The sequence below is a fragment of the Chrysemys picta genome, chromosome 9 (assembly GCF_011386835.1).
Source record: "Chrysemys picta bellii isolate R12L10 chromosome 9, ASM1138683v2, whole genome shotgun sequence".
NCBI lineage: Eukaryota > Metazoa > Chordata > Testudines > Emydidae > Chrysemys > Chrysemys picta.
The window spans coordinates 96,452,362-96,524,450 of NC_088799.1; the positions used below are offsets into that span (position 1 = coordinate 96,452,362).

The window sequence follows — 72,089 nt, forward strand, 5'->3', positions numbered from 1 at the left end:
TGGTTCATTCCTAATAATAAAGGCAAAATGCCACAGACTGAATCAGCAACATCACTTCCCACAGAAAAACCTAAGTGTTCCTTGGGAGGACTCCTATCTAAATACAACTAATGGCTGACCCTTTAAAATCTGAAGGGGTCACAGCATTAGGTGGGATAGCTGCTGGCAGCTTATTCTGATTCCTCCTTTGAGCGTTCAGATGGTTAAGGCCGAAGACACTTGTAATCAGCAAGACTGGAGAAAGGAAGTCACACCATTATCGTTCTACTTTAGATCCGATCTCCCATAGATTGGGCTGAGGTGGTTGTCCTGGTGAAAGAGTAGCATTGAAACTAAACCACAGCAGAGACAACAGCAATTTGTGGCCTGGGTCCAGCAAAGCATTTAACAAGTTGACTGCAGTGGGGCTACCCACATGCTTAAAGTTAATTTCAAGCATGTGCCTACGTACGTTGCTCGATCAGAGCCTATACTACTGTATACAGCATATTTGAGGAACTACAAGATATTCATTACATTTTCTCTATTGTTTAAGCCTGTTGCTTTCCGTACTCTGTCAACAAGCCTCTACTATCTGTTTTTCACTTTCTTAATAGACCAGGAATAAGATTATGATACTGACCAAAGTGTTGGAAACATCAAAACATATACATTCTAATATAGATCCTTCTGATTAAAGCATAAAAATACATGAAACCACCTGTGATGTTGCACTCCATGCTTTATGGAAATATGCTTATGAATATGACATAACTGGAATATGCTTTACACTAAATACCCCTTGTATGGTGTCATTAGAAAGCTTGAAATCTACTAAGTGTGTTCATCCTATTTGTTTGCATGTATTATTTCTATATCTGGAGTTAGGAGAATAAGATATAAACTTGTATCACTGATGTAAACATATTAAGTGGAGGACATTAAGCGTGCTCCAGAAACAATCAGTTGTAAATAGCCTTAGTTACTTGAAAGCCTTCCTGTACACGTGGGGGCCAGCCCCTGGGGAATGGAGACTAGGTCTTACAGTGACATGTGACCATGTCACATGATACTGGAATCCATCTTAATCCTTGTACTTTTCCATTGATGAGACAGGGGTGGGGACAAGCACAGACAAAAGATTCCCACCTTGTGCCCAAGCTATAAAAGGGGGTGGAGCAGGACAAAGGGGGCCACCAGTCATGAGAAAGCCCCTGCTTATCACCCGAGATGTCTGCTGGAACTAACAAGGACCGTACCAGGGGAAAGGATTGGGCCGAAACTAGGAAGGAGTTTAGTCTGTGAAAGAAGCTTATTGGGACATTTGTGAGGGTGAGATATGACCCATAATCAGTTTCTTAATGTATTAGTCTTAGACTTGTGTGTTTTTGATTTCTTTTGGTTGGTGACTTACTTTGTTCTGTCTGTTATTACTTGAAACCACTTAAATCCTACTTGTTATACTTAATAAAATCACTTTTGTTTATTAATGAACCCAAAGTAAGTGATTAATACCTGGGGAGCAAACAGCTGTGCATATCTCTCTATCAGTGTTATAGAGGGCTGTCAATTTATGAGTTTACCCTCTATAAACTTTATACAGAATAAAATGGATTTATTTGGGTTTGGATCCCATTGGGAACTGGGTGTCTGGGTGCTGGAGAGGTAACCTGCTGAGCTTTTTTGGTTAAAGTCTGCAGCTTTGAGGGCGTGGCCCAGACCTTGAGTCTGTGTTGCAGCAGGCTAGCATGTCTGGCTCAACAAGGCAGGGTTCTGGAGGCCCACGCTGGCAGGGATAATGGTACTTTCAGCACATGAGGTGACAATCCCAAGGGGGTCTCTGTGACCGAACCCGTCACACCGCCAAAACAAAACACACAGGAAAATAACTTTGTTCTGTTCCACTAAAATAATTCAGTATTGGCTAATCAAATCTGGGTATGATTTGTTATTCTAAAACTAACAAACCAAAGGAACTTGGCCCAGTACATTTTGGACCCATCACATCAATCATTTTGATTTCAGATCAATGGTATGCTTTCATTAGTTTAGGTTTGAGGTTTTTGGTGGGCAACATTCCGTTTCCTTTAAGAAACAACAACACACAGTTTCTAATTTGAGAGTGCTCTAGTCTCTTGGGGAAAAAAAGACACCCTAAGGAATGGAGATCAAGAAGCAAAGACAGTACAGAAGGACTACTACATGGAGGAAAGTGACAGTAAGAAATAAATGAACTACTAAATACAACTAACTGGGGAAGAGTTGAGACATCTTAAATCCTAATGTAATGACAGCCTAAAGTTCAGAGTCTTTGGATCTCGGATTTCAGTTTGGTTAATTACACAGGCAAGTGTGGCCGCAAAATATAAATATAGGGCTAAATATCTTTAAATTTCAGGTGCAATCAGATGCAGGGTTTGGTTCAGGACTATATCTACCTAGAAAGAAAGATATATGCCCAAACAAAGGCATAGTAAGAAATTTAGTCCTGAAGGCCTAGAGCCAGAGCCATTGATCTAATTTTAGGAGCCCACTCTGAGAAGTCTGCAGTCAGATATGGGAGTAGGGACAAAGGACCAGATGTTCAAGGAAAAAATCCATCATAAGGATAAACCTAAACTCTGGTCTTTCTATTCAGGTTACTTTAACTAGCCATATTTAAGTTGCTCTTGTTCCAGTCTTGGAACATTTTCTTCAGTTGTATTTATACAAATAACTATGAGGTTTCTGATGAGTTTTTTTTTTTTAAATAAAAAAAAGCAAACATTCTATTCCTTTTTTCCGCTGCATGTGCTTCAGTGACAACTTTCTAACAAAACATTTATTCTGTATAATAAGTGTAACCCCAGAGATATGTGTGGATCTTAGCCCTGATAAAATAGAAAAAAAAAATCAAGTGATGTGCTGTTAGGTTAAGAAAATTGGCACACTTTACATGCTGTACCATGTTGAATCCAGGGCCCGAGCTGCCCATTGTTTGTTTTTCTCAATTTCCCCTCTTGACCGCAATGCTGTGAGGCATCATGTAGTATTTGCTTCTAATAGTGTTCAAGCTTTATGAAATCAAAGGATTACATTGTGTCTAGATTGACTGTGTCAGCCTGCAACAAGTATATTGTCAGGGGTATAGAGAAGTACAAACCATTTAACCTAGAGGTGAGATGATGCAGTAAAAGACACATGTAGCTCTGGGAGAACCTTCGTAACATCTTCCTGAAATGTGAACAAAATGGAAAATGAAGTACCACTAACCATAGACATTTTGAGACCTTGGCCAACTGCAAAGCAGAGGCATCGGACTGAACTGTGTGTCTAAAAAAACCCCTTGAATCTTGTTAGAGAAATACACGTCCACAGCAAAATGTTAATAGTCAATCATAAAATGAATCTCTCTAGTTGTGATGTGCCTTGTGGTGATTAACTCACATGCCTTTGATGGTCTTTCACTGAAATATATGGGTTCTCATTTCCATCAACTCTATTTAACATGACACCAAAGTCAAAGTTTTAATCAGTGCAGTCGGAACTAGAACTGGACGTTTTCCAGAAAACAGGAGGGAGAGGGGAAATCATGACAACTTGTTTATATTTTTTCATCTACAATTATGTTTAAAATAAATTTCCTGACCAGCTCCAGTTGGCACATGTGTGCAGAAGATTTTCTACCAGGACAGTCACATTATCAACAGCAATTTTTTGGGCAAAGTTGTAGTGAAGGCAGACCAGGTCAGACCAGGGCCACAGGCCAATTCACTTATTAGTACAGAGCAAAGTGTTAAATGTGTAAGTGTGTATTCAGATGTTTAAACTTAATGAAAACTAGAGGAATGTTACTGGTACTGTTTTCATGTATCTGTTCCTCTTACAATGTAATAGCAAACATTTATATTGTGTATACTCATGTAACTAAATAACCCATCAAAGAAATCTTGTGAAATGCTAATGAAGGACTTAATGACTTTAACAGAAAATGGTATGTTCAAAGCAAGTGGCCTTTATGCAAGATGATCAGATGTCAAAAGACTAAGTGCATTCCTCACTCATCGTCAAAGGAAAAGCTTACATGAGTAGAGACACAATCAGTTTGCTTTCTGTGTGAAGATACTATAAATATGGACTTAAAGAAAGATCCTTCATCTCTGAATGTTTGGACTTTTACAGGGATGTGTAACAAATGGAATGTGGAGATCCCCAGAGACAATCTGGGTACCATGAAAAAAAAAAACTTTGGGGAAACGGGCAGTTTATTACATCACCATCATCATTTGCACAGGAGAATCACAACTTGTAATTTCATATATTTTATCTGCTTCTCAGTAACTCTCATTTCCTTTTCTTAGTTAATAAATCTTTAGTTAGTTTACTAGTGAATTGGCTGCCAGCATTGGCTTTGGTTAAGATCCAGAATACCAATTGATCTGGGGGAAGTGACTGGGCTCTTGGTACTGGAAAAAACCTGATGTGGTGTGATTTTTGATTCAAATAACAACCTTTTATCACAAAGTCCAGTTTGTCAGGATGGCAAGTTAGGCTGTAAAGTCTCAGGGGACTGTCTGTGATGCCATGGTAAGACTGGTATGGTGATCCAGTTCACATTTGTTACTGGCTTGGCGAGATCTAATTATAGAACATACCACCAGTTTGGGGTGGCTGCCCTTGTTTTCTGACAGTCTGCCCTGAAGTAGGCACCCACAGCAGTGAGCCACTCCAGACAGTGTGACAAAAGGGAATTGATTTTTGCTCCAGCAGTGTTTTTCAACTGGTGTGTCATGAGCCCTGGGGGTGGGGCATGAGGCATTGAAAATTTTATCACAATGTAAAGTAAAGTGAATCTGGCTACCCCACTCTCTGCACAGTTAACCTTCAAGGTCAAGTACTCTGTCAACCTCTCAACCCCCACAAATGACATAGACTTAGCATTGTTATCATCGATACATGTTTATTCTTAAATGGAGGGGGGAGAAGATTCAAGCCCAAAAACCTGACTTTGAATAAAGGGTTGCCATCACTATGCTATGATATTAATTTCAGTCACTTTAAAAACCAGAACAAAACAGGGGGTTACTATCCTGGTTTCCATGAACGTAGCATCTAGAAGCCTGTGCCATCTTGAAAGTGGTTCCAGAGGTCCTCAGTCTCTGAATGATTATCCCTTCCCCATCCCACACCAGCCTGGCACCGCCTTCCAGGTACACAGCTGCAGCTTTGGTGCTGAAGTAGCCTCAGACTGGGGGCACCTCTGTCCCCTGTCTTTGCTGATTGTAAAATCCCCCTCCCCCCGCACACACTCACACCCACACCTCGCCTCATCACTGCTGCTCACTTTTTTATTCCCCCCCCCACACACACCCCTTTCTGTCCTAAGATCTCCTTCCTTCCCCTTCTAAACCAAAGCACAGGGACAGCTTGCACAACGGCCCTGGAAGCACTTCCATGGTGATCGTTTCCCTTTCTTTTAAGTTTTCCATGAATCAAACCTGGCTTGCGCAAATGTGCACAAATGAGGGAACGAAAGGGCTGTGAGCACGAGCTTGGCAGCATCTATAGACGAGCATTCCATTCTCCATGGCAACTACTTGAATCTTCGCTTGGGCCCAGGATTATACTTACCCCCCCCCCCCCCAAAAAAAAAACCCCAAAAAACCCCAGGCGAGGGTTTCTCATTATAACTGATCTCTGCTCACCTCAGCTTGCTGGTTGCTTTTGTGCCACCAGGAAAATACAATTCTCAAAAAGAAGAACAGGAGGACTTGTGGCACCTTAGAGACTAAAGCTTTCGTGGACTACAGCCCACAGTCCTCCTGTTCTTCTTTTTGCGGATACAGACTAACACGGCTGCTACTCTGAAACAATTCTCAAAATTGATCATTTAAGATAAACCCCATTATTTCGATTTACGCTTCCTACTGAAAACCCCATTGAGATGTGGGAAGTATCTTCCCTCAAAGGGAATAGATTAATCTCCTCAGGGTCAGCATGTAGACCAGAAACTGGACACAGCTCTAGTCTATGCAAGAAAACCAGGATTTCACAGCAATAGCGTGGGGAGCTAGGCACTCCCTGGATATCATCTCTTCCTGATGCCATGGTTTCCTAGGCAGCTATATAACCATATTCTTTCCAACTCTGCCTCCAGATACACTAGAAATCTAACAGGGACCATGCAGGGCTTAGTACTGCTTGACACAGCATTACATTTATGATGGTTTTCCTATTGGGATTCTGCTGTTTTGGGAAGGGAGCATGCCAGACACACAAGGGCACTTCCCCACACATATGCAACCTCACACCCAATCCGCAAATCCTTAAAAGCCAACTATGCCTGAGGCCTGCCTCAGTCTAGCCAGCATGTCTTGCCCAGCTCTGTTCAGGAAATCTGCAGACTTTTGTTTCTGTAGAAGGAATGTGTATGTGCAACTTTACTAACTTGCCTCCAATTATGTGGCACGAACACAATAATTTGCATGCTGGCCTGTCACTATGGAACATAATCCGTGTGCTGAAAGTGCCTTTCAGTAATATATATTTGAGCCCTCCCAGATACCAGCCAAAAGACTATTCATTTCATTGGGTTTCTTAACAATTTCTGGAATTTCTAATTACACTAGCAAGAATAATGTAATCAAGCCACTTTATATTGGCTGTTTAGGTACTACGTGCATCTGCAGGCAGTTAAAGCTATCAATATAACTGTTAAAAGAAAGAAAGTAATAATACAATAAAGTTATAAAGCCATAGATCCCACCTGGAGTGAATAAAACACACCACTTAGTTAATGAAAGAGAGAAAGAAATCCAAATTTGTTTCACACAATATCTTCCCTGCTAAATGGCAAAGAGATACATAGAGCATTCTGATCATACATTATTTTTTCATGAACTATTCCTCAGAGCTCCTGGTCTTTATCAATCAATAGCATCTAAATTACAAAAGGTTACAAAACAGAGAAACATATCAATAAATAATGACATGAAAATTATGGTTCCCATCATTTAAAAATGAAAAAAGAAAACCCCACAATTCTGAAGTGCTAGTGATTTAATAAATAAGTTCCAAATTCCCAAATAGTGTTTCCACAGTTACTTTATCATCTAAGTAATTGTTCAAAGGATACAGATATAGAGTACCAAGTTCTGCTCTCAGTTACAACTGTGTACCCGTTAAACAAGATTTTCAAAACTAGTGATTTGAGGCACCAAACCTGAGGCCTGATTTACAAAGGAAGTGTGCTCCACACCTTCTGAAACATCAAGCCTCTTTCAAGGTGTCTCCATTTGGGCATCCAAGGTCACCCAATCACTCATGAAAACTTTAGCCATTGAAGACAAAAGGATTTATGGGAATAACTGAAGGCAGAACTGAATCAAACATATCTAAAAATGTACAAACAGAAGGATTCCCATGAGAGCTCTACACAGTATTATATTCTCCATACACACTCTGGAAATCTGATACATGATTTCATGGGTTCGAAAACTCATCAAGAATACAGACTGTTCAATACAAAGGGACACCATACATTTTAAGAACTGATAAAAAATTCATTTTTTATTAGCACAACACTATAATGTGTCTGGCAGTAAGAAAAATATTTTTGTTTCCAATCCAAGTACCATGTTTCTGGAATCTAACATTACCTTATTATATTACCTTATTCCAGAGGTAATTATTTCCTAACAAATAGGATTTGATAAAAGTCCTTCTTTGTCATCCTCCCTGAAGTGGGCAGTTGGACTGATTCTGGCCATTGGGCCATGCAGCCCTGACAGAGGGAGCAGCCCGACTGACTCTTACCGAGCCAGCCTTACTGAGCCAGGTGGCCACCCTGAATCTGACTGTTGGACCACACGGCCCCAAGAGAGGGTGACCCTATTGATTCTGTCCATTGGGCCACGCAGCCCTGAGAGAGGGCGGCTCTACTGACTTGCCACTAGGCCACACTGACTCTGACCACTTGGTGATACACCAGCTGAACTGGAAAGCCATTTTGATTTGGGCCATTTGGCTCCACGGGAAGGAGCCATCACCCTGACTCTGGCCATTGGGCCATACAACCTTGAGAGAGAGAGAGGGACTATATTGACTTTTACTATTAGTATCCACCACCCCATGACAAAGGGTAGTCGTAAGGATGTGACTGTGGGGAGGGTATTACCCTATTCCACCCCAAAGAGGGGACAGGGCGCACTTACCCCACGCCAGGCACCATAATTGTATACCATATTCTAGCAGAAGTCGCACCCCGGTGCCAAATACAGGAGGTAAAATAACCGATCCACTCCTACTCGAGATTCCCATTTATACATCCCAGGATTGCATTTGCTCATTTGGTCACAGTGCCATACCGAGAGCTCATGTTCAGCTCGTTATCCACCATGACCCTCAAATCCTTTTCAGAGTCGCTGCTTCTCAGGACAGAGTCCCCCATTCTGTAAGTACAACCTTCTTTGTTCCACCATGTATACATTTACATTTAACCATATTAAAACACATTGTCTGCTTGTTCCCAGTTAACAGAAGATCCGTATCACTTTGAATCAGTGACCTGTCCCCTTCATTATTTACCTCTTCTCCAATTTTTATCATCTGCAAACTTGATCAGTGATGATTTTATGTTCTCTTCCAAGTAATTGATAAAAATGTTAAACAGAGTAGGGCCAAAAACCGAACCCTGAAGGACCCAGCTGGAAGCACACCTACCCAAAGACAATTCCCTGTTTACAATTACATTTTGAGACTCAGTTTTTAATTCATTTAATGGGTGCCATGTTAATTTTGTACTACTCTAGTTGTTTTAAAAATCGAACTGTCGTGCAGTACCAAGAATTCTGTAAGGAGTTTGACTAAGTATATTATGTCAACGCTATTACCTTTAGCAACCAAACTTGTAATCTCATTAAAAAAAAAGAAAACATGTTTGACAGGTTCTATTTTCCATATTGGCATTATTTACATTACCCTCCTCTAATTCTTTATTAACCAAATCCCATAGCAGCCATCTGTTATTTTTCCCAGTATTGATGTCAGGCTGATGATACTTAAATACCCTTTTTAAATACTGTCATGATACTAGTTTTCTTGAAGTCTTTTGGAACTTCCCCAATGTTTCAGGACTTTTTGAAAAAAAAAAAAAAAACATCAACATTAACAGGCCATCGAACTCCTCAGCCAGCTCTTTTAAAATCCTTGGAAGCAAGTTATCAGAACTTGCTGATTTAAAAATGTCTCACTTTAGTAGTTTCTGTTTAATAACCTCCTGAGATACCAGTGGAATGGAAAGAGTGTTCTTATCAACCTCTGTTGATACTATATCTGTTTGTTTCCCTAAATACAGAACAGAAATATGTATTAAATCTTTCTGCTTTTTCTACATTTGATAATTCTACCATCTCCCATGTAGTAATTGACCAACAATATTGCCAGGATAGTTTTGATTCCTAATAGATTTTAAAATCTACCAAATTATGAGAATGATATCACCCCTTCCTTTCTCTCTGTCACTATTGACATCTGACTGCAAAGCATGGTGAAATAATGGAGACAAGTTCATGTCCGGTAGGTCTCACTGAAAGCAGCTTGTTCCAGTTGACGGGTGGATACTGTGCTGCAGTCTGAAGGGACATTAACTGCATTGTGTGTCCTGTCAGCAGCAATGGGACATAAGTTACAACTTCATTGGCAAAAGTGTAGAATATTTTTCTTTTTTATATTTTACATATACATATCTAACTATAGTCATTAATTCTATCTTGATAGAACAGTGAGACCAGTGATAGGAGAAATGGATCTCTCTTCATTTTAACCCCATATCAAGGTTATATTCTACGTGTTCTGACACAGTTTAACAGGTGGCCCACAGTCCTTCAAGGCATGGAGAACAATGACTCAGAGGTGTGTTGCCAAGACACCACCCCTTGCTCAAAGCTGTGGGTGCAGTTTTCAAAAGCACATGTGACTTCTGAAAATTGGAACTGAGAGCCTAAGTCACCAAAGGTCTGATTTAAAAAAAAAGTTATTTAGATGCCAAGCAGGATTTTCAAAAGCACCTGAAGTCTCAATCTAGCCAAAGTGACAGCACAAGTCACCTGCATAATTCCACAGAGGCCTATGGGAAATTTAGTGATTACACCACAAAACATCTAGTGAAATGATTATGTCAATATTGGCACTATTGTAGTGTATTCTCCAAAGTGAGGATTTTATTTATATTCACTAATGTGCTTTGTAGGTTCCCAACATTATAGTTCTATTCGGACTGTTTAGATCTCCTTGAAATGATAATATTTCCAGGAAGACAAAGTGCTGATTTTTTTTTCTGTTTTGCTCTATGGCTTTTTCATCCCTCCCTATAGAGATAGAAAAGTGCAGAATATATATTTTGGCTTCATCTGTAGAAACATTTTACTCTTGGCCAATATTCCCAACAGTTGTTTTATCAGCTTTGGTGATACTTTTTGATTTTACCTATATATTTACAAACACACTTAAGTGAAAGATTCGCATGGACTTCAATGATTTTTCATTGGCTCCTGTACCATCTTATACCTCTGAATGACTATTTCCCTTCTTCTTTGACTTTCCTTCACAGTCTCTGTACCAGTACTAAGCCATCTTAGCCTAATATGAATTATACTCAAAGAAAAACATTAGTGTCTTCGCTTCTAAGAGTCTGTGTGTTGAGCCTATTTCTATTAAGAAGCAAGTATTCTGTACCTCTGGCAACAATGAATTCTCAAAGTTCAGATTTAATGCAATGATTTCCCGCTTACAATTAGTTGGATGCTACCAGTTTCTGTCTTAGCTGCTGTTATTTTTCATTATCGCCTTGGCTGTAACTCCTCTCTCACATTATATGGGATTTCATTTTCTAATCCAGTTTTTATAATCCCACCCTATACTATGGTTTTACCAGAATCCATCAAAATCCAATCAATCATTATCTTATTTTGTGTTAATTAGTTGTGCCAATGTTTTCTCTAGCCCCAGTTTTCTAATGTTTGAATGATCAACTTTGCAAGAATAGCATTCAGGAAGTTGTTTTTATCCCTTGTGGGAGACATGTGCTTAAGACCCTTTTTTAAAATAAAATAAAATTAAATTAAAAAATAACCTTATTCTGTGTGAAGCATCTCTGCTGTGTATCTCTCATATGAGTTTCTGATTTCCTTTACAATAGACTGATAGACATAATACAAGCGCCTTTTATATAGCAGTTTTCAGCAGTAGATCTCGAAGTCCTTTACCAAGGAGATTGGTATTATCCCCAAATGTAAAAACTGGAAAATAGATATGGAAAGTGGAAGTGATGATTTATTAGTTATATCAGAGTCATACCTAGATGCCCCAAGTCAGATCAAGGCCTCATTGTGCCGGGCTCTGTACAGACATGCAGTAAAGGTACATCTACTCGCATGTAGAGTACAGACAATGCACAGCCAGCTAGCATGGGTAAAATTAGGAGTGTAGATGGTAATGTAGAGCTTAGGCAAATGACCTAAGTACCTGAATCCCCAGGATATTTATCCTACTTGGTCTTTATACACACCCACGCAGTGGCTCCCACATCTACACTGCAGTGTATGGAGTGTGTAAATCCTCCATGTTCTTTAGTAGCTAAACCTGGAGAAAAAGCTACTAAACAAGCCATTTCAAAGCTAATGGCCAGCATGTCTCAGCTGTCACCATCAAAACAAAAATGATCTCTCGCTTCAAGTAGGGTATACTGTCCAGTGGTTAGCTCACAGGACTGGGTGTTTTGCTTTTCCACAGGATAACAACAAATATAACCTTTCAGCAAGGATAACTTGCAAAAGGCCTCTCGCATACCTCACATAATGGTGAAAGAACAGGTTAAGGACTATTTAGAAAAGCTGGACATGCACAAGTCCATAGGGCCAGATCTAATGCATTAGAGGGTGCTGAGAGAGTTGGCTGATGCGATTGCAGAGCCATTGGCCATTATCATTGAAAACTTGTGGCGACTGGGGGAGGTCCCGGATGATTGGGAAAAGGCAAATATATTGCCCATCTTCAACAAAGGGAAGGAGTAGTATCCGGGAAACTATAAACCAGTCAGCCTCACCTCAGTCCCTGGACAAATCATGGAGCAGGTCCTCAAGGAATCCATTTTGAAGCACTTGGAAGAGAGGAAGGTGCTCAGGAACAGGCAACATGGATTCACCAAGGGCAAGTCATTCTTGACCAACCTGATTGCCTTCTATGATGAGATAACTGGCTCTGTGGATATGGGGAAAGCTATGGACATAATATATTTCAACTTTGGCAAAGCTTTTGATATGGTCTCTCACAGAATTCTTGCCAGCAAGTTTAAAAAGTATGGATTGGATGGACGGACTATAAGGTGGATAGAAAGCTGGCTAGATCATTAAGCTCAACAGGTAATGATCAATGGCTCGATGTCTAGTTGGCAGCTGGTATCAAGCAGAGTGCCCCAGGGGTCGGTCCTGAGGCCAGTTTTGTTCAACATCTTCATTAATAATCTGGATGATAGGATGGATTGCAAGTTTGTGGATGACTCTAAACTGGGGGGAGAGGTAGATACACTGGAAGGTAGGGATAGGGTCCAGAGTGACCTAGACAAATTGGAGGATTGGGCCAAAAGAAATCTGATGAGGCTCAACAAGCACAAGTGCGGAGTCCTTAGGACGGAAGAATCCCATGCACCGCTACAGGCTGGGGACCAACTGGCTAAGCGGCAGATCTGCAGAAAAGGACCTGGGGATTAAAGTGGGCGAGAAGCTGGATATGAGTCAACAGTGTTCCCTTGTTGCCAAGCAGGCTAACAGCATATTGGGCTGCATTAGTAGAAGCGTTGCCAGCAGATTGAGGGAATTGATTATTCCCCTCTATTCAGCACTGGTGAGGCCACATCTGGAGTATTGCATCCAGTTTTGGTCCCCCTGCCACAGAAAGGGTGTGGACAAATTGGAGAGAGTCCAGCAGAGGGCTACAGAAATGATTAGGGGGCTGGGACACAGGATTTGTGAGGAAAGGCTGAGGGAACTGGGATTGTTTAGTCTGCAGAAGAGAAGAGTGAGGGGGGATTTGATAGCAGCCTTCAACTACTTGAAGGGGGGTTCCAAAGAGGATGGAAATAGGCTCTTCTCAATGGTGGCAGATGACAGAACAAGGAGCAATGGTCTCAAGTTGCAGTGGGGGAGGTCTAGGATCGATAATAGGAAACACTATTTCAGTAGCAGGATGGTGAAGCACTGGAATGGGTTACCTAGGGAGGTGGTGGAAACTCCATCCTTAGAGGTTTTTAAGGGCTGGCTTGACAAAGCCCTGGCTGGGATGATTTAGTTGGGGATTGGTCCTGCTTTGAGCAGGGGGTTGGACTAGATGACCTCCTGAGGTCTCTTCCAACCCTAATCTTCTATGATATCAGCCACAGAAAACAATACACCCTTATAATTGCATAGAATAGACAGTACACTGGGAGTCAGGAGTTCTGTTCCCACTTCGCCCCCAAGTGCTGCCATTTTTGTGCGGCCTTGGTCAATCATGTTACCTTTCGTTAATTCTGCTTCCGTCTTTAAAAATAGGAATATTAATGTTCCCTGATCTCACATGGATGTCATGAGGCTTAATTCCTTAATGCATATTCATCACAGATTTCAGATGAAAGTCCCTATATACATGCAAATTATTATTGAGCTCTGATGGGTTTTTGGTTACCATCCAAAATCACCAGCAACAGTGATTTTGCCTGTGGAGTAGCTAGGGTCTGGCCACTTTGAAAATGAATGAGAAAATATAATCCAAATAAACTGACATTGACCTCAAATTATGTCCACGTTACAGCAGTTAAATTAACAGCACAGTGCTTCTGTCTTCCTGAAGAGGGATCCACACAAAGCCATATCCTGCAGCTCCCTGACTGCATGCTCCAGGAGGAAGCAACAGAGCCAAGAACGTCATGACTTTAAGGATGGGCCCAGAAAAATCACCAAACCACCGGAGAGCTACAGCAAAGTACTGAGGGATATTTTGAACGTGTCCTTAATTAGGGACTGATTCTGAATGTCACAGGAGTTGGGGGAGTTTAGCATCTCATTAAATTTCCATTCACTTCAATCGGATTTGTATCAGACCCATCACAACATACAGGGTCACCGTCCCTCTTAAAACAGGAGGCATTTATTAACTAAAACAAGTAAACCATCTTCCACACAGCTTGAATCCCAGCTGTCTCATTGTTTAACAAAGACCATATCCACCCTGGAACTCTGACACACAAAGAAATCTAGTAGCTGGACCATATATTTCAAACAAACATACAATTTACAAGGCCCTTAATGAGAACATGTGCCCCAGAAAACACGGATAGATAAGCAGTAAGAAACTTTGACTATCATTTTTTCCATGGTGAGTAATTTCCCCTTGAAGACAACCAATAATACAACTATTTTAGCTGCAGTTTTCTGGAGTAGTACTGGATTGTGATAATTTTTTACAAACAGGATATTACCAGGGGAAGCAATCCTACACATTAGAGTAATGGCTCTCAACTAGGGGTATACATACCCCTGGGGGTAGGCAGAGGTCTTCCAGAAGGTACATCAGCACATCTAGATATTTGCCTAGTTTTACAACAAACTACATAAAAAGCACAAGCAAAGTCAGTAAAAACTAACATTTCATGCAATGACTTGTTTGTACTGCTCTATATACTATACACAGACACTTAAGTACAATATTTATATTCTAATTGATTTATTTTATCATATGGTAAAAATGCAAAAGTAGGCAATTTTCAGGAATTGTGTGCTGCGACACTTGCATTTTTATGTCTGATTTTGAAAGCAAGTAATTTTTAAGTGAGGTGAAACTTGCGGGTACACAAGACAAATCAGACTCCTGAAAGGGGTACAGTTGTCTGGAAAGGTTGAGAACCACTGCATTAGAGGACATAGAAAAAATTAGGGTCAGATTTCAGAAGCGCTCTGTGCCCATTTTCAGAAGTGCTCAAACAAGTGGACAGTTTTTCAAAGAGCTCAGGATGTCGAGCATTGAGCTCTACTGAAAATCTGACTGAATCACCACAATGGGAGCTTCTGGGTACTCAGTATTTTAAAACATCTGGACTTTTTTAAAAATCTGGTCCTGCTTGTAAATTGAATTCTTTAAAATCCAGCCCTAGGCTCTTTTGAAAAATCTCAGGTGAAATCTTGGTGCCACTGAAGTCAATGGGAGTTTTGTCAATGGCTTCAAAGAAGCTAAAATTTCATCCCTCTTTTTTAATACTGCTTTTGAGGACATGGTATCACAATAGAATAGGAACATTTGCACTGTGATTCTTGTCCACCAATACCCAGAGAGCTACAACAGTGACAAATTGTTGTTAATCTAACAGTACAGGTATTTCTGAGGAGTTCCACCAGGGATGCTCAAACAGCCCCCTGGGAGCATGGTCGATAATTTAAATGGGATGCTTTGGGAATTGAACACACATCACTCATTAACAAGAATGCAAGTGATAGGCTTAATTCCTCTCACCCTCTGTGCTGAAAATGTGCACCTCAATCTCATTCTATAACAAAGCGTTTAGGAGTGTTCAGCCAATCAGATCAATGGAGTGGCTCAACACTCACTGTAATTATATATTTAATTGGTTATCATGCTGAGGTGCTAGCTTCTCTTAGATTGTTTCATTTTAATAGCTGGACTGTCCTCTTCTTAATGGCAAAAGTAAGATCCTGTTATTTCATCAGTCAGTTGTATTTCAAATAGCTGTTCTTCAGGGTGCCCTATGACCCTGATTTAGCCACACCAATTCACACGAGCAGAGGAACTGGCCTTTAAAGACCAAGTCAGAACTGAGATAGCTCAGTAGAACTAACTATGCATCGTTAGGGCGTCAGGTAAATGAAATATTTTGATGGACTTTCTGTACCAGATGTGAGTACCATGTCATCATGATTCAGATGCTACGCAAGGTTTCTTTTCTATATCCCTGTATACTGCACTTTCCATGTTTCAGCAGATACATTCTAAGAGATGTTGGTAGTGATAAAACTTTTATAGACACCCCGATGTGATCCATCTAAACAAGATTTTTATCTTGACTATGATAAATGAAAGCCCAATTAGCTGAGTAGAGAAATCTCTATCAAGCAAGTCGGTTTATCAAAAAAGTAAAGAGTCTCCATTAATGAATGAATCACATTGTTTTGACTGGGTGAAATCAATTTACTTTGATCCCCTTCTCCTCCCCTCTATACCCCTTCTTTCTATTAAGACACAAGATGAAGAAAATCAGATCATGCATTTTTATTTCACTTAGAGAATATTACACCAACTTGACAGACATGTTTGACCCGCCCCCTCCTGCTCAAAGTATTATTCACCATTCTCCAATATTCTAGAAGACACTTGTGACAGGCAAAAAGAAACTCTGAATTATTTGATGTAATATTATTAGGATGCAACTCTCAGGATTGTAATAGGAGAGTGCAGACTCCATCCACAGATGGGCAGTGAAGCAGGTAAGGGACACAACTGCATTCTAGCTTAAGCTTTACAGCAGAAGGCTTGCGACAAACTCCAGCAGGATATTATGTAGTACCACACTGGTGCTACCGACACTCATGAACGAAAGAGGGGTTAGTTGTGGAGACAGAGAGAGAGAATACAGCCAGGCTAGTTCCCAACTAGAACTGGTTCCACAGGAAATTCCATCAATTTTTTTTAAATGTTCCAAATGGGAACAAAAAGTTGAAACGTTGAAGTTTCCTGCAAAATAAGATTTTTCGGGGGGAAAAAACCCTCATTTGTGGCCAATCGGAATATTTTGTTGGATACAGTCAAAATGTTTCATTTTGATTTGTTTTATATTTTATTTATATTATACCAAATACATTTCAAAATGAAAAGCAATTAAAAAAAGGGTCCCATTTTCTCAAAACAAAATGTTGTCAAAATTGACATGTTGCTGTGGGCTATGTGCATTTTGAGAAATAGGCAATGGGGGGGGAAAAGTGTTCCACTGGGAAATTTTCCATCAGCTTTAATTGCAGTAGTGTAAGTGCTGTGTGTTTGTTGTTCTATAGCTTATTTCTTGTTAAGTAAATGAAACCCAACAACTCAGTCATCAGTGAAATACTACAGACTAGGTTCACTCTTTAGTAATTGTAGAAGAGAAAGGGGGAAGATTGACTCCAAAGAGCTGACCACCACCACAAAACATTTTAATAGGAGATGGCAGGAACTAAACTCTTCAGCGAATTACATACATCAACAGGGTTTTGGCAGATTCCCACGGACATAATGTGCTGCACTTCCAATGCACCCTTAGGTAGATATGGTTTCTTGAGGTTCCTTTTGAGAATATGTTCCGTACCAGAAGTATTTCACCAAACTGGGTCCCAGATGCTAGAAAGGTCTGGGTCAAATTGTATCTTGATGATCCAATCATCTAGGGCAAAACCACTACTGAATACTGGAAATTGCAAGAAGAAACCACCAATCTTAAAATTGAACAAGGAAAAGTATCAGCTTTGAACAACTGAAACTCAGAAATTAACCATAAAACAATCTTGGTTCTAATATAGTTCCCATCACTGTAACATCTGTCACCTAGGGGGAATAACTGATGATGAGATTCAAGGAATACTTCAAATGCAGATTCTTGAAGACAAAGGGCATTTTCAGATTGCAAAGTGTGTTGCAATATGTCAGTAAATTCATATTCAACTATGTGGAAAACTCAGCCTCAGAAAACTCCTTCCCAAATACATAGAATGGACATGAATGCCAGAACATAAGACAGAGGAAAACTTAAAATGAATTCACTTAGCTTCTATGTCTATATTAAACATATATATAAACAACTAAACTTAGCTCTCAGTTACACTGATGTAAAACCAGATCAATTATCCTGAAGTTGTAGTACAAGTGAAATCACTGAGGTTTCTCCAGATTTACACCACTATAACTGAATGCAGAATTTGACCCTTAGTCATTTTATTCCCTAAGGAAATTTAAGAAGGTGGATGGGAAAGGGAAATTTGAACTTTCCTAGGTGAAATACTATCCCCTCCCCCACAATTATTTCAATATACATCTCAACCCCGATATAATGCTGTCCTCGGGAGCCAAAAAATCTTACCGCGTTATAGGTGAAACCATGTTATATTGAACTTGCTTTGATCCGCCAGAGCGCACAGCCCCGCCCCCCGGAGCACTGCTTTACCGCGTTATATCCGAGTTCCTGTTATATCGGGTCGCATTATATCGGGGTAGAGGTGTAGAATTCTAAAACACTTATCCTATTGACAGCATTTTTTCTTAGTTCCACAAGGCATAATGCAAACTTGTCCTTAAGAGCTGAAAAGATTAATTCTTTCTAAAAAAAGTTTAATTTTGTCTATAGGGATCTCCAACCCTTATGACAGGTCTGCGCTATGATTGGTGATCGAAATAAGAAACAGACTGTAGCATGAAGACTTTTTAAAAATAAAGGCAAATTACAAAAATTGCTCTTCTAAATGAGTTGAGATAGTCTCTTTGAAGAAGAGGTACATTAACTAAGTTGGTAAATATGTCATAATATACCCTGTTACTTTATGTCTAGATGGGAAATAGGATGAATCAGGGACCCCATAATGTATTTTCAGGGACATTCCCATAGGGTGAAACAAGCTGTTCGACATTTTGGATGAAATAGGATAAAGTATTTTTGGACCTAATCTTCCATTTATACCGATTTTACAGTGGTATAACTCCAGGGAGACAATAGAATTACATTGGTGTAAGAATGACATAATGACCCTTAACCTTCAACCTAGATCACATGCAGTGGCAAACATTCATCCAAGTAGGGACAAAAGCCACACCCCTATAAAGACAGATACGGCTTGTTGGGAAAATGTTTTTTCCCGCTCCACTCCCAGAAAAAAAAAAGTGTGTGTATTTATGTAGGTGTATATATATTTATGTGTGTGCATGCATATATTTTAAGATTTTGCAAAACATCCACTTATGTCAAAAAAACTGTTTTTCATTGAAAAAGTGTCAACTAAAATGTTTTAGCAGTTCTTCTGGTAGGGTACTACACAACTCCCATAAAATTAGATCCTGTACTACTGAGGTCAGTGGAGTTTTGCAACTGACTTCAGTAGATGCAGAATTTAGCTGTTCGTACATACAGTGGATCCCCATAAATTTAGAGAGAAAGTGGGTGAGGTAATATTTTTTAATTGGTCCAACTTTTGTTGGTGAGAGAGAACCTTTGCACAGAACTCTTCTTCAGGGCCCGTGTAAACTCCTCTCTCAACAACAGAAGTTAGGCCCATAAAAGATATTTTCTCACCCACCTCTTTTGTCTAATATCCTGGGACCAACAAGGCTATACTACAGAAAACAACAATTTTTTCTAATATGAGATGCCTTTATTTGCCATGTGATTTATTAGGATTTAAAGAATTGTTAATAGTCATTGTGTGTATATATGGCTTTTAATATTTGAACTCTCTTCTTTTTATGGAGATATACCTATCTTATAGAACTGGAAGGGACCCTGAAAGGTCATTGAGTCCAGTCCCCTGCCTTCACTAACAGGCCCAAGTACTGGTTTTGCTCCAGATCCCTAAATGGCCCCCTCAAGGATTGAACTCACAATGCTGTGTTTAGCAGGCCAATGCTCAAACCACTGAGCTATGCCTTCCCCCATGAATTAATAGTTTGTTTTAATTCTTCATCTGGTGCATTTGTAACAATTATTTCATCATATCATTAGCCAGAATCAGGATTTTTTTTCTTAACAGCATGTAGCTTTTACCCAACTACACTATAGGAGAACAGTGAGTCTACTGATAAAGGAATAAGACCTTGAACTACCCAGAGCAACAAAAGCTTATTTGTCATGACTCCTGTGTTTTTCTGCATTTTAAAAGTGACAAATTACATCACTGAAGATGAAATGTGATGAGCATAGAAAAATTGTACTCAGCAATTTAAACATATAGAGCTTTTAAGGTAGACAAAAACTTTAATTATTCATACTACCAATGCCTTACCTGAACCAGATGCATGGAGACATATGCGTCTCTATTAATTTTTTTTTGACACAACCGAAGCTTTGATTTTCCTTATAGTTAAAGAAACTCAGGAATATTAACAGCCCTTGACATTGTTTTGCGCTGTCAATTACAGCAATGGAACATTTTGCTGATGACAATACCTAACGTAGACCCTATTATTCCAAACGCAGTGAACCTAGGGAAAAGTTTTGATTTGAACTCAAATTTGACTTTTCACATTCTGTCACTGATCAAACTTTCAAATGTAAAATTCAACAAGATGGTATCTTTAAGTTCTGGCACTGTCTTTTAAGATGACACACGTTACAATGGTTCTTAGAAAGATCAGTTTGGGCTTTGTCACAAGCAAATAAAAGGTCTCGAGATTCGTTATTTTTTTAAACATCCACAAAGACCAATGTAACATACTCACCATTCCGGAGTGGCTTTTCATAGCAAAACCTGGTGTTGTGGCACTTTTGCCTCTTATCCCCCTCAAGACCCCTGTGGTTGTGTGTGGCTCTTTGGCCAAGTCACACTATAGGCTACTCCTTCTCAATTCCCACACAACACTAGTCATCAATACATCTTCCACCCCTCCTAGGCTCCTCTTCAATCTCATGATTCTTTCACAGAAAGGACGTTCCCAGACTTCTGTTGGAGGCTGGTGAGAAGATCTCAAAAAGCCCTGGATAGACCCAAACATCACTTAAGTCTCAGGCTTCAGCTTTTAGTCTCTGGGTTCTCCTCAGCTCCTTGCTGCTCTTCCTGAAAACCAACCCACAGGGCTGCCTGCCTGAGGTCTTTTCCCCTTTGTCAAGGCCCACTAAAGGAGCCCAATACAACTCTGTAGATTTTCAGGATCAATCCTGGCCCAGGCCCTCTGCCAGAGGTCTCTTCCCAGGAGACGATTCCAAGGCCTACGCTCCCTCCAGTTTTCCTCCCTCCTGGATCTCTTCATCATTGTTTTGATCAACTCTTTATGAGAACAACCCAGCTCCTCCCCACCTTGTTCTGCTAATAAGTTGTACCTAAACACACCCTCTGGGCACCACAAAGTGGGCTGAGCCCTCAGGCTCCCATTAACCTTTTCATTGCCAGTGTAGGGGTGAATACCCCATCATAACCAGGTATTCTGAATACCTCAGAATTCTCAGATGTCTGATACCACCTCCGTATTGCACTGTGAAAACCAAAAACAAAGCTAAGTCCTTTACGACTCATATGCTATGGCCCTGGCCCAGCAATCTGATCTCTCAGGGTCTAGTATATGTCAAGAAGACCAGTAACTTAAGGGCTTAAACCTACAAACAACCCAAAGAGCCCAGATAAGCTGGGCTCATCAGCCATAACCACAGAACCACCGAGGAGGGGTGGACTGGCCCTTTAAGAGGGAATTGTTCCAACCCACCTGGCCTCATTAACAGGCTTTTGATGGCCTGATAGAGGATAGCTGGTCCGTACAAAGAGACTAATTCAGATTAAGAATGCCCCAGGAGATGGATACATTTATAAAGGGGGAAAGGTTCCCCCGGCCCCTTCTGCAGATGAACGCCATAGAGAGAGATTGTGACAAATATGTAGTCATCCAAAATATGTCTCATACTGGAATTATTTTCTCATGAAATTCTTCAGTCACAGCAGATTGTGCCATTCCCTAATAAATGAATACCATATATAGCCGATAGATCCTCCACTGAATCAGCATGGTTGCTATAGTACATAGTCTGTGATGCAGCCCCAAACACTCAGTCATGCAATTGTTGTAGGTCCTATATTATATTAATTCCTTTCTATGAAGCAGTGTTTTATCCTTTTAAAGCAGAAAGGAGATTTACAACTTTCCAACCTTTTATGAATTCTAGATCTTCCTTTTCTTTGGTGGCTCAGGCTAACAACACTTAGAGATAAGGTTCTAAGGGACAGCAAGGTTATCTTAAATGGACTTTGCAGAGCATCGTTTCAGAAAGTCAAATCAGTTATTATTCTCCAGCCACCTCAAAAATGAATCTTATTAATTTGTCCATTTTTTAAACTCTATCCTGGCCATGTGCCAAAGCAAAACCACCGGACCACTCTGTCACAGAGTAAAAAAGTACTCAGAGCTGGATCCTCAGCTAGTGAAAACTTATATAGCTGCACAGTCTTCAATGGCACTGTGCTAATTTATACCAGATGAGAATGACCATTACCGTACTGAGTCATTCATCGAAGGTATCTCATTTGATTGTATTTAAATCATGCAGAAGTCATACGGTTTAGTGAATCTGAACATGCATAAATAAACCAATGCCACTTATATGACATTGCTGTGAATGAAGCTAATCTTAAAATTGGGACGTCTGAAAAGAATTACAGTAAGTCATGGGCAGAGCTGAGCCTGCTTTATATTCAACTTGTTTAACTGCTTTATAAGCAAAGATATCATGGTTTTTTGACATGAATATGGAATATTGCTCTGAATTTCATCAATTCTGGTCATGAAAGCACTTCATGAAATTTGGTAGAAGACATATAAAAGAGGAATAATCGCTTCATCCTTCTTAATCCACTTGTGGCAAGCTGCTGATTTTGGGTTTTTTTGAGGGTCTACATGTAATTGAAAATAAAATAAAAAGAAAAGATTTTGATCAATATTAGTGGGAGCAGAAAAGTGAAATTTTAACTATAGACAATATTAGGTCTCCTGCAGAAATGAACTGCTACTGACTTTGTGCTCTTATCTATGAGCTGCATTTTCCCCCTACTTTCCAGAAAGCCAATTTAAAGGATTTATTCCACAATAAAAATAAAAATCCCGCACCATTTATATAATAAATATTGTAAAGCTGAAAGAATTCTGTTACATACCTGAGAACATGAACATTTTGAATTAACTTAGATATGACATTGTAGATAAAGCGCATTAAATATTAAACACTATGCATTAAAGCAACACAAATCAATTCAAATTACTTGGGAGCAGCAGTAGCCCAGCAGTTTGTATGCGCAAAAGTTGTAATTTTGTTTGGCTGAAAAGCAAAGGTCATGAGTTGGTGACAGTAATGGGGGAAAATGCTGGTTCTATTTAGAGATTATTTAATATTTATAGTACAGCAGTGCCCACAGGTCCTGATTGGGTTCAGGCTCGATTGTGCTAGATACTGTACAAACATTAGCTCAGCCTTGAAGTCACACCGATTTCTTAACCTACATGACAGGCATTTCAGAGAAATAGGTCTTTTTCACTGTAAAATACCAATGATTATAGACTAATTCTTCAAAGGAGAATGTCTAATAGCAGTGCCTACAAAAATTGCATTATAATTCTGAGCTGTGTTTACAATAACGGGACAGATTCTCCAATAATGTCCATCAGTGCCATACAGTTGAAGTCAATGGCGTTAACACCAATTGACTCCTGCTGAGGATCTGGCTAGAGCTTCTCAGGTAACGGTTGTCCCTTCCCAGAAAAAAAAAAATTAAACATTTGAAAAATTGTTCCTATCCTGTACTGGGATGAAAAGGCAAATTCTCAAAGATATACACAAACGGAATAACCAACATTTAGGGGGCTGGGTTGGCTCAATCAAAAAGTTTCACTTTTGATACTGAACTTTTTAGTCTAATTAGCTTACATTTTTAAACAAAAATGTAATTTTTGTGGTTGGTAGTGTATTTTGTACCCTGCTATTACTGTGTCCCACTAATTATCATTCTTCCACCAAGTTTCTATGATGTCTATTATATTAATATCCTCATTTAATACAGATGCTCCAGTTCACCCATTTTAGTATTTAGACTTCTAGCATTTGTATACAATACTTATAAAATTTGTCAATATTTACTGGTCTGTCTTCATGTGATGTAATTGAATGGGACTCTTTCATTTGACTGTTTCTCTTCAATTCCTAGCTGTACTTTATCAATGTGCAGCCTCTTCTCACTAATAAATCCTCCCCTAAGGGATCTCTCTGTCTGGACTGCATGCGCATCCCCATGCCCTTAGTTTAAAAACTCTTCTATGACCTTTTTAATTTTATATGCCAGTAATCTGGTTCTGTTTTGGTTTAGACGGAGCCCATCCTTCCTGTGTAGACTCCTCCTTTCCCAAAAGGTTCCCCAGTTCCTAATAAACCTAAATCCCTCCTCCGAGTACCATCATCCCATCCATGCATTGAGACCCTGCACATGAACTGGAAGTTTCAAAGAATGCTACACTGGAGGTCCTGGACTTTAATCTCTTACCTAGCATCCCAAATTCCAGAACCTCTCTCCTACCTTATCCCTATGTCATTGGTACCTGTGTGTACCACGACCACTAACTCCTCCCCAGCACTGCACAAAAGTCTCACTAGATGTCTCAAGAAGCCTCCAACTTTTGCACCTAGCAGGCAATTCACCATGCAGTTCTCCCAGTCATAACAAACACAACTATCTATATTTCTAACAGTCAAATCCCCCGTTGCTATTACCTGTCTCTTCCTAATAATGGGTCCCCTCCCCCGGAGAGGAATCCTTGGCACGAGAGGATACCATGACTTCATTTGGTACGAGGGTCCCAACTATGGTATTGTTCCTCTCCACTCCAGCTTTATGTTCTCCTTCCCCAATAATTTTTTTCCTCCTCAACGCCACAGAGGCTGTCAAACTGGGGGTGGGACTATTTCACTGTGTCCTGGAAAATCTCATCTATGTACCTCTCTTAGCTCAGTTCAGCAACTCTGGACTCAAAACCCCATACTCTGTCTCTGAGTGCCATGAGCTTCTTGCACCAAAGGCATGCATATGACACCTACTCACAAGGCAGGTAATCACACATGCTACATTCAGTACAATATACTGGATAGCCCACATTCTGCTGCTGGACTTCTGCCTGCACTGTTTTCACTTTTGTAGCGTTTTTTGTTGGGTTTTCTTTTTCTTGGGGGAAGAGGGATAGAAAATGTTTATTAGGTGTACTCAGTGGAGCTCCACTGATTTATATCAATGAAGAGTTGGCCCTATCTCTCTAAAGGAACAAAAGTCAACCTGCTTCTGTTTGTTAGGATGTTTAAGCATGCTGTAGCATTGGTAATATTAGAATGAATAAGTACACCTTGGGAATAGCAGTTTTTAATTCATTATTGCTCCACCGCCATCCAGGAAAACTCACAATTTGTTATTAGTATACTTTCTAAAAGTTTGATACACCTAATAAATGCCCACTTATTTTGTGAAACAGTGTCAAATTACACTTTCTGTAGCATGTCGAAATGAAGATAAATATACAAATGTAAAGATAGACACAAAAATGGTTGTAACACCAGGTTTTAAGAGCAGATAACAAATAGAAGCAATACAAATAAACACTAAAACTGTGAAAGTAAAATCTAACCACAGAGATTCATCTTTTCACTGAATCAAGGGGGAAATACATGTGACATACATTGGATCAGAACTAGAGCAAACTGAGAATTGTTAGATAAAATGTTAGTTGGTCAAAACATAGTAATTTGTCAAAACTAAAACTGTTTATGAAACAGGTTTGGTTTCCACAAATTTCCCAGCTACGAAACACATTGAGAAAAACTTTCAAAATTGTCCAAAGATCTTGTTTAGATGATTGCAAAACAAAATTCCATTTATTAGAATTTTTTGAAGGGGTCATCAAACATGAACAAGGGTGATCCAGTCGATGTAGAATACTTGGACTTTCAGAAAACATTCAACCAGGTCCCTCACCAAAGCCTCTTAGGATAAGAGGGAAGGTCCTCTCATGGATCAGTAACTGGTTAAAGAAGATAGGAAACAAAGGGCGGGAATAAATGGTCAGTTTTCACAATATTGAGGCGTAAATATTGGGTCCTCTAAAAGGATGTGTACTGGGACCAGCATTGTTTGACATATTCATCAATGATCTGGAAAAAAAGGGTAAACCATGAGGTGGCAAAGGTTTCACATGATACTAAATTACTCAAGTTAGTCCAAAGCAGACTGCAGAGAGTTACAAAGGGATATCACAAAATTAGGTGACTAGGCAACAAAATGGCAGATGAAATCCAACGTCGATAAATACAAAGTAATGTACATTGGAAAGCATAATCCCAACTATACATGCAAAATGATGGGATCTAAATTAGCTGATACCACTCAAAGATCTTGAAGTTGTCATGTATCGTTCTCTGAAAACATCTGTTCAATGTGCAGCAACAGTCAAAAAAGCTAACTAAATGTTAGGTAAGGGATAGATAAGACAGAAAATGTCATAATGCTACTATATAAATTCATGGTAAAACCACACCTTGAATACTGTGTGTGGTTCTGATTGCCTCATCTCAAGGAAAGATAGATTAGAGTTGGAAAAAGTACAGAAATGGATAACAAAAACAATTAGGGAGCAGCTTTCCTGCGAGGAGAGATTGAAAAGACGGACTGTTCGTCTTAGAAAGGAGATAACTAGGGGAGGGATATGATAGACATATATAAAATCATGGATGGCATGGAGAAACTGAATACAGATGTGTTATTTACCCCTTCGCAGAACATAAAAACCTGGGGTCACCAATTAAGTGAATAGGCAACAAAACAAAACAAAACAAATAAGGAACAATTTCTTCAGCAATGCAGTCAACCTGTGGAACTCATTGTCAAGGGATGTTGTGAAGACCAAAACTATACATGTGTTTTAAAAAATAGACCAGGGGTAGGCAACCTATGGCACACGTGCCAAAGGCGGCATGCGAGGTGATTTTCAGTGGCACTCACACTGCCTGGGTCCTGGCCACTGGTCTGGAGGGCTCTGCATTTTAATTTAATTTTAAATGAAGCTTCTTAAACATTTTAAAAACCTTATTTACTTTACATACAACAATAGTTTAGTTCTATATTATAGACTTATAGAAAGAGACCTTCTAAAAATGCATTACTGGCAGACGAAACCTTAAATTAGGGTGAATAAATAAAGACTCAGCACACCACTTCTGAAAGGTTGCCGACCCCTGAAATAGACAATTGATGGAGGATATTAGCTATTAGCCAAGATGGTCAGGGATGTAACCCCATGATCTGGGCATCCCTAAGCCTCTGATTGCCAGAAGCTAGGACTGGATGACAGGGGATGGATCACTCGATAAATTGCCCTGTTCTGTTCATTTCGTCTGAAGCATTGGGCACTAACCACTGTTGGAAGATAGGATACTGAGCTACATGGGTCACTGGTCTTATCCATTATTGCCATTCTTATGTTCTTACTGAAATCAGTAGTTATGCCTGTATTGGCTGAGTAGTTGAGCCATATGGGAAAAATGTTGGTGTGACTAATTCAAAGGGTCTGGTCTAGCCAGAGCCTATAAGCAGACCCTTGGGAGTGACCTCTTTAGTATGTTGAGCCCCAACAACCCACACAGTTCCACAGGTGAGGTCTGTGACTTCCAAGACTCTGAAACCTGGTCTCTTTCTGCAGCTCCCTACAGCAAATCTAGATGAGCCAGACTCCATCACTAGTCTTGGACTGTACCCCTTCAGGGCACAATGAGGTATTTGCAGTGACACCGAACAGCCTTTTCAAAAACAGAGTAGGGTTTATTAGTTGACTGAAAAACGGTATTGGGTAGTCCTTAGGTTAGCAGAGAGAGGCAAAGGTTAGGGCCTGGTCCATACTGGCTAAACCTGTGGAATCAGCCGGACAATGCTGTTATGGAATCCAGTGGCAATGGAACACTTTTAATAGTGGGAGTGCTGAAAGAAGTTTTAAAATTTTTATCTCATGCCTCCCCTTACCCAATGGCTGTGCCCCCTCATTCCCAAGAGCTGGGGCCAGGAACAGTGCTGTGTCTCCAGGCAGCCCACCAGGACAAGGGTCCAAGGCTGGGGCCACAGCTGGGGATGGGCACAAGGGCCCCTGAAGTGGGGGGCCAGGTGCAGGGGGCCCTGCTCCTCTATATCCAGGTTCCACATTATTAGAATCAATGTTTAGGGTGTGTGATAGGGGAAAAATAAATGTTCTGATATTGGTCCATTTAAAAAATGTGGCAAGGTTAATATGAAAATTCAGGAAAACAAGGGTGCTTAAGTGGAAGAAACTCACTGCTTAAGGTTAAGGCCTAGCCTACACTTGAAATTGATGCTGGTATGGTAGAACTGTTAGGAGTCTGGGTTTTTAAATCAATATACTTTTACCAGTCCAAGCCCTAGTATAAATACAGTTATAGTGGTAAAAAGGTGCTTTATATCATTATTCTCCTTCCCCTACAGCAGTGATTCCCAAACTTGTTCCGCCGCTTGTGCAGGGAATGCCCCTGGCGGGCCGGGTAGGTTTGTTTACCTGCTGCGTCCGCAGGTTCGGCCGATTGCAGCTCCCAGTGGCTGCGGTTCGCTGCTCCAGGCCCATGGGAGCTGCTGGACATGGCGGGGGCTGAGGGGCTTTCCCCTGCACAAGCGGCGGAACAAGTTTGGGAACCACTGCCCTACAGAAATACATATACTGGTATAAAGCATCTTGATACTGCTACAACTGCATCCCAACAAGGAGAGGGTATACCAGTATAGCTAAAGTGGTTCAACTTTCTAGCATAGACAAGGCCTAATTCTTTCAGGGAAAATATCTTACAGCACGGTCTACAAGAAATAGCACAATTAGTGTAGAGTATTTTCTTTTGTAACCCACAATCATAGCATGAACTTGTTATCAAAGTATTTCAAATTATAATAAAATTTGTTTTATTATTTTTGTAATGTATTTTCATCTTCTTTCATCCAGTTTCTCTTTTATCAGCACGAAGAGAAATTCCAGTCACTTTTGGAAGCAGCACTAACTCCTCTAACAACCACTTAAAAAAGGTTCATAATCTAGAAAGAATGTCTTTCCCCAAAAGCTCGATAACCTTGTATGAAGGCACTGCCCAATGGATTGTTGCAGAGGTTGGAATCATTGGCTAGAAATACTGTTCACCTGAAATATCCACATGCCAGCATATCTCAACAAGGAAGGTCAGAATTCTGCAGACCTTCCTTGATTCATCAGAGTTCCAGCTATTTGGTAAAGGACAAGAATTACCCTTCAATATAAGCCAAATTCTCATACTCTTGCTCTCGCTGAGCAATACCTTTTAGCTAGTCAGTAAGGTTGCCTGCAGAGTAAGGTCAACTCCACTTGAACAAGGGTATCACATCAGAGGACATAAGGTCATGTTTTAAGGGTTTGTATGCAGGTTTCTGTTCCAAAGGCGGTCCTTGGACTATTATTAACTTCATCATCATTCTCTTATTCTCTTCCAGATTCTCAAACACTTTCTCCCTGATGCCCGTAACATTCTTCCAATCAGCTTTCGTTTAGCAAGGGGTAGTGAAACAGAATGATTTGTTGGCCACCAGAGAACTGTTTTCTCTGGTTCGTACAATGGCAGGATTTAATAGGAATAAAGACATGGTGGAGAAGATACTGTTTTAGTGTAAACATGTTTGACACCTTAAACAGTGCTAGGGCTACCTCAATGACCATATTTCCTCTATCCTCAGCGAACAGGCACTTCATAAACATGTGGTATAATTGTTCACCAGTATTTTGTTTTTCAATACAACTAGAAACATGGTAATGAGCATTAGCACTGTTCAGTTTAATTACCCAGTAATTAATGATTAGGCATACCATTTATTTACTTAAGGAAATCTACAATGATTGGTTATTACCAAGATAATAAATTTGCAATTTCTGTTGACAATTGCCCTGCATTTCCTTTTCTTTTCTTCTTAGGAATATCAGGAGCATTTCATTTTGGTTTTGGATGGGTGATCCTACAGCAATTGAATAGCCACCACCGGTGCCCCGCACCTCTACTGGTTTTACATCTTTAAGTGTTGTGGGCTACATTTTCAAATATATTCTGAGAGATTACTCACAGTATTTCCAGGCAAACTTGTTAATGCTTGGAAACATCTTCATGTGTCCATTCAAATGGCATTTCCTTGCCTAATAACCTGATTTGCACACAACTTATACCCAGCTGTACTTACAAGTACACATTCCCCATTTCAAAGCCACGTGGAATCATTTAATGAAGCCCATTAATAATATGGCCCTTAAAATAGAAGAAAGCTATGGGGAACTTAAATTTCTGCTCCAAGACCTTTAGGGTTACTAGCTTTAAGAAACAGGGATAGAAAACTATGGACATCCAATTCAAGATAGAAGAGAATGACTTTTGGAAAGAAAACTAATTAGAACAAATGTTTTATTTAAAAATCTGTGGTTTTAATTTAATTTTTGGAACAAGTGGGAGGCACAATATTTTGTCTGAGCATGCATGATTGCTGTAGGAAAAAACAAGGCAACTCATGCAGTTGGATCTCTGAGCAATATAAATAAGACTTTTCCAGCACACTTATTCATAATGTGGCTGTATGCATTAGATATATCAAAAGTCCTCTTTTTTGGCACTGCGTGACTCATTTGTTTTGAAGCTGCTTCTTCATTTGCATAACTGGAAGATGCACCTTTATGCCAAAGGAAAACATATTCTTCATATAAAGAGCACTTCACACTTTTTAGCATAAATAAAATAGTCTTTGTTCCTAAGTAACCCAAAATATTGTTTTACGAATAAGGCAGAAAAAACCCTCATCCTCCCAAATGCTAACATTTGTGATTATGAAATTGACACATAAATAGACAAGAGGAAGAAATGGTCACGTTCAGGTTGATTAAAGAGGAATCTTCAAAACACTGAGTTCTGACTGAGTAGCATGATTTATTGATATCAAGTGGAGTCATGCAGCTAAAGCCCAACAGTGCTTTGCAAGTGTATCCTGGGTTCTCAGATGAATCTAGGGACTGATTAAACTCCCACTGAAGTCCATTGTAATCTGGGGACTGCTGGTAATTCCTACCAATTTCAAGGGAAATTGGATCATGCCCTAGACCTGTTCAGTGGAATTCAAAACAGAATGTTTACATACCATTGGAAGTTTGTTTCACAGCTTTGTTAGTGAACCCCTCACCTGCACTGGCTGGACCTACAAAGACAAGACATTTTCCTTAAAGCCTATGCCATTGTGTGGGAACAATGATGATTATGTAGTTGATCTTTGGGCAGCCCTTTTGGCACCCTAGTGCTGTTGCATGCAAAAACACGTGGTCATGCTATATTGCAATCTTTGAGTATGGAATTTAGCCTCTATAGGGCCAGGACCTATGTAAATGTAAACTTGTACACTCCTGATGTAACAGAAGTTGGGAGGAGTTCATCGCAAGCATCAATGAGAAGTGTGCCTTGACTTTTTTTTGGTCCTGTTTTATATACTGTGTGTATATACAGTTAGTAACTTTTAAACCAGTAACTGATTTATCAGACTTCTTCAGGGTGCCAGCCCAAAGCCCAGGCACCAGGTAAACTCTATTTTGAAGGCGCACATAGGATTTTATTGTTTATGAGCTTTGGCCTACTGCATGGGGTGAATTTCATCCTGAATACCTACAATACAGTAGTAGATGGGAATTATGTCTCATTTAAAGTCAGACTCGAGTACTTCCAGTTTACCTGATATATTTATTTTTTGTTAATTACTACTACATGTACCTACAATTAATGCAGAATTACTGGGCATTAAATTGTTATTCCAACATGAGACAATGGAACGGTATGTAAATCTGTATATTCACTGTAGTTTCTCATGTTAATTCATGTTTTCACTAATGATGACAAGCTGCTGTGGCATAAATACTTGTTGCTTGAGAAAAAAGCATGTAAAGATCTGTTTGTTTGTTGGGAGGCTGCTGAATTAGAATTTTGCTAATCACATTCACAGTATTAGATCAACAAATTATTCTAATAGTGTTTAATTAATCCATTCCTTTGTTAGTGGAGAATGATAAAAATGATCAACTATTGGTGAACATCTGCACCAAACAAATTACCCATGGAAAAGTTTGGGGTTCATTTTGACTCTATGTAAACAGACTCTGCCGCTTTGTCTCATCCAAGCCCACACTCCGTTCCTTTTCTCTAGTCCTGATGCACATTGTGTTTTAAAAAGGAAATCTCAGACTGAGATGAACTCTGCTCTTCCAGATATACAGCAGTGACCTCTTTCAATATGAACATTTTCTCCTGGATAAAAATACAGCCAAAACATTGAGGTTTTGTGGTAATTTTAAGAGAAATTATATATTGCAGACAGTTTGTTCTCCTATTTCTCATGGTAATTAATAGAAAAAAGCAGCAAAGCAGAAAAAAAAAAGGTGGGTGTGGGTTTGTGGCATTAGGAAAACAGTGAGAGGCCAAGAAAAAAATAAAAGGTGGGGGGGGGGAACAAAACAAAGAGAGACAATGTATAAAGAAGATGGAGGCAGAAGAATAGTGCCACAGGAAGACGCGTAATAAAATTAAATGAAAGTAAACATTAAAACAAGACAGTATAGCTAAACAAGTGAATATTGATTCAGCAGGGGGAGTGGTCACTGCTGCAACCAAAGTTGGTGAGGGAGCTATGGGGAGCACCCAAGGAAGGCAAAAGAGAAGACGCTCTACCTTGGCTTTTAGCAGAAGAGGGGGAATTTCACTCTCTGCTTCCCCCTTGCGTTAGATCAGAGGTGGGCAAACTACAGCACGCGGGCGACCTCTGGCCCATGGGACCATCCTGCCCGGCCCTCGAGCTCCTGGCCTGGGAAGCTCGCCCCTGGCCCCTCCCCTGTTGTCCCCCCACCCCTGCAGCCTTAGCTCGCTCACTCTGCCACCAGCGCAATGCTCTGGTTGGCGGGGCTGTGAGCTCCTGGGCAGCACAGCTGCAGAGCCTGGCCTGACCCAGTCTCTGTGCTGCATGGTGGCAGCGGTGGTGTGGCCTGGCTCTAGCTGGGCAGCGCAGCTGTAGCGCCACCAGCCACTGGTGGTGCAGGCAGTGCGGTAAGGGGGCACAGAACAGGGGGGGTTGGATAGAGGGCAGGGGAGTTCGGGGTGGTGGTCAGGGGGCGGGGCTGTGGATAGGGTTCAGGCAGTCGGGGGGGGGAACCAGGGGGTTGAATGGGGGCAGGGGTCCCGGGGAGGCCGTCAGTCAGGAAGGAGGAGGGATTGGATGGGCAGCAGGGGGCTGTCAGGGGCAGGGGTTCCAGGGGCAGTCAGGAGACAGGGAGAAGGGGTGGTTGGATGGGGCAGGGGCCTGGGGGGGGCTGTCAGGAATGAGAAGAGGGGTTGGATGGGGGTGGCGGAGGTTTGGGGGCAGTCAGGGGACAGGGAGTGGGGTGGTGGTGGATGGGACAGGGATCCCGGGCATCAGGGAACGGGAGGGGTTGGATGGGGCAGGAGTCCCGGGGGGGGGGGGTCAAATAAGAGGTGGAGGCCAAGCCATGACCCCCTCCCCTAACTGGCCCTCCATACAATTTACAAAACCCTATGTGGCCCTCAGACCAAAATGTTTGCCTGCCCCTGCATTAGACCCTGGTAGAGGGATGGGGTGGGGGGGGAAATCTAGAAAGGTGGAAAGGGTCCTGGGGAAAATCTAAGAGAGATTCAACAAAGGACAATGGAAGTTGTCTGGAGAAACTTGCTAATTTACATGTTTCTCACTCCCTTAGCTTTTGGTAGAGCATCTGTTGGAGAAACACCCCCCAGACAATCCCATTCTATGGAGGTCCTCATACTGCACTCATCAACACTCATCATACTGCTGGAGCTGAATTGAGTGTTGTGGCTCGCATCTCTCACCTATCTTTCTCCCTTTATCTCCCTGGGGGTAACTGGCTTGTGGATTTGTTTATTTACAAGTACAGGCAGATTGAAAAGAGCAGAGAAAGGTGTCGGGTGGTTCTTAGACCTTGTAGGAATTTGTTTTATAGTCCTGCACACTCCTTTAAGTCCTATCTCTGCACAAAGTCAGGCAGAGAATTAAGTGCTGAATACATTGATTTAGTGCCATGGAAACAAAAACATACCTTGTAATAAGAAAGTAAAGAAACTCAGTCTACTTAGTTTATGCAGAGACTGCTAAGAAGTAATTTGATCACAATCTACAAGTACCTACATGGGGAAGAAGTTTGATAGAGGGCTAGCAGAAAAGGCATAATGAGATCCAGTGGTTGCAAGCTGAAGTTAGACAAAGTCAGAATAGAAATAAGGCACAATCGTTTAGCCTGTGAGGGTAATTACCTCACCGAATAAGGGAGCTGGTGGATTCTCCATCACTTGATGGTAAGGACTTCAAGACTGGATGTCTTTCTAAAGGGTTTGGCATAGTGCAAACAGAAGTAATGAGTGATGTAGAAGTTGCTGGGTGGATGGAGGCTCTATGGCCTATGTTATGCAGGAGATCAGACTAGATAATTCCAAAAGGTTGTGGTGGCAGTGGAACATAAAAGAGGAATGCCCACCTTCTTTTCTGGGAGGGCAAATGGGTGACTAATAGGGAACCATGAGACGGGCAGCACAGTACCTGATGCTTCCCTCCACCCACTCGGGAAGGTGGGCTCAGAATTTGGTCCCCCCTCCTGGGGTCATGTAGTAATTTTTGTTGTCAGAAGGGGATAGTAGTGTAATGAAGTTTGAGAAACCCTGGTCTATGTACCTATTACAAATGTGTTGACACCTGAGGAATGCCCCCTAGACAGAATGCAATCAGTCTAGATTGCTAGTTGGAAAAGACCATTAGAAAAATAGGTCTTTGAAGATGCTAATCTCCTACCTTCTTGGAAAGCCTTCCTGTGGACTCTGCAAATAGACTGAGTTATGGTTGCAGGGTCAGGTGATCAGGTCACCTGATACTGGACTGTGATAAAATTAGTACATTTCCACTTACCAGGGGTGGGAGTCACACTGGAAGACAAAGGATTCCTGCCATATGTAAAACCTATTTAAGGCAGGGGAGTGACAATCAGGATTTTGGTAGTTCACTGAATCCCTGCCCAAAATGATGAAACAAAGACGAAGGGGGGAGAAGGTCTGAGCCCAGGCTGGAAGGGTGTCTGCCTGTGAATGAAATATCTGAAGTTTTAAGCTGCAAGCCAGTGAATCTCTGCAATCTGCCTAAAACAACATTTAGGGTGAGAATGTGTTATTTGTAACCAGTTTCTTTATTATTTTAAGCTTAGATTGTGTTTGTTTTATTTGCTACGTAATCTCCTTTGATCTGTTTGCTATCCCTTATAATGATTTAAAATCTCTTTTGTAGTTAGACTTGTTTTTGTTTTTTCTAAAAACAGTTTGTGGAATTCATAAGTGGGGGGCGGGGGTGGCCACAAAAAGCTGTGCATATCTTCCTCCACATTGAGGGAGGGGGCAAATTGCAATGACTTTACGCTATATAGTTCTCTGTGCAGTGCAAGACAATACAATGTTGGGTTTACCCTCTAGAGGGGGGTGCATTTGAGTACTGGGCAATTCCTTAGCTGAACTTTCTCATGCAAAGCTGATCTCAGCATCTGAGTGAAACTGCAGCTGGGTATGTCCCTACCTGTGTGTGTGCTGGTAAAGTGCAGTCAGAAACCTAAGGGAAGGCTTGGCTGGCTTGCCTCAGCAGTGCAGTGTAAAGGCAACACAGGCTGGCAGTACAGGTGAGTTCAGTGGGACCCCAGTTTCCAATGGCACCCTATGTCACAATATCCTTTATGTCCCAGTTTGCCCACATGTCCATTAACCTCCTTGTGTCTCAGTTTGCTCACCTATAAAGAAAGAATAATGTTTCTTTTGTGGGAAACGAGAATTAACAGATGGAAAACAGCACTGGTTTTGAAGAGTAAAGTTCTCTGGTCTATAAGTACTGAGTATTATTATATAAAAGCTATTCTCTCCTAGTTTTTCAATAGCTGTTTATACACCACCAAATAAGCACTTGTTCATTTTCTTTGAGATTCCATTTTGTTGGAAAAGCTACAGTGTCACTGCCTGGAAACTATGCCAAAAAATAAAGAATCCCGACAGTCTGCCTACTTCTATGACATTGAGAACCAGAGTTGTGAAATACCAATCTCAAAGAGACAAAGCAACCAGCTTGGAACAGTCAATGACTAGGGCAGCCGAGTCTGGCACTGTGAAGAGCTCTACTTGTCTTTTCCTCTGACTGTATTGTCTCTGGCATGAGGCTTCTATGGCAATTTCAATGTGATGTTTACCCAAATAGTTTAAACTTTGAGTCTGAGGAAATGCCATGAAATTCCAGTTCCAAAATCTATTTTTGTGCCCTCCATATAAGTAGACTCAGCTCTGCTTCCCTATGCAGAAATATTCCTCTGTTTTCCTAGTATCGACCACTGATACAGGAAGACAGGAGAGTGCCTAAATCAACAGGATGTTAATACCCAGAAGCCTTTTGGTGCATCTTATTTTCAAATAAAAACTTGGCTAAGAACATTATGAAGTGATAACGAGCTGGGAATAACAGCCAGCAGCAATGAACATGCAGAACTGCATCCATAATGGGAAAAAACTTGCTCTTCAGACTCTTGCACCCACTCTGAAAGTGATTTGGACAGCTGTTCTGGGCCAGAACTACTACAAGCCTCCCTGGGAATCAATGGGGAAACTCATTAAGATCCCTTTGCAGAGTTTTTCTGGGATAATTTGGGGGGATTCCACACACAGAGTGTAACAGGCAGCAATTATGCCTTAAACATCAGAGACCCTGGAGCCTTTAAATATGATCTGAGACCCCCTTCCTCAAGCTGCCTGACACTTCTACTGGAGCCAAGCCACACAGGCTTGCTCAGTTACCTCTGCACCCAGGACTCTTCTTTAAAGGTACCTACCTCCCATAGAAATCAATTATTGAAAATGACTGAGGTGATCTGATCACTCCATACTACATTGTTTTTTCCTCCCCAATGAAGATGTTAGCATTGCCAGTTCAAAGCACTGTGGTGTTGCTGACACTTCTCAAGCAGACTAAAGCAAAGCATTAAGAAAACTTTTTTCAGACTCAATTAGATTATGGTTCAAATGGCAGATGACAAGTCTGATCATGAATTTGGCCATCCTGAAAACTCATAGTAATGAAGAATGTGGTGATGAAGTACAAGAGTTCTATTTTATTTAAGTTCTTATAATGCCCTTGTTACTGTATTATCCAAGCATCTTCCAGTAGTGCATTAAGCAAGTTGACTAGCATCAGTCACAATGGACTAATGTGCCCTATGAGAACAATGTTGTGGATAAATGGTCCTAATGGGGAGACAAGGTTGGTGAGGTAATAGCTTTTATTGGACCAACTTGTGCTGGAAAGAGAGAGAGAGAAGCTTTGGGCTTATACAGGGCCAGACCTGAAGAAGAGCTCTGTGTAAGCCCAAAAGCTTGTCTCTCTCTCCCTCCCTCCAACAGAAGTTGGTTCAATAAAAGCCATTACCTCACCCACCTTGTCTCTCTTGTGAGAACATTGTCAGGGTGGAGAACATGGAAGGATAGACACTGCCCGGTGTTAATTGTAGGAATTACAACTGAAAACCTAGAAGGTGGAAATTGTAGACTCAACCATGTAAACTGCAGTTACATTACTGTTCCCTAAATTGAACTTTTCAAGTACAAAGCATTGATGTAGTGGTAAAGAAATAAGCTGAAGAGTTCTAGATAATACTCATTAATAGGCTGATTATCTGAGGCACAGCCGTGGCTATAGAATGACAAAGTAGCAGATGTGGGTTATTTAACAGGATGACCCTATAATTGGTTATTTTGTCTAAAAAAAGTTTCCATTGCTTTTCAGCTGATTTCAAGGTTTGTGATAAGCTTTACAAGTTATTAGTGAATAGATGCCTAATGCAATTAGTTTTTGTTCTAGTGAAGGTTTGTCTAACATTGGCCCCGAAATGTAAAAATGCAGCTGTGATATATTCATCACAATGTCTTGGTCAGCATCAAGACATAAGCAATTTCTCATTGTAATTAAAATGCCATAGCATAGTTATCTTGGTTTATTTGTGGTTTGATATGATCAAGAAAGATACAAAAGGAAAAACAAAATGAGTTTAGGGAATACAATTCCAATTCTACAAGAATTTAAACTAGACATTTCCCCCCAAAATATTTTAATACCCTATTTAAACAGTGCTAAACCATGGCTTTATTAAAATCAATAGTAAACATTTCATTTACTGAAGGTTTGGCCCTAAAAGAAAAATGTATCCTTGTTCTAAAGCCTAACACAGGATTTACCCACCTCTTAAGCTCTCAAAATAGAATTTAAGTGTGTCTTAAATCAGCCAAAAGGTCAATTCATCAATTTAGATTTTTTTAATTACTCTCATATAATCATCTCAATTTTACTTTCTACAATTTCTTATTTATCTAAGTTATACTTTGATTATAATTTACACATTTGTAAAAATTCCCCAGTCTTCATTTTAGCTACACAACCTAAAGTTTAACTAATTCATGAAAAAAGGGTGTGGGTAAATGCTTAATTAAAATTTACTTAACCACACATGTTGACACTGAACCTACCAAATGTTCTCACAAAAGACCAGGAGGAAAAAATTCTCATTAAGCACTTAAGTCCCATTTTCAAAAGTAACTTAGGCCCAGATTTTTTTTTTTTTTTTTTTATGTCTCAGTGCCTAAGTCACTTTTGAAAATGGGATTTTAGGTCACTTGAAAATTTTATCCATCTGGTTCTGTGTAAAGTGCCACCTGTCGTGACTTTTGTCATGGAAGCATGGCTATGACAAACACACAGCCTTCATATGTATTCCCATTTCTAACACTTAAGTTATCCTTGGCATCATTCAACATCTCTTCTTTGGTTTTCTTATCTTTAAAATGGGAATAAGTGTCGTTCCTTCCCTCTCAATGTTCTGAGGGTCTTAAAATGCTTTATACGAGTTCATTAAGTCTTAAATTACACATGTGAAAGAGTTAGGGATGAGTAGTTTTTTCTACATCAAGGGTCGGCAACGTTCGGCATGCGGCTCGCCAGGGTAAGCACCCTGGTGTGCCGGGCCAGTTTTATTTACCTGCTGACGTGGCAGGTTCGGCCAATCGCGGCCCCCACTGGCCGTGGTTCGCCATCCCGGGCCAATGAGAAGCGGCGTGGGTGAGCGATGTGCTGGCCGCGGCTTCTCGCCGCCCCCATTGGCCCGGGACGGCGAACCGCAGCCAGGGGGGGGCCGCGATTGGCCGAACCTGCCATGTCAGCAGGTAAATAAAACTGGCCCGGCCCGCCAGGGTGCTGGCGAGTCGAATGTTGCCGACCCATTCTACATCCTTATTAGTCCTTTGCCTCTACTAAAACTGCTATCAGCCACGCCAATTAGATCCAGTCAATGGTGGATTTTTAAATATGGATGTCTGTGCCCTGGGAGCTAGACAGAGCCTTCCAAATTATTTCATATACACTATTACAGATAGTAACAATATTTCTAATGTCACGCTTATAATGGGGGGTTGGGTAGATAATGACAAATGAATTTGCAAATTTGCAGTAGCTACATTTTAATTTGGCACACTCCTTCAAATTCCTTGATTATGGTACATACAAAGGGGGATTTCCCTACTTGTGGGACACTTGGCTTCTCGTAAAAAGATTCCATGAATGAACAAAGTAACACTAAATATATTTAAGTTACCTAGCCCAAACAATCCTCCAAGCTCCTTTGCTATAAATATATAGCCAATTAGTGATCTTCTTAGGTATTCTTACTAATAAAACATACAGACCAACCAGAATTAGGCTTCCCATGCTAGGCATGGTATAAATGGAATAGACCAGGGTTTCGCAAACAGGGGTCGCCGCTTGTGTAGGGAAAACCCCTGGTGGGCCGGGCCAGTTCATTTACCTGCCCCGTCCACAGGTCTGGCCGCTCGTGGCTCCCAGGGGCCGCGGATCACTGCTCTGGGCCAAAGGGGGCTGCTGGAAGCGGCAGCCAGTACGTCCCTCGGCCCGCGCCGCTTCCAGCAGCTCCCATTGGCCTGGAGCAGCCACAATCGGCCAGTGGGAGCCGCGATTGGCCAGACCTACAGACATGGCAGGTAAACAAACCGGCCCAGCCCACCAGGGGCTTTCCCTACACAAGTGGCGACCCCTGTTTGAGAAACCCTGGAGAAGACAGTCCTGACCCTAATAACTTACAAGTAAAATAGATAAGATGGACCAAGGGTAGGGGGAAAGGGATAAAACATACAGAGAACAATGGGATGGTGGCAAAAATCATGTTAGTTTCATGATTTTTGTGGAGGGGAAGTCAGGGGGTGGAGTAGAAGGGAGTGTTCGTTCAGAGCGATTAGCTAAATTGAAAGCTAAGGAAATGGAAGAGGTGAGGGACATACAGATGAGAAGGAGGGGAGGGAGGCACATATATATATATATAGATAAGTAATAGGTATAGCTATATTAGTACATGCATATATTAACCTTGTTTTAGCAATGTTTTTGGTTTAAAATGACCCAACAATGAGAATTCCATACACACAGCTAAGGCAATTTGTTGTTTTGAAGAGGGTAAACAAAGTTACAGATACAGTTACTTGGGAAATAGTGAGATAAACTCACATCTTATCTGAGATAAGGGAATAAAAGCCAGGTGTGTTAAAATTGTATAATAAACAAAATATAGAATCATAGATTATTAGGGTTGGAAGGGACCTCAGGAGGTCATCTAGTCCAACCCCCTGCTCAAAGCAGGACCAATCCCCAACTAAATTCCTAAATGACCCCCTCAAGGATTGAACTCACAACCCTGGGTTTGGCAGGCCAATGCTCAAACCACTGAGCTATCCCCCAAGTAAATTGTAATTGCTACAGAAAGCAAGTGATACATGGCTTGAGGATATACTTGATGTCCTAAAGAGTAGGTAGAGAGACATACAAGAGAACAGATTTCATTTATGTTAATGGAGTAATTTTCCAGTCAAACTCAATGTCAAAGTGAACTGTAGTGCTAGGTAATCTTTACACTGTTTTAACACTGCTCCAGGACAGCTTTAGCAAGTAAGCTCTGAAGTGGAGGCCTCAGCTGTTGTACCCAAATGGTTCCAATATTAAAATGATTTTAATTGCTTCAAGACAGCTCAGTCGTATCTGTTATGCCCATAGAATGCTAGGATTGGAAGGGACCTAAAGAGGTCCTGTAGTCCAGTCCCCACACCCGAGGCAGGACTAAGTATTATCTAGACCAGGGGTTGGCAACGTTTAGCATGCGGCTCGCCAGGGTAAGCACCCTGATGGGCCGGGCCAGTTTTATTTACCTGCTGACACAGCAGGTTCGGCTGATCGTGGCCCCCACTGGCTGCGGTTCGCCGTCCCACGCTAATGGGGGGTGGCGAGAAGCAGCGGCCAGCACATGCTCGCCCGCGCCGCTTCTCACCACCCCCATTGGCCCGGGATGGCGAACCGCGGCCAGCGGGGCCGCGATCGGCTGAACCTGCCACGTCAGCAGGTAAATAAAACTGGCCGGGCTGCGTGCCGAACGTTGCCGACCCCTGATCTAGACCATCCCTGACAGGTGATGGTCTAACCTATTCTTAAAAACTGCCAACGATGGAGATTCCACAACCTCCCTAAGCAATTTATTCCAGTGCTTAAGCATCCTGATAGTTAGCAAGTTTTTCCTAATGTCCAACGTAAACCGCACTTGCTACAATTTAAGCCCACTGGTTCTTGTCCTATCCTCAGGAGTTAAAGAGAACAATTTCTCTCTCCCCCTTCTAAAAACCTTTGATGTACTTGAAAACTTATTTCCCCTCTGTCTTTTCTCCAGACTAAGCAAAGCCAATTTTTCCTAATCTTCTCATAGGTCATGTTTTCTAGACTTTTAATTATTTTTGTTGCTCTTCTCTGGACTGTCTCCAACTTGTCCACATCTTTCCTGAAATGTGGTGCCCAGAAGTGGACACACTGCTCCAGTTGAAGCCATATCAGTGCAGAGTAGAGCATAAGAATTACTTCTCATGTCTTGCATACAATACTCCTGCTAATACATCCAGAATGATGTTTACTTTTTTTGCAGTTACACTGTTTGCTCACATTTTGCTGGTGATCCATTATGGCCCCTAAATCCCTTTCTGCAGTACTCCTTCCTTGGCAGTCATTTCTCATTTTGTATATTTACAATTGATTGTTCCTTCCTAAAGTGGAGTACTTTCCATTTCTCCTTATTGAATGTCATTCTATTTACTTCAGACTATTTCTCCAGTTTGTCCAGATCATTTTGAATTCTATTCCTATTCTCCAATGCACTTGCAATTCCTCCCAGCTTGGTATCATTCACAAACTTCATAAGTGTACCCTCTATGCCATTATCTAAATCATTGATGAAGGTATTGAACAGATATGGGCCAAGAATTCATCCCTGCAGGGCACCACTTAATATGCCCTTCCATCTTGAATGTGAGCCATTGATAACTGGTTGGAAAACCATTCCCAGAAAATAGTTATGCACCCACCCTATAGGAGCTCCATTACATTGTATTTCCCTAATTTGTTTATGACAAGGTCATGCAAGACAGTATCAAAAGTCTTACTAAAAATCAAGATATACCACATCTATCACTCCTCCCCCCCCCCTCCCCCAATCCACAATGCTTGTTACCCTTCAAAGAAAGCAATTAGGTTTGTTTGACATGATTTCTTCTTGACAAATCCATGCTGACAGTTACTTATTACTTTATTATCTTCTAGGTGTTTGTAAATTGCTTAATTTGCCCCATTATCTTTCTGGGTACTAAAGTTAAGATGACTAGTCTGTAATTCTGTTATTTTAGATGAGCAAATATAGTGCCTTTTTCCAGTACTCTGGAATCTCTCCCATCTTCCATGACTTTTCAAAGATAATTGCTAATGGATCAGAAATCTCCTCAGTCAGCTCCTTGTGTATTCTAGGATGTATTTCATCAGGCCCTGGTGACTTGACATCTAACTCATCTAGATTAATTTTTAAATGTTTTCCCTTCTTTTTAATCTCTAATCTTACCTCATTTTCACTGGTAGGCACTATGTTAGCAGTCCAATTGCTACTAAGGTTTGGTTTCCTGAAAACCAAAACAATTTTTTTTAGCACTTCTGCCATTTCCACATTTTCTGTTATTGTCCCCTCCCTCCCTTGAGTAACAGGCCTACCCTGTCCTTGGTCTTCCTCTTGCTTCTAATGCAGGGTAGGCAACCTATGGCACACGTGTCAAAGGTGACACACAAGCTGATTTTCAGTGGCACTCACACTGCCTGGGTCCTGGCCACTGGTCTGGAGGGTTCTGCATTTTAATTTAATTTTAAATGAAGCTTCTTAAACATTTTAAAAACCTTATTTACATTACATACAATAGTTTAATTGTATATTATAGACTTATAGAAAGAGACCTTCTAAAAATGTTAAAATGTATTACTGGCACGCGAAACCTTAAATTAGAGTGAATAAATGAAGACTTGGCACACCACTTCTGAAAGTTTGCTGACCCCTGTTCTAATGTATCAGAGTAACAGGAAACCATTCTACATGTCTCTAGTTAAATTAATCTCATTTTTTGCCTTGCCCGTTTCCTTCTGTTTATACACATCCTTTGTAATTTGACCTAGTTTCCACTTTTTGTAGGACTCTTTTGAGCTTCAGATCATTGAAGAGCTCCTGATTAAGCCAAGGTGGTCTCTTCTCATACTTCCTATTTTTCCTATGCAGTGAAATAGTTTGCTCAGGCCCTTAATAATGTCTCTGAAAACAGCCAATTCTCTTGAACTTTTTCCCCCTTAGACTTGCGTCCCATGGGATTTTACCTACCAACTCCCTGAGTTTGGTAACATCTGGAATCCATTATCATACATGTTTTCCATACCTTTCAAAGGCTGGCATGTTTTCATCTTTACCTATGAAATTTTTAGCAATGTACCACTACCACTTTAAATTCCATGGTGATTGATGTACTTGAAATGCATAGATAGAAACGATTCCTCTTATGTTGTTTTGATTCTCCTTAATGAATTCTGGTGGCATTTCTGACAACTGGCAAAGTTATACCCATGCCCTTCACTTCAAGTACTGCCAATCAGACTTTGCCCTCTTGATTATTTAAACAGCCCATTTTATGGATGTCTTGCTCCCTGCCCTGCTGTAGGGCCGCATCTTTATGCCGCTACTTTCTCCTCAATGAGGATCTTTCCTAACTGCGTGATCCCATCCCACATCAACTTTATGATCCAAGGTAGCTAGTTGTGTCCAAGGAAGCATGCCAAGATACATGCATTCAGAGCACTTTGGAAATGAAATGGAGATGGCAAATGAAAAAAGTCCAGCTGCTCATAGTACAGCTGTCAGAAGCCATCCCTATGTCCTTGTAGAAAAGTGGGAGGAGGAGTGTTTGTAATGGTCTCTTTCCTGTGCCTAGCACTGTGGCGTCATGGATTTTAGTGCAGTTTCAGTGCTCCAAGGGAGCCGCAGGGACTACTGCCTTCCCAGGAAGGTATGCCATAGTCCATCCACTTTTATGTCAGGATGGAACATTAGCTCCTAGCCCTCCGTAAAGCTGTCCTTCCCTGGAAAAGAACGAGAGCCACACAATTACTACCCTCCAGAAGCAAGCAGGAAGCGTGGGAAGAATCTACTACAGGTCCTGACTAGCATCATTACTTCCCTCCCTTTCTCTGCTCAGCTGTTGTAGGAACACAGTCAAGGTTCTACCAATCATAGAATATCAGAGTTGGAAGGGACCTCAAGAGGTCATCTAGTCCAACCTCCTGCTCAAATCCTCCCCTCCCCCCCCCAACCCCTACAGGACGGGGTGAGAAGACAATCCTATGAGCAGTCACCTACTGTCCACGTGTGCTGAGAACAGCAGCTGTATAGGATAGTGTGAGAATCTTAGGCCCTCTTATGCCCTGGTGTGGCTGTGTAGGGCTACACCACAAGCTGTCCCTTAAGGGACAAATACTCATTTCTAAATAAATAGGAGGGTCAGCACTGGCAAGTGAACACACACAGTTAACAAGAAGAGTTCTATCCATAGCAGAAATTTTTGCACCTCAGACTCTCATTACTTTCTGCCTAGCATTGAGGAGATTTGACAAGTCTCAGAGCGATAGTCAATCCTCAGGTTAAGACGACTGGTCATTTTGAGCTTGCTATCCTAGGCCTGCCAATCAAACCCATCTCTGGGACTCACACCACACAAAGAATCCCATTAGCCTCTTTGCAGGAAGAGTAACTGCACATACTTGGCTCCCAAAATGTGCATTCTCAAGAGGATGATTGTTTATTGGCCAAGAGATTCACTTAGATGCAGTTATAAACAAAATAATGCAAGCTTGATCACTTGATCATTGCCTGTTAGGTTCACTCCCTCTGGGGCACCTGGCATCGGCCACTGTCAGCAGACAGAACGCTGGGCTGGATGGACCCTTGGTCTGACCCAGTATGGCCGTTCTTATGTTAAGCTGTTGTCTTTTCTGCAACACATGTAATACGATGTCCTGGCTACATTCCTTCAATTGTGAAAGATGGTCCTAATGCTCATGTTCATTGGGATCCAGGTCAAATTTCCTTTAGATCCACTAGGGACATCGAAGTGTGCTCTCTCTCACATTCTCTCCATTGTCCAGGATTGCCTACATATGCTCTTTTATAAATGTAATCTATGTACTAACACACAGCTGGAAGCAACTTTGTTACCTTCTCCAGCCTACACAGCCAGTTAGTTTTCTAGTCTGCTCTAAAAAAGGAGATCTCAAGCTACTGGATAAGTGATAGCAGTGCATTATCTACACTTCCCTCTCCTTTTCTGCTCCATTTTTAACTTTGGACCACAAACCAGACTTTGGGTGAAGAGGTGCAACAGCATTTGGCTCGGTTTTCTTAACTTCCTTCTGTGCTTTATGTGATTTTGTGCCTCGTCTCTTTATTAGGTCTCCTGAAAAACTACTTGTAGCTGCAACAGTGCATACTGCAGCCATTTGTTTGCTTTATGGTGTTAGTCCCAGACAGCCTATTATACCGGAGCTACACAGAGCATATGCAGGTTCTATTTACTTCTAGTTTATTGATATTGATCTACAAAGACCTACATGGATTGGTTCCTTGGCCCTCGAGAAAGTTTCTCCTTCCTATGCCTCTTGCAGCTGTTGAGATGAGCTAATAGGCTTTCACTGTCAGCAAGGGCCCATGATAACAGTTTTGCTACCCAAGGTGGAAAAATGTTTTTGGTGCCCCCATTCTCTCCAAGCACACTGGGAGAGCAAAAATAACCATCGCACCACAAGCACATACACACCACTGAGTGATGTGCCATCCCTGCCCCTTGCTCCTGGATTATTTGGTGTCCCCAGGAGTGGGCACCCCACTCTGATCACCTGTCCCTAAGGATGGTTCTGACTGCCAGTATCTAGATTTGTATGAGAGGAACAAGGTGTGTGTGGGTTTTTTTTTTTTGCAGGAGCAGAAGGGAGAAGGCTTTCCATTTACTAGCATATAGATAAAAGATAAATAGCTCTTGTAAGAACACAGTTTCTGCCAGCCTCAGATAATGGACTTTCCTTTCTCTGCCACTAACAGTTTTTTAAAAACTCATCCTATCTTTCAAAAGAATCTAACCCCATTATTCACCCTCTGTCCTTCACTATTCATATTTAAAAATAATAAATATCTCTACCTGGTCAATGTGCTCACTTCTCCAGGACTTGGTTTTCAGCTGATGAAATTCATCCCTCTGGTGATACCTATCACTTCCACGGACCCTTTGCAGAATCACAGATGTCACCCTCAGAGAAGTAAGGTTTTGAGGAGGCTCTAGATACTAAGGAATGAAATTCTGGCCCCAATTAAGTCAACGGGAGTTTAGGTCTCCAGCATTCAGCCACTAAAAAAAAAAAAGGGGGCTATTTTTTAGCATTATGCTATTTTTGAAAATAAGAAACAGAGTAAATAGCAGTCAGCCTATGATTTAGAGTGGTTTACATTTCCAAAAGTAGGTGGACATGCCATGGACCAAAAACAACAACAACAACAACAACAAAAAACACACCACAAGCCACTCACCACAGAACGCAGCGGAATCCTAGGGAAGTTTATCTGCTGGGGAGCAAATTTCATTCTCTTTTGGGTTTAGAATCTTAAGTCACAAAACTTGGAATGGCCAAGATTAGTTGCTGTTACTAGGTGAAAGAGGATAATAGAAAGAGGTGCAGGGGGTGAAGAGATCTGATTGCAACGGATTTGCTATAACATTTTTAAGCAGGAAAAAAAAAAAATCAATGAGAAGGCTTTGGATTGTCAACACATTTTTAAATCCACTAATGTTAAAAAACAAACAAAAATAGCTGCTCTCATCTGAGCCCAGAATGTTTTGCTCTTTTGCACTGTTTTCTGCCAACTCATTAGCAGCAAATTGTAGGCCAAATTCTAGTGCCAGCTGCACACAAGCAGTTCACATCTATTTCAAATGGGAGCTACCTAGGTGCATCTGAAGCAACATTTGGCCCACTCTGTTAATTGTTATGGGAAGAATCATGGAAGTTTCATTTCAGTTTCAGAAATAGAAACCTTTTTAAATGTAAGTGGGGGGGGAAAAACCTCAGTTTCTGCTACTCTAAAAGCAGGACATGGAAAAATGCATGTTTTCATACCATAGTTCCAAGAAGTTATTGCAAATAAAGATACATTCTGTAAAAAAAACCAAACCAAAACAAAAACAAACCACCCACCCACACCCCCTTACATAAAAACCAAAATCCTATGCTTTTGAAAAAGGATTAGTGACAGGAGGAAACTTGCAAATGGTGAGAGATCTCATGTTCCCGCTTATTTAAAGTTGCAAACAACTAGGTTGCTATCTATTTGGTAGGTCAAATCTGATTTTCAAGTCTTCTAGCAGGTGACTTCTGAGTCTGTACTGACTGCAGTGTCCCAATCATAGAGCAAATCATAGAATATCAGGGTTAGAAGGGACCTCAGGAGGTCATCTAGTCCAACCCCCTGCTCAAAGCAGGACCAATTACCAGACAGATTTTTGCCCCAGATCCCTAAATGGCCCCCTCAAGAATTGAATTTACAACCCTGGGTTTTAAACCAAACATACTGTTAAGATTTGTACTTAGCTTTTCTTGAATAACTTCTGATGGATGAATCTCCCTCCATTTCACATGGGCAAAAAAAATACTTCATCTTTCAAAAGCCAGGGAACAGAGGTTATTTGGCCTTGATTTTGTACATCTGAAGCATGCAGTACTGGAACCATTGATGTTCTATTTCATCCCCCATCTATAGGTGGTCTCCTGGAGAAACTTGAGTGGTGCATAACTATTGTGTCGACCTTCTGACCAGAGGTGAATTTCACCCATAATGAAGAACATACCTGTAGCTGTTAAGTCCCCCAGATCCTGACCTTATACATTTCCACAACTGACTAGAAATCAAGGAAGCATAAACATTTTTAAGCCTAATCATTTTAGTTGTAAAACTTGAAATTTTACGGGCAAACTTTTTTCAACTTCTATAATTTTGTAAGCCCTATTATATCTTCCCATCCATCTCCATGCAAATGTAGGGATTTTTACCTACAAGACAATTTCTGGTGATTTAAATACCCTACCTTGGGAAAATACTCTGAAAGGGCACACCACTGGTTTGTCACCTCCTCCTGGTTGTTCTGGGGATTAGCTCTAGAGGTCAACACCCCCTTAAGCGGTTTGTACACCATCACTCTGTCTCTTCCTCTGGTCTGCAGCCCCTCTCTCACTCCAGGAACCAGTGTCCTCTTCATGACTCAGTCCTCCAGCCAGGTCACTCAGTGTTTTCCCCTTCCGGGGTAGCAAAGTCCCCTCTCCCTAGCAGTCCTAGGCCATCTTCTCTTCCACTGCCTCAGTGGCTGGTAGGGGAACTTAGGCCTGCCTTCTACTCCAGGGACTCTCAGCTCAGCAGTTCTGGGTTTTCCTCTCTCATCACACCTTTCCTGGGCTGCTTCCTATCACATCTGGTCCCCCAGCTCCAAAACCCTCTTCTCAGAGAGTGACTACTACCAGCAGCCTTTCCCAGCAGCCCTCCTTTTAACGTGCACAACCTCTGGGCTTTATATAGGCCCCCGCTGTTCCTGCACAGCTGAACCTGCTTCCAATTAGTTCCTTGCTCCCTAGCTCCTTCTCCAGGTGCAGCCTGGGGAGTTAATTGGCCTGCCTGGCCACTTTAACTCCTTTTGAATCCTGTCCTCCTGTTACCCCAATCACAATTCCTTTTGCCAGTGAGCAAGATTTTTTTGCTGCAACCACAATGAAAATTTGCAAGGGGTAAAGCAGTTCAAGATTTTTTTGCTGCAACCACAATGAAAATTTGCAAGGGGTAAAGCAGTTCATTTTGCTGGAATTCTTCTTAGTGCAAAATTTTTGTCATGTTCACAACAACAAGCTTAGTGTTGGGCTCCCCATGACAACTGTTAAAAACAACCCTCCTGACCCCAATAGGACTGTCTCAAAATTTGTGCTAACAAGAGGTGTTTGAGTTTCTCAGAAACAATAAAAGCACATTTTTCTGCAGTTTGTCTGCAGTAAGAATTACTCTCACAGCCTTGTTTTGATGCTCCATTCATAGCAAGCCCTTGGAATGTACCAAACACTGCAGCTAGGGTTTCTTATAACAATATAAAGAGACTTATTTACCATTGTACATGCAGAGTGTATTTTAATTATTACCTTTTTTACCCTGTGTGGACACGATCACATTAGACTCCTCAAGTTCAAAAGCCATTTTGATTATTTTTTAAAATCCCATTTACTGAACTGAATGTTACCGCACATGTTGTCCCACTAACCTATTGTTGCCCAAACCATTGACATTAGTTACTATGGAAACTGTATTTCAAAGAAGGAAAAGTGAAGTGAGATTGAAAGAAAGACAAAGTGAAGGATAAGGCAAATGTGGGCATTAGCAAAGCATGTGCTGGTATGTGGTATGTCACTGGTTGGGATTACTTAATACCATATTATGTTTGACCCAATGTTTATCAAATTAGTGCTCATTTCTCCTTTACTGCAAACTCTAGAATCATCCATAAACTTTTGTCCAAGCTTCCACCATCTCCTTCCCTCTGGCCTCGATACCTTCAAACTTTCCCCCTTCGAGCCCATTCAAAATGCTTCCACTAAGATTATCTTCCTGGCTTTTTTCACTCACTATATCACTTCCACCCTAAATCCCTACATTAGCTCCTCCTAACTATCAAAACACACCGTTCTCTAACTTACAGAGCCCTTTACAGCCTTGCTCTGCTCTACCTAGCACAAAGTCATCTCCCATCTTCACTCTGCCAACAAGGCCGGCCTTGAACACCCTGTTGTTCACCTCTCCAACTACTATCTTCATGAATTATCTCATCCCACCCCTTATGAGTGGGAGACACTCCCTGTCAAAAATCCAGTAAGCCATTGCCTTATAGCCCTGCAAAGTCACCCCTCAAAACTTGCTTCTGTCTAATGCATACAGAAATTGTTGCTAACAATCAGCTAGGAACTCTGCACGCAGTTCAGCAATGATAAAACATATTATACTTTCTCTCCCTACACTCACTGATTTGTTTCAGCCACCTTTTGTCTTTTATGGCAGGAACTATAATTAATTGTGTGTTCATACAGTGCCTAGCACCATGGGGCCTGACCTGCATGAGGATTTCAGGCACTGTTGCAGTACAAGTTAAACAAAAGACAACTGATAAATGCAGATGTTTAAGAGGAGTAATATTTGCCGGAGTTCATGTCTGTCTCTAAGGCAATTGTCAACAGGAGAATAACTGACCTATTGCAGAGGAGAAAGGAGGAAAGGCTACAACAGCCAAAAATCACTGCTTCACTTCACTGTGATTGCGAGAACAGGAGACTTGGATAAGGATAGTTGGTCTAGTGTCATTCTTCCATCAGTTTATTTTGTGGAGAAGGAGACGTGATAACCTACACCAAACATCATTGAGTTTAATTTCATCATCAAGAGGGGGATATGGCCTTTTTGAAGAAGTAGCCTGCAACTGGGTTCCTTCATTTTTCATTTAAACGTGAAGAGCTCCACTTCCATTTTAAAGGAAAAGCAGGACTGATCTCGATTTTATATTGATTAGAACTAGTTGGAAAACAATTTGTCACATGGGAAATTTGACATTGTGAAACTTGTCTCGAATTGGGTCAAAGTCTTTTTTGTGGATTAGAAATTCTTTTTTTTTTATTTGGAAACATCAACATGACTTGAAATGGAGTATTGCATTTCAGTTCTGAGTTGTGTTTGATTTTTTTTTCCCATCAAAGTCAACATATTCATGGGAAATTTTGTCATTGACGAAAGTATTTTCTGGTGGAAAACTGTTCAGTTGAAAAAGCATTTCAACCAGTTCTAACACATCATGTGTGCTACTCATCTTGCAGTGGAAGCAGAGTGGTCCAGACTGACCAATGCCTCTTTTGGATTCTCCAGTCACTTTGCTAGATAAAAGTAAGCTCCTTTTTCGGACTTTGAATAAAATATAGGAACAAACTGGATCTGATGCATCTTTTTCTGGTGCTCTAATTTGGAGTAGTTTGGAATTTAGTTCTTAGTCTTTTATGATCTGTTTTAGACATTACATGGTAAACCTGTGTTGTGCATATCCGGTTGTGGTTAGGAGTTAAGAATAAAAAGTTGCTATATATTCCTTGTGGACACAGAGAACCTAATTTGGACAATTTATTCCATCTGAGCCAGCGTCCCTGCAGGAGCTCCATGCAAGTCCAGAGGTCTGCCCTTGTGGAACAATTGATACGATTGAGGCTTATGATTGCACAGGCAATTTCTCCTTTAAAAGGCATTTCTAAGTAAATTAAAGTAAGCCTTATATGGATCCTCTCTCATTATATATGAAAGGGGAAAGCCCATCAGTGCTGTCGTTTGAAATATTGCTTCTAAAAAAGCAAACTTTGGAACCACATGATCACCACTCCCATTAGCTGTTAGACTCACGTTTAGCCCACTGTGAGGACAGGAGTAATATACGTCACATTTTGTGTCAGATTGCCTGTTACTCAGCACACGTGCTTCGTAATACGATGGATTGATCTTATTGCTTTAGACTTTGTTTGTATTGATTTTTCATGCTTATGACAAAATTTCATAGTTGTAGTTGACAAGAGCAGATTAACTCTTGTCAGGAAGACAAAAACAAACAAAAAAACCCTTCCACCATAGCGCCAAATCTAGCACAACACACGGCTGTTTTACAAAGTTCCAAATGGGTAAGAAATACTGAGGTTGTTGGGTTTCAGAAGCCCAGTGCTGGGACAGAGGAGGCTGATCCTTGATAGGGCTCAATATCCAAAGTCATCCCCCTTGACAGCATAATCAAAGATAATATCTCCAAGGGGGGAAAGGAGGTTGTCACTGCTTTTTCTGTTGCAGCTGCCGCCCAGGCAGAATATTGAAGTGAATAACTTCCATTGATCACTATGATCAAGCTAAATGTGAGGATTCCTGTTCCTCCTCCCCCAAACTACTAACTGAGATTAGATTTTAAATATATTGTCCATGCAAACTGTAAAAAGAATCTAATGGTCATCCTCCTGACCCTTAAAGAAGTGAGTCAATTATTCAAAGATGTCTGGAATATTTATTTCTTTGCAACGTCTAGCCAACATTTTTACAGCTTTTTATTTAGTCGGACAATTCTTCGTGGGGAAGCTACACACTTTGCATAATGGGGCTCTGACACAGGTTTTCATGAGACAAATCCAGGAAAAAAAGTTTGGAAAAAAAAAAAACCTCACCGTTATGAAGCAGCAAGATGAAAGGCCTGGTTGTAGTGTTACATAGTTGCAGTTATTCTATGCAACCACTAGATGTCTAAACTGCATTGGGCAGGAAGGGGAGTGGTCTTAAAAAACAGAGAACAACTATCTTGTTATCTGTAATAAATAACAAACAAAAAGACCGTAGCAGTGATGCCACTGTAACAATTTTATCATGAGTCTTGAGATATTAGGTGTTTTTGTTTAAGGCCCCAGCTCTTGCAGACTAATTAGAGGAATTTCAACTTTCATTTTAAAATAAATTAGTGAGAGTAAAACCTTAGCCCTTGTAGTTGTGAAGATAAGCTTGCAAATTTGACCTACGTGTAACCTAAAGGCTCCAGGACTGAAAGTTGAGAATACTCAGATTTAATATTTAAAAAAAATAATCAAGATTTCAGTGTTGCCAACTCATGATTTTATTGTGACTCAAAATAGCTGGTATTTTCCCTAAGGCTCCAAACTCTGGAAATCAAGAATTTGCATCAGGAACTCAGCTTTTACTTAAAAAAAAAAAGCAACTCTGTTCTTAACCAATACCCTAATTATTAATTATAAGTGAATACCTGTGGTTTTTTCCTTTTAACTGAGAGGACCGTTGCATGGGGGCAATCTCACTCCCTGAGCTGCTGAATTTGAAGACCAGTGGCATGCATGGTCATAATCACTAGGAGCTTTGTTACCTGCCATGAATAGCCACTGACATCTTTTTGCTTTGTCAGGCCTTACATATTCCAGGACATGTCACCACGGTGCCTTTCCAGCCACTGTACCAAGAGGTCTCCTCTGCCCGCTCCTCCAAAGCAGACTTAGTATGCTGGAGATAGGCTCCCCCCGGTCCCTTGAGCTCCTCTCTCATGAGTTTAGCCTGCCAGTTGGATGTGTGCATACTAGCAGCAACTTGGAGCCACAGGTGACAGATAGACTCATAGACTCATAGACTTTAAGGTCAGAAGGGACCATTATGATCATCTGGTCTGACCCCCTGCATGCTGCAGGCCATAAAACCGTCCCTACCCCTTCCCTGGACTCTGCTGTTGAAGTCCCCAATCCTGTTTTTAGTGACTGCAATCGGCAGAGACCCTCCTGCTAGAGATCCCTGCCCCATGCTGCGGAGGAAGGCGAAAAACCTCCAGAGGCTCAGCCAATCTGCCCTGGAGGAAAATTCCTTCCCGACCCCAAATATGGCGATCAGTAAGACCCCGAGCATATAGACAAGAGTCTCCAGCCCGACCCCATTAGCCATTATACTATTTACCCACCATTGCTTGGCTTTCCTTGACTACTATGTTTTACCATTAAACCATTCCCTCCATAAACTTATCTAACTTTATCTTAAAACCAGACAGGTCCGTCGCCCCCACCGTTTCCCTCGGTAGGCCGTTCCAATATTTCACCCCTCTGACGGTCAGAAACCTTCGTCTAATTTCAAGTCTGAACTTCCCCACGGCCAGTTTGTATCCATTCGTTCTGGTATCCACGTTAGTACTAAGCTGGAATAATTCTTCTCCCTCCCTTGTATTAATCCCTCTAATATATTTAAAGATAGCAATCATATCCCCTCTCAGCCTTCGCTTTGTCAGACTAAACAACCCAAGCTCCTCTAGTCTCCTTTCGTACGACAGCTTTTCCATTCCTCTGATCATCCTAGTGGCCCTTCTCTGCACCCGTTCCAGTTTGAGTTCATCTTTTTTAAACATGGGAGACCAGAACTGCACACAGTACTCCAAATGAGGTCTCACCAGCGCCTTGTACAACGGAAGCAGGACCTCCTTATCCCTACTAGATATACCTCGCCTAATGCATCCCAAGACAGCATTGGCTTTTTTCACCGCCACGTCACATTGTCGACTCATAGTCATCCTGCGGTCTACAAGAACCCCTAGGTCCTTCTCCTCTTCCGTTACTTCTAACCAATGCGTCCCCATCTTGTAACTAAAATTGTTATTAGTCATCCCCAAATGCATCACCTTACACTTTTCACTATTAAATTTCATCTTATTTCTGATACTCCAATTCACAAGCTCATTCAAGTCTCCCTGCAGGATATCCCTGTCCTCCTCCGAATTTACAACGCCTCCCACCTTCGTATCATCTGCAAATTTTATCAGCCCACTCCTGCAATCGGTTCCGAGGTCAGTTATAAATAGATTAAATAAAATGGGTCCCAAAACCGAACCTTGAGGCACTCCACTAGTAACCTCCCTCCAACCCGACAGTTCACCCTTTAATACAACCCGCTGCATTCTCCCCAGTAACCAATTCCTTATCCACTTCTGGATTTTCATATCGATCCCCATGTTTTTCAGTTTAACCAATAATTCCTCATGGGGTACAGTATCAAACGCTTTACTGAAATCCAGGTATATTAGGTCCACCTAATTAGATGTTTGTGATATGAGGACTAATGAAAGAACCATTCAATGAGTGCAACTGTCCTTACTGTCAGAGGTGTTATTTGTCCTTCTACCCCGCCCCCCCTTCTCTCCAGAGTACAAGAAAAGGAAACACAACCAGAGGCTGAGTAGGGTGGATGCAGCCGCCTGGGAGCTGGTTGTAGGAACAAAACCTAACTGTTTGGGAGTTGGGATTAAACGTTTGCTTCCCAGCCCAGCTCTCAGCCTGTCACTGGCAAGAGGGCTAGCAGCAGCTATCAGTATGTCCTCACTTGTTCTCCTAAACTTACTATAAAACATTGTCGATTATATTGCATGTTTGCTGGGGGTCAGTCATTAGTGGCTAGACACCTTCCCCCCCCAAAAAAAAAATCAGCTCCTAAACCAAGCAGAACAACAACTTCTAATGGCTTTTTTTCTCCTTTTACAAGAGAGCTTGGAATCTTCTGCTGTGTTTACGTGCTAAAGTGAAAGGGATTCGGTGGCATTTTGAAGGCCTACACACATCCTTCTAATGATGTTGACATAGCATCTGTGCTAACTAAAACTTACCCAAAACAATGTAAACAAGGATTTAATATCAGAGATTAGATTGGGGATTTACATTTTCAGAAGCTCAGTGAAAAGCATGCTCCTGAGAGCAGATGAGATATGGCCACTTTAAGGCAACTCTGTGCATAGCCATCTAATCATGCCAGTTCTTATCCAAGGCTATGGAGCAAAATTTTAAGAGAGTTAGACTCAGCGGTCAATAGTGCAGTTTATGTGAATGAAGCACTACAAATGCTTTAGCATCCTTTTGTTAAGCCTGGTTTATTTTAAGTGAAATTCACCCAAGCATGGAGGCATTGGACACCACTTAAGTAAACCCTAAATTGGGGCTATGTGTAGGTGGATCAGAGGGAGCTTGGTATGTTGCCGAATGTTGCTCGGTGGTAGGTGAAGTAATGCCGGTGTGGTGGGAACAGGGATGATGAGACAGGATAAGGGGCACCATATCCATTGAGGTAGAACCAGCAGCAAGGACTCAGTCGGGGGTTTAGCCATTGTTCTACCCTACAGGAACGAGTAACCACAGCAAAAAAAGATAGTGCTACATTCCCAGAGCTTGCTTGTGCAGTGGTGGGATGAATGGATTTTATTCCCCAGGAAGGTCCCTGCATGAATCCTGAATACTTGCTCCCCGTGCAGTGAGGGATGAATTTCAATCTGAAACCATATTGCTTTAAAGGAAGGTTTCATAAAACAACTTGCTTCTTCTAGTTTTTGAATACTTGACAGGGTCATACAGAAAATTAATATTGCCATAATTAACAAAGCAGATGAATTTCTAACTCCTGCAACTACATTTCAAAACCCAGTATCAAATATTTCCATCCCAGAAGAAGAGATCCTGTTTTGTTGTTATTGTTTTTTTTAAATTTCCAGTGGATGCCTTTGGTCTCCATGGAAACTGCTCAGCAAAGGAGGTTTGAAGTGTTACATATTATTTAATATATCTTATATTCACATAAATGTTGCCAGAAGATCTGTCATATCTGTTCAAGTGTAAAGTACCATGGGAGTTAAGCAAAGGAATGCATTAAATTGAAACTCATTGTAGCCCATCATTGTTGACACTGCTGGCCTTAAAAAGAACTTCAGTGAGACTCTTGAGAACAATCCTGAAAAAAAATCAATAATTTCACTAAAAAAAATGTACCAATTATTATAGTCAGCAGGCTCATAATAAAAAAATACATATCATTCCATTATATAAGCCTATTGTATTTTGGGTAATTTTAAACACAATCTTACTCATGAGGTACATATCAGTAGAACTTTACATTAATATAGCTTGTTTGGATCAATATTCTTTGATTATTAATGCAGATTATATACATTAAATATATAATTATGCTTCTGTTTCTTCTCCCATTGTCAAGGTATGAGAGCTAGCTGACATCCTCAGGCATAAAAAATTGTCAAAGAACTCAACTTAGTGTGTAATCAAATTCAAACTCGCACATGATTTAATATTAAAGAATGGAGAACATTATACTATTTCCATTTGTAGTCAAATGGTTATACTAAATGGTTGCATGAAAGTGTTTGAAACTCTACACTGAATTCCCATGGATCTGAGTTCTCTGCAATAAGATATAATGATCTGAACATTGTAACAACACATCACTATATGAAAAACTTAAAGTTCCACTGATGGATCAGTAGAACTAGACACCTGAGGTCCTGTAAAAGAGCACATGCAGTTGAATTGCTTGATAAAGAAAGATCTACTGTGCAGAAAGAGTTACTTTACACTATTTTCCCATTGTATGAATGTGGCAGTTACAATGACAAAGCTATGATGACATCATGACAACTATGATGGCATCAATGACCCCTAGTGAGCTACTGACCTCATCGCATGACCTCGTCACTAAACCTCTGTGTTAGCCCAGCTGTAAAAATTGTGCAAAGAGAAGGGGATCTCACTAAGGAAAAAAAAAAATCAAATGCTGCTTCTTAGCTGAGATATATTTGGGTCAAGCAAATTGCTAGGGGAGAAAAAAAAAAGAAGAGAAAACCACAAACGCTATTGTGAGTGATATAGGCTTTAAAGAGGATACTGAACTAGATCTTGATGTTGCCATGACAGAGAGAGGGATTGTAGATTAATCTGTATAGTAAAGAGGCAAGCAATTTGCAAAGAGCTCCCAACACCCACCTTTGAAATCTGATGACCCTCCTCCATTCCCCAATAGATTGCACTATTTTACTTTCTCATCTCCTCCAGGGGCTCTGTTGAGACAATTAATTCTCAAAGAAACAAAGATGATGCAAATAAACCAACATCCAGTGAAATTGCTTAACACACAAACAAGCAAGAAAACCCAAATTAAAGATCCAAAACAAAGTGAGGAGACACTAAAAGAAATGGAGAGAGACAAGGCAGTTGAGGCAATACCTTTTACTAGGTCGACTGCTGTTGGTGAAAGAGACTAGCTTTCAAGTTACACAGAGCTCTTCTTCTAGTCTGATTTACAGGAATGCTGAACACTCACAGGTTTTAGAGGGGAGTGTGCTCTAGAGGACAGACTCTTCTGTTCACTCCCACACAAGCGTGACAACCTTCCAACCCAGCCCCACAAAACATGTCCTTGTCGTAGTCCCAAATTCTTCATTGAGTCAATTGCAGGCTGCCCTTCCAGTCTCCTTACCCAGCCACTCCTAGTCTCACTCCTCCAGCATCCTCCCCACTACCAGACTCTTTGTGCAGCTATTCTCAATTCAACATCCTCCCTTGTCCCTAGTCTCATTGGCAAGCCAGTCCCAGTTCTCCCCCAACTCCTTGTCAGGTCTGTCCCCTGTCCTCTCATGTCTTTACTTCCCACCCCAATGGTTCTCACTCTGAGTCTTCCCCTCCTCATCCCTGACAGTTCTGCACCAGCAGATCCCTTTTATGCTGAGCTAACAGGTTGACTTACACTTCTGAATATCACCTCCCCCCCAAAAAAAAAAATCACTTGTCATTTTACAATCTTGGCCATGGAGTCAGTCATTTTAAAGATGGGCTCCTGCCACAAAAATAACATAACAAAAAAACAAGCCATGACCTCTCTCAAGTCCAGATCCAGGCACAGACCAGAACCTCTTCCGAGTTCCAAGGTGTTCAGTCCAGAGTTTCTTGGTTTGATGTTCACAATGCTTTTAGGACAAAACCTGATAAGTAGAGCTACTTGAGAATTTTCCAACAGAAAAGCTTTCTGTTGGAAAATGCTGTTTGGTTGAAGCCAAAACTTTCTACAGGAATGCCCATTTTAAAACAAAATTTTGCCAAACTTCAAAAGCATATCAATGAGGTGAAAATGCTGTTAGTTTCAAGTTGGAACAATTTAGCTTTGTTTTGAAGGTTCTTCTACAAAATAAATTTTAAGAACAAAACAAAGTGTTTCGGTTGGCTTTAAATGGATTTCTCCAAAATTTTACTCTGTGGGAAATGGAGTTTTGTTTTCATTCCAATTTGGAACAAAGACAAGTTTCAAAATCACTGAGTCTCCAGCAAAAGGGAAGTGCCAGTTCCTGCTCTACCGCTATGGAAAACAAATGGCTTGAGTTAACCAAAATTTCCCCAAACTGGGGAATCTAAACACCACAATATAACTATCTTATCAAAATCATCATATTTGTAAATTGTTACACCTAATATGCGTGTAAGGGGCCTTGGATGATAGTTTTAATTAAATCTCAACCTCTTTATCTATATATAGAGATGATAAAATTGTTCTGAGAGTTCTCCATTCATATCCCTTTTAACATGATTTTCATTTGTGGCTATTCTTTGCCTCTGTACACAACCTGTTTTCTATTCAGCACCCTATTTTATCTCCTATTCCATTGCATTCTCACTAAACCACTGATAGCAGATGTGAAACGCTTTTTGAAAATCTAAGTGCATCATATCCACCGAATTTACTTTATCTATAATGGCAGTAATATCTCCAAAAAACTTCAGCAGTTTAGTTGGCCATGACGTCCTCTCCCCCAAGTCCAGGCTCATCTTCGTCAAACTGCTTTTCTGTAGAAGTGTATGAAATAATATCACAGATTGACATGTAGCATCAGCCCTGTCCTCTTCCCAAAACTGTGTGTACTCCAAGGCTTGTAAGTGATTGTGTTCATGTCTAGTGGGTAGTTTAACTAGTCTCCCTCCACCCCACCCCTTGGTACTTGGGGTCTAATCCAGCACTCCTATCCTGGGATAACTACCAATGACTTTAGTAGGAGTTCTGCCAGAGTAAGGCAGACAGGCCCATACTGTATTAAATACCGCAACACTTGCATCTAGAGGAATCCTTGTTATGTTTTACATTCTGTTTGGGAGTGTGAATAAAGCTGGGCAGATCTCAACATGTTCAGTGCTCTTGTCTCCATTTAAGACATGTCATACCTACCTGTCTCTTCTCACCACTCGCAAGCCTTTCCTTTGCCAATCAATGAGCACCTGTGTTATTATTAATCTCCAGGGCTAATTTAGGAAGTATTGGCTATATAGATTCCAAGCTGGGCTTTGGTCCTTTAAGGAACTGTTAGTTGATTATATTTAAATTAATTTTCTTGGCTCTGCCTTTATTTTCTGACTTCATACAGGATGTTTTCCCCATAATGATAACACTTTACAATCTCATTTGTGAGGTCTTCCATTCTTTAACAATTGTAAGCCTCACAATATCTCCCGATTACATCTAGCACCCTAGTGAGAACTTCTGTCATCTTGTTACAGCGTCTGCCATCTCAGCATGCAGATTATGTAACTTAACCTTCTAGATCTTTTCATTTCTGTTTGGAATTGATATTTAGCCTGGGTTTCACAGAAGATTACTGACCCTGTTAATGTTTGAGGCCTGTAGCTGTAACATCACCAACAAAAACTATGAGGGCAGAGGTGGTACGCAGTCAATCATCTTCCAGCAGGTGTCACACAATGTATTATCCTTCCACACTACAAGGAACCTTCAAGAATACTCAAGGCCTGATACAACTAGAGAGTATCTTCTTGACTTTTACAGGCTTTAGATAAGTCCTGTTTGCTGCACTTCTTAGCTAAGCTCCTGACACCTAACCGGTGCTGCCAAGGTCCAAAACAATTCAGAGTGTTTTATGTGAACACCTCTCTAAGGTACTCTTATGTCCTCCCATTACTGTAGTTTGACCATCATCTTAGCACCTCACAATCTTTAGTGTATTTATCCTCCCAACACACCTGGGGGTACTATTTTTCCTATTTTACTGACAGGGAACTGAGGCACAGAGAGACTAAGACTTGCCAAAGGAAGTCTGTGGCAGAAAGGAATTGAAGCCAGGTATCCCAGTTCCACACCTAACACTCTAATCATCAGGCAATCTTAAAGCTAGGATGGCAATGCCGTCATAAGTGGAAGCTACAATCTGCTTGGTTTTTTACCTCAAGATGTAAAACTGGTGCAATAATAAAGAACAGGGGTATCCAGGTTCCACCCATGTTATTTTCCCCAAATGGATTAAGTAATCCTCTGTGTTGTGGGCATCTCTACTAAGTGAGAAACTTGGGACCAAGAGACTGAATTCAGGATGCTTTGAGCCAACAGTTGGGAAGAGACCAAGGAAAAGAATATGTCTCAATATTTACATTACTTTTTTAAAAACAAACATGGGGTACCTCTAGCAGTACGATAATTTACATTGACATTAGTTCATTTTAAAGTATTAATGAAATCTCTGCAGACTTACTATGAAAATGTTTTGCCTTCCCAGTCTTAAGTTAGCATGGTATAATAGTAAGTCTTTATAGTTATACCTTAAATTCTTTGTTATTGCAGAATTTTATGGACTTGCAGAGATTTCCCCCCTCATGTGGCTTTTAAGTTAGTTTCACTAGGAAAGGAATGAGTTAGCCAGAGTAACTATCCCACAGTGACTTACATCATATCTTGAGTTTCCAGTTAATGAAACTTTTAAGCTCAGGCCTTAATGAACCACAAATTGAAATAACTCAAGTACATAACTATTTACTGAAAGGTACTAGTTTAACAATAGAAGTGAAGTTCTTCTCCTCTAGTTCAAATAGAGCACAAGCAGTAAGGGCCTATTCCAGCAAGGTACACTGAAGTGAAGGAGACTCTTTCCAGAATTGCCCTATCCTATTCCACCAGTGTACTTCAAACCTGACCTGGAAGAACCACCTAAAGATACCGAATTATCCTTTGACGTCTAAGCCTATGTACTCTCATCAGTGCCAACACAGGGGGACTGCCAGTTGTGCTGGTGTTTGTCATTTGGCCCCTGTCCATTAACAATTAGATTCAATCCAAATTTGGAAAAACACTTTCAAACAATTTTCTATTTTCATCCATACTTGGTCAATGGTCTACATAAAACAAATGGTAGTAGGTTTCTTTCTTTTTTTTTTTTTCGGTTTTAACTTAGCAACAAAAAACAGAGCTATTTTGAGTTTAATATTTGAGATACAGTTAAGTTAATTAACCTAATAGTTACTATGTCTGCTGTACTTTGCCTTCACATAACACTGCAAGTCAAGTCAGTAAGTGCAGAAGGGTCCTTAATAGATATGGCTAGGGATACATTGGCATGTTTCTCCTATTTCATCACTGGGATTAGAAAAAGTGACAAATACTTTTAAAAGCTCTCTTTTACATTATCTTCCTCTATTATATCTTCTGGGGTCAAAATTTCTATTTGATACATTTCAAGTACACCATAAAATGCAATTATACATAAACTGAAGTGAGTTTCCCTAGAGTAATAAACCAGCTGGAGATATGGCACTTATAAGTGCAGGCGTCTATGTTTGCATCCAGTTACAGATGCAAAATGTATCAGATAGATCATTGTCTTTCTTCCTTTTGTGCTTTCATTGAATTACATTGGTGACTCTTACTAGCTCTTTCCTATCCACTTCATTCAAATGAGCAATGGGCCTTATAATCACACAGAATTGTTTCCAAGTATAGTTTTGTGGTGGAAATTCTCTTGAACCCACAAGAAAAGGAGCGAGATTGGGCTGCATAGCTAATTTAAAAATCTCCCCCTTGTCCTAGAGGGGGGAGTAGCAAGTGAGTAATGGCCAACCTATCAAAGTGGGCCTAAGACACTTCTCTGTACTCTTGCATTCAGATTTTGACAAGCAGTTTAATGGAAATGCAGATGCCAAATCTCACATTCTACACAGAATCAAGATGGATGACAGGCATTGCATTCTGTCATGGTGATTCTTAGAGGCAAGGTACTATGTTAACAGATGGTGATGAAATCTGAGCAAGTGAGAGACTCTTTCTTACAGCACATCAAAGGAAGCTATTCCCTCTCTGGCCAAAGAACAAGGATTCAAAGGATAGGCCCATAAAACCTAATATTGCCCTTGTGTTAGTGCTCCAGGTGATGCAAGTGCTACATCTGACCACGTGGAAGACAACTTTGGGTAAAGAAGTTCACAGCGAGGTTCTACAGGAAAGCATGGAGAGCAGCTGATGAATAACAGTGCCCAGGCCGCACTGACTGTGCAACCAGGAAACGAAAAGTTCCCACCTCACGATGACCCCAGTTGGACAAAAGGTAGCAATCAATATACTGGGCCACTAGTATGGCATGAAGACGGTTTGCATAGTGCATTCTGATGATTTTGTTTGTTCTGTGAACAACAACTCTTTCATGAGGTAAAGCTGTGTAACTGGGTTCCTTTGCTGACAGGGCCTGTGTGAGACATCCATAAACAACTCTTTACAATGTCCATTAATTCTTTTGCGTAGAGACTGTCCGGTTTGGCCAATGTACATGGCAGAGGGGCATTGCTGGCACATGATGGCAAGTACTCTTGGTGTCATTGGGATTTCTCCTTTAACCTTATATGTTCTTTACATGAGCAAGCCTTTATTATACGGAATAAACCCTAATGTGTGTGGATTTCTCACTGTGTCAGGATTCTCTGACTCAGGAATTACCAGAGAAAGTTGAGGATGGGAGTGTGACCTCTGCCTGGAGAAGAAGCATTTTGTAGCGGCGGGGGAACTGCCTCTGTCTTCTCGTAATAGAAATACACGTTCTGTTTATGGCGCTTGTTCCAGTTTTGTCATTACAGGGACTCTGCCTGCTGTGCTAATGGGGCCATGAGGTCACACAGAAGTACTCTCCCATCTCTTTGCTCCTTCACTAGCAGGGAGGTAAAAGATCCTGCCTATCTGGTATTTGCACAAGTGGAATTTTGTGTTCGAGTCCAGGGTATCCTATTAACACCGAGTCAGGGAAGTTGAAGCCAGCTGAGAAAAGAAGAAAAATAAAGGCTAGAGGGAGTGCATAGATTTTAAAGACAGAAGGACTACTATGATTATCTACTTTGATCTCCTGCATAGCAGAACAATTTAGGAGGAGAGATTGAGCAAAATATGTATAGCTTGGCTATGCGATGGCTAATGGTAGACAGCAGTTTACCACTGAGTGAACACCAAGTAGTGAGAAGTTATGTAGGGCCCAACCCTGCAAACTCTTGTCCACAGAAGCAGCTTTGTTCGTGCAAGTTAACACACTGAAGTGAAATGCGTCAACTTGTAGGATCAATACTTTGGTCTGGTGCATGGGGAGATAGCTACAAGTAATTGGAGGACATTAAGGAAAGGAACATTTGGGCTTCCCGGAGAGACAGTGGCAGCAGAGTCTGCTTGGCTGTGCAATGATTGATGTCCCTATTGATTAAAATTTTTAGAACTAGAAGGAAAAGATACTAGATGTACTGACAGGAATAATCCTGCTTTGTGAGGAAATGGATGATCCAACAGGTGTTCTCGTCCTGCCTTTGGTAATACCATGATTCTCCTCCTGCTTTGAAATCTTTCCCTCTCCTTTTGTGGCAATCTGATTTTCAGTAACTACTCGCTGTATTAGACTTGTATGTCTAGATGGGAGTCAAGGGCTGGGATACTTAAAGGGGGCTGTATTTGGCTTCTTGTGACCAGTGTGGTATTATAGAAGTTGCTTTGTTACTGGCTTGAATCTAATTAAAGAATAAACTACCAGTTTGGGGCATTTTCTGCCACATTCCTTGCAGACTTCCCTGAGTATGGCATCATCAGTGTGGCCTATCCAGTCACAGATACCTAGATAAGTTTGAAATAGAACCTTCAACCCTTGTACTTGTGTCTGATTTAGAATATAAGCTCTCTGAGGAGTGCACAACTGTGTTTGTACAATGCCAAGCATACCACCAGAGCTCTCTATGGCTCATATGTATATGCAATAGAACCCATACCCTGAGAGCAAGAACCACACACTAGAAACATTACTGTGTTTGTGATTTCAGTTGTGTGGCAAGTTAGGCTCACAGAGCCTGATCCAAAGGCCATTGATGTCCATGGCAAGATTCCCATTGACCTTTGGATCAGGCCTAAAGGCATCTGTTTTAGCTAACATACTTCACTTTAAATGAACACATTTGAAGATGGAATTCTAGTTGTACAACAGAGCACAGTACTGTACAAAAACCCTCCCCAGCCCCAGATTAGGAGAGAAAATATTTGGAAGGAAAAAAAAATCAGCATTGTACTTTACATAACATGAAATCAATGAGGTCCGAAAATTGCTCTTTAAATTATAGAACAGGAGTACTTGTGGCACATTAGAGACTAACAAATTTATTAGAGCATAAGCTTTCGTGGACTACAGCCCACTAAATTATAGTGTATTTACTTTAAAAAAAAAGCATACTTTATAACACTGTGTGGTTTGTTCATTAGGGAATTCTTAAATCTGTATGTACAGAAAGAGTCAGGGTTGGGATTTTTTTTCTATTCTATTTTTATCATGAAGTTCTGTAACTAGCTGGTAGGATCCTTTGTTATGTGCAAGGAAAGGGGGCGGGGGGAGATTGCGCTGGAGTGGATTGGACCCTCAATCTGGATGGAGTACGTGTATTCCTACTCTATCCGTGTGGAGAGCAGAGCAATTGTAGGGCATGAAATGCACTCGCTGACCCCTGGCGAGGGTGTGGGCTACAGCAAAAGTGCCTCCTACACTGCCATTCTGAGAGCTGGAATAACAGGCCAACCCCTCTATGCCTATGCCAGACATACACTGGATAAACTGGCCACCAGGTCGACATCAATGCACCATCTCAACCCATCACCTGTCCCAATTTGGCCTTCCATGCTAATGTATACAGAGCTGGCACCCACATCTTTCTCCATGGTGCACAGGGTATCACTGACGTGTCTGTGGCTGGTGAGTGGACTCCTTGCATAGCTACTATACAGGGCTGAGGTAGCATAGAGAGCCTTGCACCAGTCCTGAGTGAATTGCACCTTGAAAAATGTGATGGCTAAAACAACACCAAGTTTGAGATATCTTCCATTTTGGTAGTGAAAACTGTGCTTCTTCCCATGAACTTCTGAGAGTATCCAGTAAAACAGACCTTTTCATATAGGAAACTAACAAAGCTAAACAATAATCAATTATAGGAAACTTTTGGCAAGATCCAATTTTGAAGTGTAATTCTCCAAGTCTAGGCTCTGCAATTTGCTATATCATGGATCCATCCTTTCTGATGGAACTCGGAGGCCTCCAGGGCTTGTTAAAGCCCATGAAATCTATATAAAGGCTTTCAACTTTGGCAGAAGTAGCCCCCAGAAGCAAAGCAGATTATTTATGCAGGTAGCCAATTCAGTGTAGGTCTAGAATTCCTCCCAAACCAAGAATTCTGTACCTCATTTTAAAAGTGTCTTTAATTATATGGTTAATATAATATACCAATGATAACTTTATAAGGCCTTGGCTACACTTACCCGCTAGTTCGACGGCTGGAAATCGAACTTCTGGGTTCGACTTATCGCGTCTAGTCTGGACGCGATAAGTCGAACCCGGAAGTGCTCGCCGTCGACTGCGATACTCCAGCTCGCCGAGAGGAGTACCGCAGAGTCGACGGGGGAGCCTGCCTGCCGAGTGTGGACCAAGGTACATTCGAACTAATTCGAACTAAGGTACTTCGAACTTCAGCTACGTTATTCACGTAGCTGAAGTTGCGTACCTTAGTTCGAATTAGGGGGGTAGTGTAGACCAAGCCTCAGACATGTATTTCCCCTTGAAGTGTGTTTCTTAATGCACTGCAGTCTGCTATACTTCATCAAGAACAAATTTACACACACACACACACACACACACACACACAAACAGGTTGGTAAGGTTATAGTTAAGGGTCCATCATTTTCACGTTATAGTTCGATAGAAGTTTCACAGAAACAGGATTAAGTCATGCTGCACTGACCAATTATCTATCTAGTAGAATGTCTTGCCTAGTGGTGGCCATTGCTAGATGCACCAGAGTTTCCACGTATACACCAACACCACACATATTGAGGCCCTGTGGTGGTTTCTTTGTCCCTGAGCACCACCTTGTGCCAGGTACCATGTTTCAAGGGACCTTGTCTCAATACTCCCAACACTCTTCACCCCATCCCAGCCTCAGAGATGACTTGGCCCTCCAGCCAAGTCACAGCATTCAACCCTTTCTGGTTTAACAGAGTGACTTACTCCATGTCCAAGAACCTTATGAAGCAAAAGAATTCTCATTCCAGCCTTCATCCTCCTTCCTCACAGGTGGGCCCCCTGCTACAGCAGTTTATCATCCACCCTACTTAAGAACCAGCTAGGTGGCTCTTCTCTAATCAGAGAGAACAAACCTACCCTCCTCCGAAAGGCTCCAATAGGCTATGTTCAGAATCCCTGGTCCAAGACAGAGGTCCTTGCCCCACAGAGGAACAGCCTGTCTATACTCCTTCATTAACAGCCTTCAAATATTGGGCTTCCTCCTCTGAAATCGGAGACTCAGCACAGGTATAGCAAGGCAGGATTAACTGAGCCAACAGCTACTATTTAATCCCTTCCTAGCTGGTGCAGCATTTATCTACCCCATCATATGCCCCAATTCAGGAAAGCACTTAAGCAGGAGTAGTCCCACATTGATAGCTGCTTAAATGTAACACATACCTAAATGCTTTCCTGAATCATGGCCTTAATTTCCAATTCTCCCCACACCCCCATACACACACACTTTCTATCTTTCCTTTCAGCTCTTTGTTTGCGCAAGTTAATGGTGCAGGATATATCTTGGCCTCTGGGGTTATTCTTCCTACTGACTCCTGTACTTGTAAATGGACTGGAATATTGTTTAAAATAATCTAGTGTTTGGCTTGAAAGCAAAAAGTCTCTTCAGTAAGTCGTTAAAAAACCCACCATGTTTCCAGGCTACAGAGCGTTCCTTGGCAGGCAAGCCACAGGTTATGGAAGGCTTGTGGTCATGTTCATACTGCAACCTTACAACAATGAATTTGTCACTTTGTCTTAAGGAATCAGTGTTAACAATAAAATGCCAAAACATACCTGCAAAAGTACCGTTTCCCACCACCACCATGATGCTAATCAACTACAACTATTCTGAAAATTGTGGGCCACGTCCTCCTCTGTTGTTATTTAGCATAGCTCCACTGAAGCATTTTCATTTACACTACCTGAGCAGCTGCCACATGTAAATTATGTTAGAAGGCTGTTAAGTTAAAAAACCAAAACCCATAATGCTAAACTCACAAAAGCCAAGCCTTTATCAAGACTAAGGTTGTAACATAGAAGACCTGACCTTAATTTTTTTCTGCCAGGTAGCATTTGCCTGAACGTTTAATCTACAGGTTGGGGTGACGTGCAGTCCATTGTATTTTCTATCGAGGATACCTTTAGTTATTGCTGATTGACAAATGAGATGTTATGTTTTTGAAGGCAAAAGCTGTATCAAAAGATACCATTAGTGTCAGAGCAGTGATAGACTATTTTAATTAAAGGTATAAAGAGGTACCCGATAACAAGAAAGAAAGTGATTTTAGCACTGCAAGTGCATATAAAGCTATCTAGATATTTTAGACATATACCTTCATTGGGTGATGTTGGCAACAAAAAATGTTGCCGAGCTAAGTGTTAAGTTTTTGATCTGACAACAGTGTATTACTGAGAGAATTGAGAGGCTCAAAGCAATATTTTATTCTCTGCCAGGAACCTGTGCAAAGGAAAACTCACTCGTCTCTTGTGGCATGGTCAATAGAGCACTGCAAAATGGTACAGTGCTCCTCTTCTGTTGGATTGGTCTTACTGGGGAAATAGAGAGTTTGTGTTTCATAGCTGGGAGTATGTCATACAAATAGGATGGCCTCCACTGAGAAGCTTACAGCTCAGCACATTTTGGAAACAAATACTAATTAAAGACCCTAAAGATTAATTATCCCTTATGAATAGTTGTTGCTGGTCCAATTGTTGGAACTCCAACTGAAGTCTATTAAAATGAAGGACTGTCTAGTGGTTAGGGTGCTAGCCTGGGACTCTTGAGGCTTTGGGTTCAGTTCCTTGCTCTGTCACAGGTTCCCTGTGTGCCCCTGGACTAGTTATAGGGCTCCTGAATACAGTAAGTTAATGAGTTGCAAACCAGAGTGGGAATCTGCAGTTGGGGACTGTCCCGGGTTAGATACACCCCATCACGGGGGTTGGGCTTGGAGGCAAAAGTTTGGGGGGTTTCGGTTCAAGCGGCAAGGATTCCCTGGGCTGTTCCTTGTCCCCAGGGAAAGGGGGCCTGGTCTCAGTGCAGCTACCTCTGTCTTTGATGCTGGGCGACCTAGAGTGAGTGCAGCTACCCTTAGGTGCAGGGCAGTGGGGGCCCGGCAGCCAGAGGCAGCGCAGCTGCCCTTTGGCAGTACAGCCCACTCCTTCGGGTGTCGACTTCACACTGTGGTGGGTGCAGTGCAGGTTGAGGGACCCAGGTCCGCCCTACTCCACTGACTCCTGACCCAAGGCCCTGAAGAACTGGTAGTCCTGTGTTCAGACTCAATCTCACTACTACAGTCCTGTTCGCTGGGGATGCTTCTTACTCTTATTTCCAGTGGCGGCACTCTCCCATCTTCCGTAGTCTCTTCTCTGCTGGCCTCAGGGGTTGGCTGGTACTCTGCAGGGGCCTAAGCACAGCGGCTTCTGCAGTCTAAGGCAGAAACCCATAGTACACATCTCCTCTCCTCCCCAGTCAGCCCAGACTGAGCTGAGCTGCTCCCTATTATGCCCTGTCTCCAGTCGGAGCATGCCCAGAAAGGGTGAAGGGGACTGGTCTCTTTAGCCCACAGAGTGCAGTTAACCTTAGATGGGCAAGTGCAAGGTAGATACACCCCGTCACAGGGACTTTCAGTGTGCTGTAGCAATGTCCACAGGAGATGTTACTGCATGGCAAGCTGATGTGCTGTAGATTCACACTCTGGCTTGCCACACAGCAATGTGCTGTGTAGACAAGTCCTTAAAGGTCTAAACCTATTTATATGTTGTAGATAGGTGTTATGAAACATATAATAGACGGAAAAAGTGATCCATAAAATGTAGCTGTTGAAATACTGGTGACAAAAATCCTCACTGATTGTCCTAAAAATAAAAAATATTGAAATGTGGTTTTATCATGTCAATGGAACTAGCACTAACACAACTGCCATTTGTTCTCCTGTTCATTCACTAATGGCAAGGAGTAGTTGGGTCAGGTTTAATGACTATTTCTGTGTAACTCTTTGCATTGACCTGAAAAGCTCCACTTTAAAGAGCAATAATATGCCAACACATTTTCCACAATGTGTCTCCATGCATGGAGAAAGAAGGCAATAATCATGGTATTACATACTGTGATGCATGAACTTTTGGCAAGCTTTGACTTTTAATAGCCACTCTTGCATGGGAGTGGAGTATAGATGACAGAAAGCATAAAGGTCCACAATGAAAAGGAAAGGTCAGTCTCCAGGCCCAAAGCCTATAGTTTTCTAGACATTCAGGAGGTACTTACTCTGTGTAATTCAGAAGCAGGAAGGTCTCCTAAATGGTTGATGTTTCCTTGGTTTGGTTTCCGTCTCTGGTTACTCCATACAGCCCATCACCACCCAGTGTCTTACATAGGCTGAGCCTCAGCTGGGTAACTCATCCAAGCAAGAATCACTGGGCATTATCTGTGTCCTGTGACATGGAGATTTAGATACAAGTGACAGCGTATTGTGCACTCCAAACCACCTCGCGGCCTGTAATAGCAGCATCACGAATACTAGGATAGAGAAACAACCACTGGGAACAACTCCCTGAAGCCTCTTGGAGAAACACAAAGCCACCCCAAAGCAGCTTCTATCCCTGTCTGGGGCTCCAGATGCAACATCACCTTACACTCAGTGGTATCAAAGGAAGGCTTAGATTTCAAAGAATTTGTGTACACCTCCCCTCATCCAGGCTCACTCACTACCAGAGGGTATTATAGGCCAATGACCATACACATGCCTACAACCAAATTTAAGAAGCTCAGAGAACCGCAAGAATCTCAGACAGTGGAATGACAGCTTTGGCACGATCACCTGATTTATCTCCCTTTTCCTTCCTCCCTTTCCGCCCCCAAAATAAAGAAAGACAATGGTTTAAGGACAAAAGGTTACCGTCATCAATAAATCTAAGCTAGATCATAGCTTAGGGAGAGTGATTTATTCTTCCTGAAGCCAGTGGACTCATTGTGGATGGATTCCAATGCCATCCAATGCGCATTCTGCCTGCATGAATTATCTTGACCTACAGAGGTTGGATTGTAATTCTATCACGACCATAAGCAGAATTTGGCTTCTCCTGCTAACTAAAACACCACAAAGATACAATTACTCTCTTGGGAAGGAGGATTGATAAAGGGATCATCTGTTTAGAATGAATGAAATTCTATTGTATGGGAAATATGGCTGGATAAGTAATGCAAGTCTGTTACTGGCACCAAATAAAATAGGGGTAAGTGAAGGAATATTTTGTAGGGCTATCAAGGGAATAGATGCAGACTCTCCCTGATGGACAGCTCTTTGATAGAAGCAGATATGTGTGCAGAGTTCTGAGGCTGCAGAATAGCTCAGGGCATTGCTTGTGTTTTATTTTTAATTAAATTTCAAGGGAGAAGTCAACATTTTTTTTAAGGCAACTTTCAGTAAAATGCAGTTTAGCATGCAGGAGGTTTGGACAATGGTAAAAGTAATTATTTCTGGAGAGGGAGTTGTGTGCAAATGTGCCGCTATCCGCTTTGTATTTGGGGGCCATGTTTGCGATAGGATGTGGATACAAATTTTGTATCCATGCAGGGCTCTGGCTATGGTTTGGGTCAGGTTTAGATAATAAGGCAGAAAATATCATATTGCCTCTATATAAATCCATGGTACACCCACATCTTGAATACTGCATGCAGATGTGTTTGCCCCATCTCAAAAAAGATATATTGGAATTGGAAAAGGTTCAGAAAACGGCAACAAAAATGATTAAGGGTATGGAATGGCTTCCATATGAGGAGAGATTAATAAGACTGGGACTTTTCAGCTTGGAAAAGATACAACTAAGGGAGGATATGATAGAGGTCTATAAAATCATGACTGGTGTGGAGAAAGTAAATAAGGAAGTATTATTTACTCCTTCTCATAATACAAGAACTAGTGGACACCAAATG

The 72,089-nt window shown here is 41.2% G+C and overlaps 1 long non-coding RNA gene across 1 annotated transcript; it reads right to left on the minus strand.

Moving 5' to 3' along the window:
• Window positions 1–25,136: 25,136 nt before the first annotated feature.
• On the minus strand, window positions 25,137–49,026 carry LOC135973604 (uncharacterized). Its single transcript, XR_010590513.1, has 3 exons — window positions 48,455–49,026; window positions 46,517–46,723; window positions 25,137–25,770 (listed from the first exon to the last, which is right to left on the minus strand). It is a non-coding gene; the product is annotated as an uncharacterized LOC135973604 (long non-coding RNA).
• Between the last annotated feature and the right edge of the window lie 23,063 nt (window positions 49,027–72,089).